This window comes from Amborella trichopoda, chromosome 4 (assembly GCF_054954075.1).
Source record: "Amborella trichopoda isolate Santa Cruz 75 chromosome 4, AtrichopodaSantaCruz75HAP2 v2.0, whole genome shotgun sequence".
Classification (NCBI taxonomy): Eukaryota; Viridiplantae; Streptophyta; class Magnoliopsida; order Amborellales; family Amborellaceae; genus Amborella; species Amborella trichopoda.
The window spans coordinates 1,597,838-1,658,785 of NC_142339.1; the positions used below are offsets into that span (position 1 = coordinate 1,597,838).

A 60,948-nucleotide genomic window follows, 5' to 3' on the forward strand; every position below is an offset into this window, starting at 1 on the left:
TTAGGAAGAGAACAAGGCATAGTGAGACAAATACACACTATAAAGTAGGGAAAAATATCAATTACACATGAACAAAGAAAAAGTATTGAAAATCAAATAAATATATATATATATATATATATGAAAATCTTGAAAATGGACGGTGTAGATAATTTGTTATAAGATGCACTATTTTAGGACTAAAATTTTTTTTTTTTTTTCATATTCATGTATCTCGATGTCGAGATGATCGATTAAAGAGCTTTTTCAATATTAAAACAATATTTTCGATAGATGTTTGGGACACACATATGATTCTACATTTTAAAATTGCAACTTTATATAAACTTTTCCCAATAAGTAATAAATTTCATAAAAGGAAAAAAAAGCACATGGTAAAATAAAAAAATAATGAGGTGTGTAGAGAGAGAAATGAGGGAAAAAATGGGAAGGGGTCTATAGAGCGAAAGACAACGGGGTGACTTTGGGGCCCACTACGGCATTTCCCTCTTGGCCCACGGGTTTTTTTTCTTCTTTACTGGGTGTACTTTTATTCTATTGGCTCATTAAGAATATCTAATAAATATAGAAAATAAGATAAATGTCATATTAACTTATTTTGCCTTATCTTGTTAATAACTAGTTTTTACAAATATAGAAAATGAGCCGACATATTCTCTGTACTCAATTAACTTATCTTTTTTGTCTAATTTTAGTTCCTCTATAATATTTTTCTCCATAAAAATGAAAAAAATATATACTTGGAACTTATTAATTCTATCTTCTTTATGTCTAATTTTAGTTTTTGTCTACTATTGTCTCCACCATATGTGATTTATCCATGAGGAATTGGCAGTAATAAATTGAAAAAGACTAATTTAGGAAGTTAGCTTGTAATTTTGTTAAGCATATCCGCCTTTAAAGTCCAATAAAATCCTGCGAAATTACTTAAACCCTGTGTATCAAACTCTATATACTAAGGGATTGTCTACAAAGACACCATTTATCTTTGGGAAAAGTTTATATAGAGCCTAGGCTCTAAACAATCAAATTATAGCCTACCTCAAAAATTTCACTAGAAGAGGTCGTTTTGATGCCTAGATATCATCAAATTGATCATTTTAACATCAAGTTGTTTAGACTTGACAAAAAAATCGATTTCAATTTTAAAATTAAAGATGAAAATATATTTTAAGGCTAGTCAAATATTTCTAATATTAAAACTACATTTCTCAACATTATTTGAAGGTGGCTTCTAATTTGATTGTTTAGGTCATCGGTTCTATACAAACGATATCTTTAATCTTTTATACATGGAGGTCACAATCATTCCCTAAGTTAAATGTCATGTTGGATGGCTAGGGGTGAGTGACTAAATCTAAAAATTTATATTTTAGAACTCTGTGCCTATTCAATAATACTATTACAACTGCCCATTTTTAAATTTAAAAAGCAAGAACAATTATGACCTCCGTGTATAAAAGATAAATGATATTTTTAAAGACAATCCTATATACATAAACCCCCTCGATATGTTTTACTTCACCCTCAAAAGTAAAAACTGGTGATTTAAAAAATGCATCGGTGATCCGGATCGAACATCGCAAAAATCGGTTTGGATCGATGAATCAGCAGTTCGGATCACTATTTTATTGGGCAGAAAAAACAACGAACCGCAAAAAAACACGTAAAAAAATCAATCCGAATTGGTGAATCGGTGTTTTTAATGCAGCAAAACATTGTTTTACTGTAGTAAATTACCGATTCTCTTCTAAACTGAGCGATTTCCTATATATATTGACACAATCGGGCAGCCAATTCTGGGCCGTCCCGGTGTATTTTAAATCACTTGCATAAACCTTGGTTTCCTTTTTCTTTGTATTTACCGTGAAGCAAATTTTTTTAATCGTTTTAGATAAAAATGCCCCTCAGTCAAACGCAAAAAGAAAAATAAAAAAATGCCTTGAACTAAGAAGGGCAATTTTGTACAAAATGGCGAAAAATACTAACGTGCGAATAAAACCATCCGTCATCACACGAACGCACGCTGACGTGTATACGACGAGGAGAAGTGGGGCCCACGTTCAACGTGGGACCCACATGTCTGCATTGGCCGATGATATATGCCCAGATGGACGACCACGATGACGCTTACCCTATCCCTTACTGTGATGGATAGGATTTGGTGGGGCGTCACGTGGTGCTGAGTCACATCAAACCCTCACCCATATCCAAAACCTTTTATTTATGGAAAGAGACTTGGAGGGCCGCAGCAGGTACAAACTGTCTCTTTGTACCTGCAGCTGAAACTCTTGGTTTAGAAGTGGTTTTGGAGCCGGTGATCTCATATATAGTCATTAGCCAATAAATGAGAAATTTATCAAAATGCACGTCTGCTAACTTAAAATTTGGAGCCGGTGATCTCATGGTCATTAAGCCAATAAATGAGAAATTTATCAAAATGCACGTCTGCTGACTTAAAATTTGTTGGCCTAGATTTGGAACTGTTGTTTTGGACGAGGCCTACTGCCCCGATTCCTTGCCAGAATTGGGACTCATTTAGACCCACATGAATTCACTGGATTCTGTAAGGGAACTGGGTGCGTCTATCGGGAGCCAAGTGATCTGTTTTGGATAAATATCAGGAACTAGACGATCTGATCCGGAAGGCTAGTTCACTACTTTTTTTGAAACACTCATATACTAATTAACAATTTGGCTATTTTCAATGATTCCAACTCATAATCAATATTTATTTGGATAACCTTTCCGAAATCTAATTACAAGAGGTAAAAAGTTCAATATTTCCATGTCTTAGTTATATTTTGATAGGCTTCCCTTAAAAATATTTCACATCGAGAAAGCAGTCCACAAATTGAATCCCTCTAAAAGATTGTACAAGTCTTCCACCAAATAATAATTTTGAGCTTAGAAAGTCAATTTTTATGTTCCAAATGGATATTGGAGTAGATCAAACTTGTTTGGATTTTGGATGAGATTTTGTGTCTAGAATATACTCCTTGAGTAGGAGACTTGCTGGCGGATCTGATATACAATTTGGATACGCAGGTCCACCATATACATGTCCCAACCTAATTTCCCCCTCTTTACACTTTAGTTTTTAAGTTTTCCCTCTCGTTTCCTAGTCTTTTGGAGCTCTAATTTCCTGCTTGGTCTTTTCAGGGTATTAATAATTTGATTATGGAGAGCTTTCAATTAACATCCTTTTTTATGCAAGCTTTTCTATTTCTTTCATAACTTTGAGTTGCAACTACGTGTATTTATGAAAGAGTTGTCTGGTTGTATGGAAGTTTTAAAAGAAAAATTTCCCTCAATTGCATGTTTATATCAAAGTTATTATGACGGTTTGGCAGGTTTGATAGCTGAATTATTAGTCGATGCCTTAGTCGATCTGGTTCAAATAATTGAATTAGATTGAAAATCACTCAAAACCAATTATTGAAAAGCTTTGCCAGTTTGACTGGCCATTTACTATTTAAAATAGCTAAACAAAAAGTGGACATGGTTTTTGTGTCAACTTTTATATTTGTTATTTTCATTCTTACTGTTTAGAATTTTGTCTAGTATGTTAAGTTAGAGGTCCAAAGATATTTTGACCGGACCAAATCTCTTCAATAGCTTGACTATTTCCATTTTCTTTTTTATAAAATTGGTATCATTTTTAAATTTATAATTCTAATTGAACCCAAGTGAATTGAGTAAAGTTTTCACGTTTGAGGAATAGTCATGAAGCATTCAAATCAAGTTCAAAATGTAGGTTTAAAATTCTCAGATTAGGTTAGGGAGGGGATACATATTTAGCGATGTTCCATATGATCCCAATTTAAGAACATGAGCCAAATGCTGGTAGAGTAAAACCAATTATTCTAACATAGCATTAATTTCTCTTGCATTCGTTCTACTCTTTCATGGTTGAACCTAAAACGTAATAACCTAGTTGCTATGAAATTATAGAAACTTGTTCTGTACAGTATTTCCTTTTGTACTTTCCTTCTTACTCTGTATACTCATATTAGGAAGGTTACTGATTCTATGCTGCTTTGTAACCCTATAAATTACGGGTCTTGTATACAATACAGATATATTGAAATATAGAGATATATATTTCTTACATGGTATCAGAGAAAGAATTAGAGATCCTGCAATACCACTTTGAGGTCCTACAATACCATTCTTCTGAAATCTACTCTTCTGAAAGCCGGTATTGGAATACCATTTGTAATACCCTCCCCAAATTCGAATATGAATACCGGCATCTATATATCGCCATCCAGATCTGAATACAATCGTTCAGATCTAAGTCCCTCAGACCAGACTGATTTAAGTTTCTTCGACCAGATTTGAGTTTCTTTGAATCACCAGTATTTGAATGCCGTCGCCATCCATATTTGAATACCGCTGCCGTCCAAATCTGAATACTACCGTCCAGATCTTCTATCGTCTGATTCTGAGTATTTTTTTCCTCTTCTTCCCTATGCCTTCTCTCACCCTCTCTTAAACCTGTCTCTTTCTCACATTCTCTCTCACTACAATACCACCATTCTTCTTCTGGGAAACCATTGAGATCCCATAAACAAGAACCCGCCTTCAGTTTTCTCTCTTTATAGTTAGCTCATCTCTCCTATCAACCAAGCTATAATTCTAGCATTATTGACTCTCCATTCAGCTGGCTTATTGGGATCACGTGGTTTACATCCAATTTCATCCATATATCCTAATAGTCTTTTTCTATGAATCACATTTTTCATAAAAAAAGCTAAAAAAGTATAGTTATTTCCATTGATAGGAATCTGACTTTTCTATTATAGATATACTTGTATAAACATGACTGATATAAACAGCAAGAGAGATGCAAAATTATCTAAAAAAAAAGGTGGTAAGATGAAAATAATATGTTCTCACGGTGGTCCCTCTCACTCTTGTTCACTTTTGCATATAAAAACAAAAGGACTTGTCGTTGGACGAGAGGGTTTTGAGAAGAAAAGTTATTGGGACGACAATTAAACTAGTGATTTGTACTTGGACTCCCTTCATTTGGAAACACCAATATCTGTCGGTGTCATATTTGCCTTTGGTAGTAGTATTTTATGGCATCAACGTCTTGGTCATGTTTCTGTTTCTGTTGTAGATAGAGTAATATGTTTTTGTTTTTTAATTTTCCAATATAAAAGAGAGGCATCGTGAAAAACTCAGAATCCTAGAGTTGATTTGTGGTCACTTGGGTTTCCTGCAAAATTTGAATATGTATATGCTCGAAGTTCAAGAGAAGAAGAAGAAGAGAAACAAATCTTGGTGTTGAGTATCCTTGATATAAAGTATGATTCGTAAGACTGCGGCTAAGTGAACAGACTGAGGAGCATTCAAGAATTGACTGACCAGATGCACAACATAAGTAATATCTGGGCGAGAGATAGTAAGATATATCAATTTACCAACCACTTGTTGATAAAATGTTAGATCAAGCAATAGTTCATCATATGTTACACGAAATTTAATATTCAAGTCAGTGGGAGTATCAACTCTCTTAGTATCATCCATGAGGTGAGCTTGGGAAACAATTTTTGAGATGTACTTGTGTTGAGATAACAAATAGCCACGAAGAGAATAAGTAACCTCTGGGCCAATGGCACAAACTACAAATAAAATCATTTGGCTTTGATGGTTGTTTGTTGATATGGGTTATTGTTTCCACTGCCACATCACTTTACTGTGATGATAAGAGTGCCATCTACATTTCTAAAAATCAGTTTTATGAATGCACCAAGCATATTAAAGTTGATTATCACATTGTCCGGCAAGAATTTTTGGCATACACCATTTTTCTTCCATATATTGCCTCTTCCGAGCAAGTTGTTGATTTTTTCACAAGAACACATACTGCACTTCAATTCTCTCAGTTTCTCTCCAAACTCTCCATGGTTACTATCAAACCATCTTGAGTTTGAGGGGAAATGTGAAATTATAGTAACTTGTTCTGTACAATATTTCCTTCTGTATTTTTTTTGCTACTCTTTATACATATAATAGGAAGGTTACTGATTATACATTGCTTTGTAACCCTATAAATTAATAGTCTTGTACACAATACAGATATACTAAAATACAAAGATACATATTTATCAGTGTCTCAAGAACCTAAATGAGAGAGAGAGAGCATGTATCAAAGATAGAGCAAGAAAGAAAAAGTTTACTGAAGAAGACATCATGCAGAGAGAGAGAGAACATGTATGAAAGAAGACATCATGGAGAGAGAGAGACAGTGTGTATCAAAGATAGATCAAGAAAGAACATGTTTAATCAAGAAGATAGCATGTTTATAGAGACAGTGAGAGAGTGAGAATGAGAGAGGGAGTGAGAGAGCATGTCTCGTCAGAGAGAAAGAACAGGGGTTTGGTCGAAAAGATAGCATGTGCAGAGAGAGAAAGAGTCTATATAGTCAAAGACAGAAAGAAAGAACATGCTCAGACAAGAAGACCGCATGCTGAGAGAGAGAGAACATGCCAGAGAGATAGAGAACATGTATCAAAGATTGAGAAAGAAACAACATGCGTTATCAAGAAGATGGCATTTTAAGAGAGAGAGAGAAAGGAACAAGGATGAGTGAGAGAGAGCACCCACATGCTTGATTAATAAAAAACACCAAAAAAAAAAAAAAAAAGTCAATCCTCAATGTCACTCGTTAGAGAGAGAAAGAGTGTGATATACACATATTCTACACACATTTAAAACTTAAAAATCATGTACGTATGTGGTATAGAGAGAGAATCAAGAATCACATCACATGTTACCACGTGAGGGAGGGGGCGACCACAACTCTCTTTCTCTCTCTAAAAATATATGAGATTACACTAAGCATTGTGATTATTAGCAAGCTTAGCAAGCACACCAACGGCTAATGAGTTGATGTAGGTGGTGGGCTCCAGCTTCGACGAATCCCATCGCTTGTCGTCGAAATTGTCGTAGCGGTCGGGCCCACCGACGATCGCCCCGGTCAGCACATTAGCGTTTGGGGTGTCTTTGTTGAACCACTGCATGAAGGATATTGGGCAGCTGATCACACTGAGTGGGGACATCGGTGGGACCGACGAACCGCGGTGGTGGGCCTGCCTTGGGGATTTCGGGCCGAACCCTACCATGTAGGAGATGCCCACAGGGTTCTCGCCCAACAAGTAGTCCATCTGCATTTTGCAGGCGTAGATGGTTATAGAGAGAGAGAGAGAGAATCTTTTGAGTCTTCATGTTTATGCGTATGAGATAGAGAGAGAATCTTTTGAGACAAAGTCTTATCTTTATGTGTATGAGTTTGCATGAGAGGGAGATTCATAAAATCCTATTATTTCTCCAAAAAGTTCTCTCTTGTGAGGACTAGTCATTTCTGCAGTAGCATATTATACATCTACTCCCTTGGCCAGATGACCTCTTTGGGAATTTTATTTTTTCAATCTGGAAATTTGAGATCCACCTAAAATTCACTAGATGATTCCTTTTGAAAGAGAAATTTTGAATTTTAAGTTCTCTCTTACTGTCAAAAAATTGAACGCGCTCTATTCAATCTCAAGACATTATTTTTTCCGAACACTTATAATTTTTTACATGGAATTTTATTTCAGTCTATTCAGGTTAGTCTATCAGTCGAAAAATGTTATATTTCCAAAATATGGGGTCCTATAATTATTCATGGAATGGGTCTTATCCGAGGGATGCTCTTGTGAGAGTATGAAATATTTTGGCTGCTGCTAATCTATTAAGGAAAATTATCGAAATTGAAGAACTATATGTTACTCTCACTAACCATTGCTAGATGGAATTTGTAGAATTATTAATTATTTTTAAAAAATACCTGTCTCTTTGCAAAAGCCATGAGATGGTCCGGCTGGAACACTTTGTCCCCACAAGTCACACTTTGCTTATATCTTGTAAGAAGGTCACTGTATACACTCAACAAATACGCTGTGCTCGTCACATATTGAGTATTTGCCCCATCTCTAATATGAATTAAACCCCCTGTAAAATCACAAAAAATAAAAGAAAATATTAAATGAATAAGTGAAAATTTCCAAATAAACGAAGCGAAAATCTTACAAGGCTACAACCTTATTTGTAGAAATAAAACTGTACCATCCGTTCTAGATTGATAGTATGGACTGGTAATGCTTTCAAAGATGTACTACGTTTTAGTATTATCTTAAAAGACATGACAAATTTGCATAGTCCAACTAAAATTGACTGTGTAGAACATTACAAGTCTACTTCTACAAGTGAGGTTGTTACATTATAAAAGCCAAGTCTACTTCTACAAGTGAGGTTGTTACATTATAAAAGCCGATGCAAAGAAAAACTTATATATAAGGGCAAACTTACCAGTAAAAATAAGGTTGCAGTAATCTAAATCATGTATTTTAGTAGGAACATATATGTTAAAAAAAAAAAAACAAATGATTAAAAAAAAGAAAAAAAAAAAGAAGAAGAAGAGAGAAAATGAACCTGGGGAGATATAAATTTGGCTGTAAGGACTGTCGGGTAGCACTGAGCACACAAAGTTATCAGCCTGTTTCTTGTAGCCTTGAAATGGTTCCTCTCCGGAGAAATATAACTGCAAAAAATAAATGGTATGATATAAATTTTTATTCGCCTCAATAGTTAGAAAATGCAGAATGTCTTCTTCTTTTTTTAATATGATCGATTTTATAGTATAAAAATAGCATCCTACTTGTAGAAAATGCAAAACGTAAAATTGTAATTCTTTAGTGCAGTTTCTCTCTCTCTCTCTCTGTAATTCGTTAGTGCAGTCTCTGTCTCATTGTAATTCTTTTCTTTAGTTCGCCTTCCTCTCTCATTGTAATTCTTTGAGCGTTATATGTATGGATCATAAATTTTCTTTTTAAATACGAAATGTTTCAGGTGGAAATTACAAAGAAGGTTAGTCTAACCACTTTATTTTTTTTTTTTTAAATTGCCTCTCACTCCAAAGACATCCTCGGACTGATTTTTTTTTTTTTTAGTTTTTTTTATTAGTAGGGCTCTACCAAGTTTGAGGCACAGTGCTACTAACGAAAAAACTTTAGAAAATAAAAATAACATTTAAACCGTGGATTCCATGCTTAAACCGAAAGACAATTTTGGATAAAATAAAAATAACAGGTTGACTGACCTTTGTAATTTTTGCTTATAAACATAGGAGTTCGTATTTTAGAAAATTTTTTAAGGTCTGAACGTAAATTACTCTAATTCTTTGGTGTGGTTTCTCTCTCCCCTTAAAACTTAAATGTGCTGTCTTAACATAAATGTCCCCTCTCTCTCTCTCTCTCTCGATCTCGAACATAAGTGTCCTGTCTCTCTATCCGTCTTCCTCTCACTCTCTTGGTCTTCCTCTCTCTCTCTCTAACATAAATGTCCCCTCACTATGTCTTCGTTAGATCGGTCCAAGTGGTATTATTAATTGAGTCTCTAACTAATGCTTTAATTTGTCTGGTTCAGAGTAAAAATCGGATTTGGTAAAAATCAATGTTTAAAAATCGGATTTGGTTAAAATCAATGTTTAATCAGTTTTAGCCAATCTGATCTGCCAATTTCAATCGGTTTGACTGTCCGAACAAAGTTAGCAACTCTTTTTTCTTATATATTTGATACAATTGTTTGTATTTATTTTAATCTTTCTAAGATTTGGCCAAACCATTTTGACTCGCGGTCAAACCAGTTTTAACTGGACTAGAGTGGCGTCATCCTGGTAACATCAATTCTACCTATTGTTGCTATAGTTTTCTCTTGCAACCTGTACACACTTTGGCTAAAAAAAATGGAAAAGAAGAAGAAAAAGCTCATTTTCAAAAAATAAAAAGGAAATAAAAATTCTAAAATATTTATTTTAGAAATGTTAAAAAAAAAGACATTAAATACTAGTAAATTAAGAAGAGAACGTACACCAGATAAAAGGACTTGAACTCCTGCATATTTGAGATCCCAGCTGAACTCATCTACGCTTGCACTAATTGCTTGCTCGTGGATATAATGGAAATATTTTTCCTTTTTGGTGGCAATGTAAAGCCATGAAGCTGCCCAAAGAAGCTCATCCTGCAAGTCTCTCAAAATTTGATTGTGTGTAGCCAAATAGAAGCGATGTAATAGATAGGTAAAATAAGAAAAAATGAATGAATAAAATAAAGAGGTGCTTAACATCCTAAAAAACATGGTTTTTTTTTATTTTTTTTTTAATTTTCTTATTATTATTATTATTATTATTATTATTATTATTATTATTATTATTATTATTATTATTATTATTATTATTATTATTATTATTATTGTTATTATTATTATTACTATTATTATTGTTATTATTGTTATTACTGTTATTATTGTCATTATTGTCATTATTATTATTGTTATTATTATTGTTATTATTATTATTATTATTATTATTATTATTATTACTACTATTATTACTATTATTATTACTATTATTATTATTATATTGTTGTTGTTTTGTTATTGATAATAAAATTTACATTGATATTTCTTTTACTTTGACGTAATAAAAGAATATTTTCTATTTTATATATTTTAAGCTCATCCTTTTTTTTCACCTTGTTTATTCTTCCTAAAATGCAACCAGTTCCAAACTGGGATGTTTAAGAAAAAAATACAAGTCATTAGTTCAAAACTTGAAGTTCCGAATGATGTTCAAGTTTTGAATGGCGAGGCTTAATTTTTAATTCTAGATAACTAGTTTGGAACTTTAATTTTTGAACCAATTAGTTTCTTGGGTTCGGATATTGGAGTAATTAACAACACATTAAATAAAAAAGAAACACTCTAGTTCGGAATAAGGAGTTACGAACTAGGGGTACTTGGGGAAAAAAATAAGAAAATGTGAAAAAAGAGACATAAGCGTAAACTATATAAAATGAGAGGCATCTTTTTAATAATGTAAAATAAAAAAATATTAGCATAAATCTCCCTTGTTAATGTTGTTTAATAACCCAAAATAAAAAGGATACTAGCATACATCTCCCTTGTAGTTGTCGTCGTCATTGTTTATTATTATTATTATTATTATTATTATTATTATTATTATTATTATATTTTTTGGCCTTGTTATTAATTATTGTTATTGATTTAAGATCGCAATATACATTCAAAATTGTTATCAGACGAAAAAAGTTATAACTTCTTTATCATCTTAGCAAACATGAAGCACTGTTGACATCCCAAGTCCAACCAAATGTGATAGGGTTACACCTTTGGATAAAATAACTACAAAAACAAATAACCAGAGAAGTAGAGCACTTAATACTAACATTATAACCTGAGAAAGAGCAGTAAAATGGGCATTCTCCATCATATGTCCCTTTGTGGTTCACAGCAAATTCAAAGAGCTGCAACAAAACCCATACAAAATCAGGAAGACATGAAATTCTTGCAATTTTTTCAAGTGCTATGGTTTGGTATTCGTTTGAAATTATTTAGAAAACTCAAAAGTTGCCTTTTCCTTTTGTTTCTAATTTTATGAACAAGTAGTCATACCAATTTGGCCTTGTTTAGGAGGCGGCGGGCGTAAGCATGATCGGTATTTCGGAAGACCAACGAAGATGCAGCCATGGCTGCTGCTGTCTCTGCTGCAATCTCAGTGCCTGGGGTGCTCTCATCAATCTTATATAGTGTTCTTGGTGTTTCCATGTTTTCAGGCCGCATCCAACACTGATGATCAGCCACTGGATCACCAACCTGAACAAAGAAATGTGCACAAATTGTTAATTAAGTAATTACTACGTCCTCAAACATATACAATTATATGCATCATCTGATCGACAACCATATGATCTTGATCAGATGGTTGTTACCATCTGCTCAAGACCATGTAGTTGTTAGCAAGTTTACAACAATATCATGCACTAACTGCAGTCTGAAAATAATTATCGATACATTGTTGTCGTTTCACGACAAAAACTGAAAATGTATCATTTGGTGCAAGAATGAAGAAATTATGCTTAAGATGGTGAGAATTATGTTGGGTTTATGTGGCCTGTGTATTAAAATACTTTTATAGTGAAACATAAACTCAATAGAAGTGTGGTCCCTCGAGGACCATACTAAGCAAATGATATTTATTTATACAGGATTGTATTTATCGATCTAGGCCAGTCGGTTGGAAAACCCAAGGTACCTGAGCATAAAGAATTAACCGAGAAGGGTTTTGGGTTAACCGTTGATGAGGTCGGAGCTTATGCCTAGATGAAAGAGCCGAAGGATTGTGTGACCCTTGTGTGTGATGGTTGGCCTACTGAGACGGGGGCCAAAACCTCATCTATGTTCCATCACATGGTATGCATATCGATAGATCGTTCGGAAAAGCCATATATCCACCTTTGGGTGAAGCGTATGCATGTGCGAGAGATACCTCTATGCGCCATAGAGCTGTGGTCGCATCAGGTCGTGGTGACCTTAACTCGTCTCTAGGGGAAGACCTGTAATCCACAAACTGAGATTGCGACCCCTTGATTCAGGAACCTAACTTTGGTGACCTGCTAATGAGCCCCTGCTTGGACTGTGGGTCATAGGAAACACTGGGTCAGTTCGATAAAGCTAGTGTGGTCTGTAGTCCACCCCATATTTACAGATTGAATTCCTAAAACCATAAGGATCCTTTTCACATCATATTACTTTAATTATGTTCATTTTATTATTGAAATGATTTTAGTTTTATTATTTGAATTTTTATATATCTCTCAATATTTTATTTATGTTTTTGTGGACTTATAAAAATACAATTATAGATTTTACAAAATTGTAAAAATTGGAATATATATATATATATATATATATATATATATATATATATATATATATATATAATTCGTTTTATTTTAAAATTTTTTATAATATTCTTTGGTAGCCCAAAGTGTATATAGGCTCACCATGTGGCATGTGAGTGGGGGCCCACATGTGCCACAAAAGGGTGGCACGCCCTACGCTTTGGAATCTTTGTTTGCTTTATGTTCAAGTCTTTAAGTTAAGGTAAGTTTAATTTGTGGCATGTGGTCAAATCTTGGAACGGAAATATTAACCATGGCTTTATTTATTTTATAGCAAGTTTGTTTTAAAGGGATATGGTCAATTTGAATAGATAGTAAATATTGACCTTATCTTATTTGTATTTGGTAGTATTTATTTACGTGATAATATTTAACATATCCTTATGGAATATGTGACATGGATCATGTAATTTTATGGAATGCATGATATTTACTTTATTTAAATATATTGATGGGAAATGGTTTAAAGAAATGGGGATAATGGTTCAAGTACCTTCCATAATGTTCATGACCCATCTATGGAATTGATGATTCAGATCTCTGACCTCACAAGTCACATTGATCAATGGTCTAGATTCAATCTCATGAAAGAGGTAAACTATGGGAAAGCCTTAAGAAACCTTAAACCTAAATATTCACTATACATAGGGGTGCTTCCCTCCAATCTCTATACAATCTCTCTCTCCCATAACCTCTCTCTCACCTCTATCTCTCCTAAAAGGGCACGCCCCACTCTCTCTCCTCCATATTTATCTTTCTAATTTTCTCTCTCCATAACCTTAGGTAATACTCTCTCTCCTCTCTTGGTTGGAAAAATTAGAGGGGGCCTAAGTTAATTTTGGAGGTTAAGGTTTAGTAGAGATTTTAAGGGGTAGTAACCTAGTTTGGCCGAAGTCAGCTATCTCGGTTCGAGATTGAAGCTAGACCACAGATCCCGTGCCATTGGATGCGGTGACTCGGTGTGGGGTGTAAAAAGTTCGGTTGGGGTAATCTTCGGCATCTTTTCTTTTATTTGTTTTGTTCTTTTATTTTATATTCTCAAGCAAAGTATTAGGTTGTATGAATGACATCAAGTAGTTGAGATTTATTTTATTGATGTGTTATTTATTTTGGAATTTTTATTGTTTGTAATAAAACCATCTGTGAATGATCTTGTTGCCAAAAAAAATATAGGGGGTTATTATTATTAATAAAAAAAAATTATGTTTCTTCAAAAAAAGATCACATAGATCTTTCTTTCAAATTCTTCATGCATGTTTCAGATGGCAATCCTTCACCTGCAAAGCTTCATGGAATGTGATTTGCATGTGTCATGCAAGTAAAAACTGTGCATATGTCTCAATGTCTAGAAAAATATAATTTGGTGCGGACCAGCCATAATCATGAGCCCGAGTCATCTGGTTTGACTCAAGCCAATTCCTAGTTGAGTTAGTGATTTTCTAACACAAAATAGGTTTAGGGGCCGACTAAGGGCGAGTCCCAAGCTTTTGCCTTAGCACTTTCTAGGGCACTGACACAACCCGACTCGAATGATTTCCGAGCCTAACTCGCGGCTGATTTTTAAGACAATGAGATATCAAAACACCAAATCAATGTTATTGGATTCTTTTCGACAAAGTTGAAGATGCCAAATTTCGGCTTAGGTCCCCAAAACAAAGTTAAGTGGATCGCACTTGAAATTTCATAGTATCAATTATAGTTATCACGACCTAACCCGACCACTTGGTTTCATCGATCCAACCAAAATTTGGTTTGGTTGAAAACCACTCAAAACTTGACTAGTTTTGACCAGTGGGATCCTCTTATTTTAACTGGTTTAACTAGTTGAACAAAGTTGGATAATTTTTTTAATATATTTCATATTATTAAGATATAGGAAAGCTTTTTATATTCCCCCTACACCATAGAAGTTCTATGTTCCCTCTTATCCAACCTTCCATTTTTGAATGGAGGGTTAAGATTGCCCCAATCACAATGTCATGTCTCTACACTATTTTATTTTTAATTTTTTTTCTATAAACTTTTTTGACACTAGAATTTGGACATTCATTCCTCCATTAAACTCGCACTAGCTAAAAATATAAAAAAATATTTTTTATAAAATAAAATGATCAAAATACCCCTGAAAGTTTCAAGGGGTATTTTTTATTTTTTTCAAAAAATTATTGTTAATATTTTTTTATAGGTGCACTTCAATGAGAAGATGGCACGTATCAAATTTCATATTAAAAAAAATTGTATTAAAAAACTAAAAATAAAATACTTTGAGACGTTAGATCTAAGATCAAACGATGAGTGGCTCTCTTGATAAAAAATGGACGGTTGAATGGTAGGGGGAACATAGGACTTCTATGGTGTAGGGAAACATAGAAAGCTTTCCCTTAAGATATTATTCTTATTTTCCTTATATTTTCTTAAAATTAGGTCCGATCAAACTAATCTTGATTGGACCAGACCCCTCTCCAATTGGGTAGCCAGTTCGATCTTAATAACTATGATATCAATACAAACATCAAAAATGAAAAATACCACCAACATATTGACGATATTTTGAATATACCACCGATATTTTAGAAAAATAAAAATAGCTTAATGAAACAACTTCCCAATACCTTTTAACATAAATGAAATAAAAAGAAAATTATATCAAGAAAATATACCTGAACCCACAAACGGTTTTTTTTGGAACTGGCCTTGAGGAAATAATCTGTCCCCCAACGAATCGCTGACCTTACATTTCCAAGCTCTCCAGCCTTTTCCAACTCTGCCCTATAAAAGAAGGCACCCCATGAAAGGGTAGTTATGGTAAAAGCCATGGGCAATCCGTACTTTACATTGTCTCCAGCGTCGTAATATCCTCCTACTAGGTTCACCTGGCAAACATATGATCTTCCACGTCAGCAAATTAGGGTATACGAATATTTAGTTTCCAAAAGTACCCATTCCGTCGTCTTTGGAAAACATGATTTCATGCAAAGTATCTACATTATCGAATAAATTATGTTATTATTTAGGGTGCGGTCTGTATGGAGCCTAGGCTCTGAACAATCAAATTAGATCCTACTTTCAAATAGCATCATGTGGTTTTATTAATATTAGAAATCTTTGTGATAACTTTAAAATATATTTTTATATTTATTTATAAAGTTTAAAGCTTCAAAAATATGTGTAAATCGACATATCTATGTAAACTTGAAAATTAACGGTCCAAAAATACATTACAAAATGCATTATTTTCAACTTGCAATCCATTTTTTTCTCATGTCCATGCATCTTGATGTCGAGATATTTGGACATCAAAACAACCTCTTCTAGTGAAACTTTTGATGTAGGCTCAAATTTTATGGTTTAGAAACTTGGCTCATATAAACTTTACCCTATTATTTAAGGGTCCCGGTTTCTATACCTCCAAGCATGCATATGTAGAAATGCGGTCCTCTTAATAAATCTATTTTTTAAATAGATTTTAAGACTTTATTTTTAAAGACATGTAATCTCTAACATGGAGATCATGAATATAAATTTTTTTAAAAAAACAAGTAGAAATAATATTTCTAGTAAGAAAAAATTTGGACCTTTAGTTTTCATTATTTTTAGATGGAACACCTACTTGCATCCATCTTTAAGATCCGATGGATGCTTAAAGATGCATGCTTTATACTTTTTTGACCGCATATATAAAAATGCGGTCCAACCCACATGAAACTATTTTTCTTATTTAAGGGATTGTTTAAAAATATACCATTTACCTCTTGTAAAAGGAAGTCAACTATTTCCACTCATTAAATGTCAAATTGTAGATATTGGGGTGAGTCATTTTTTTTAGAACTTTGTGTCGAATCAATAACACTCTTATAATTATTCATTTTGAAATCTAAGAGATAAGAGCTAGTGTAACCACCTTATACAAAAGATAAACGGTCTCTTTCTAGACAATCCCATTATTTAATAGGTGGGGTTTGTATAAGGTGCCCACCTTATACTATGTAATAAGTTATGTCTTTAAATTTTGCTAGAAGATATACTTGTGAAACTTCACGATGGCTTAGAAATCTATATTCAATTCTATTTATGAAATTTAAATTAAAAAAAAAAGACGCAAATCGAGTAGATCTATAAACACTTGAAGTTCCGAATGATTATGCAGTCCAAAAAAAGTTTCAACCTTCATAAGTTCAAGTTTTGAACGACGAGGCTTAACTTTTAATTCTAAATAGCTAGTTTGGAACGTTAATTTTTGAACCAATTAGTTTTCTTGGGTTCGGATCTTGAAAAAATTAACAACGCATTAAATAAAAAAGAAACACTCTAGTTCGAAACAAAGGGTACTTGGGGAAAAATAAGAAAAAGTAAAAAAAGAGACATAAGCGTAAAATATATAAAAGACAAGCTTTATATGCTTCCTCTACTTTATAGAAGTTCTATCATCTCCCTTATCCAATCGTCCATTCTGAATGGCGGGTTAAGATTGTCCTAATCACAATGTCGCGTCTCTAAACTATTTTTTTTTAAATTTTTGTTTTTATAATTATTTTGACACTAAAATTTGGACATCCATTCCTATATTAAACTCTCACTAGCGAAAAATATAAAAAAAATATTTTCAATAAAATAAAATGATTAAAATACCCCTGAAAACTTCAAGGGGTATTTTGGTTATTATATTTTATCAAAATTTATTTTTAATATTTTTTATAGGTGCGCCCTAATGAGAAGATGGCACGTACCAAATTTCATATTCATACAATTCATATAAAAAAAAAACTGAAAATAAAATATTTCGAAACATCGAATTTAAGATCAAACGGTAAATGACTGTCTTGATCAAAATTGAACGGCTGGATGGTAGGAAGACGATAGGTCTACGTTCTAAGAGAAGCATAGAAACTTTTCCATTATAAAATGAGAGGCCTCTTTTTAATAATCAATTCGCTAACTGAGTGAAACAATTGTTACAATATATATGATGGATTGGAAGATGCACCATAAATACTCAAGAAAAGATATTTGCATGTTAAATTTCTCAAAAACCAATGAGTGCTACAAAAAAAAAAAAAAAACCTCAAAAACTAAAAAGTTTCTCTAAATTTAAACTTATTATTATGAGAGAGAGATTACATTTCAAGCTAAGCCATAAACCAGAAAACCCAAAAAACCCCATTTCTTCTTCTCAAACCATTTTTAACTCAAGAAACAAAATTTTCAAACACACCTATTATATTTACATATATATATATATAGAGAGAGAGAGAGATTACATTAGCTAAGGCACCATCTTGCAAGCCAGAGTGGCCCCTCCAAGGGACCCTGTTATTTGGTGGCAATCTCCCTGATCTTTGAGCCTCCAAGAACACTATGGATTTGGACAAAGCATCCTTGTAATCTATTAACCCCTCACTAATCTTAACATTAACAACAATAATTAAGCAGACGGCAAAGATAGCGGCCGTCACAGACAACCCCATGGCCGCCTCTCTCTCCCCCTCTCTCTCTCTCCTCTCTCTCTCTAAATTTTTGTGATTTGTGATCAATTTTTCTTAATCACCCTCCTTGCCTTGTATTAACTAGGCTTTCAATCTCTTAGTCCGTTACGCTTTCCGTTGGGCGGAAGTAGAGGTGGTGGGCCCACTTTTGGAGGGAGGCATGGGGCCCAAGTCGCCGTGTTAGCCTACGACGTGTGGCAGCTCTCCATTGGTTGACGCGTATTTGGTGGGTCCGAAAGAGTGGAGGAGAGGCAAGGAGGGGCACGTACGCGTTTCTAGAGCTTATTTGGGAAAGCCTGCCATACACCACTTGTTGGTACATCTTAGTGCATATTAGGTATGGCAACGAGGAAAGGGTGGCAACGGGTCCAGTCCGGTTGGACCCGGACCCGATCGCACCCAAATTCGCCTGACCGAGACCAAAAAATATAGTGTGAGACTTGGTGCCTACCTAAAAATTAAAATATTTATGTATTTAAATATATTCCATACATATGAGACCTGAAAAATATTACCAGACCTAAACTTTTTTCTTAGGTCCAACTTTTGGATGGACCTAGATCGGGTCTACCCCTCGGGTCCCGGGTCAGTCTGGGTCTATTGCGACGAGGCTATTGATCTAAGGGGTCCACCTACAAGGGGTCTAGGTTTGGACCCCATATATTGGAGCTAGTGGGTTGGGTTTAGGTCTGAATCCATTCTAGACTTTATTGGTAGATCAACCTGATGTGATACTTATACGGTATTATATACGATGAGACCATTTATTTATTTTTTTACAAAAAAGTCATAATTATACCTAGCTTTTAATATCAAATTGGGTATTTTGCAGTATATCGCGATATTCAAGAAAAAAAATTTGAACTTTACGTCTAATCAACAATAAAATCACAACTACCAAATTTGAAATTTAAAAGACGAAAATAATTATAACCTATTTGTATTAAAAGTAGATGATATCCGCATACTGATATGGGTCTAAGATCCTTGGTTTTGCCTCGGTACCGGATACTCCTATCAATTTTTTCATTTTAAGTTCTTCTTGCTATTAACCCTGGGAAATTGACAACCTTGCTCGATCCAGCTTGGAATAGGCTTAGAGCACCTATATGGTTGTCCAAATAACTGCTTTTAGCATTAATGCTCAATAAATAAAGAAGGGTAAACCTTTCATGGGTCGCCACGTTCATATAAGCACAATTTACAACTACAGTTGTAATCTACATGTTAGGCAACTATAGTGGTTTGGTTCAGTTAGTGGATTGCAATATTGCATGCCATCAACCAGTACTTTCGTTAGGCAGTAATCAATTAATGCCTGGTTGGGCAACAATCAATTAATATTTGATAATATTGTTAGTTTACTGTTAGCTGTGCGAACAAAATCAAATGAAATTATATATAAATGATTAAAAGTTATATAAATTATAATATATATGTGCTATATATAAAGTTCGGTCAATAAGGAGTCGGATTTTTAAAAGACATCAACTTTAAACAATCAAATTAAGACGCACCTCTAAATTATGTCGAAAGATACAATTTAAATACTAAAAATCTTTGTGATAACATAAAAACCTATTGCCACCCCTAATCATAAAGAATCAAAATGACTTCGCAACTGATTATTGGCCGACTACACTGCAGGAGCCAACAATAGCTCATCCGATACGGTGAGGAGCCAACTATTGGATTTTATGCATGTTCCAATAGTGAGTAGGGTAGACCCAACAAATCCCTTGTTATCGCTGAGCCTAGAAACACCCAACCCGAGCTGTGAAGGTGGACAATTGATCTCAAATTATTGCCTTGAACCGTAGTGTCTGGCATCATAAATTAGGATTGTTATATTTGTGTTCCAATACAGGCCTCCCTCGAGAATGCGGTTGGATTCGTAGTGGTAACACCACCTGTACCTAGTTAAAGTCTAGGCTTTCATTCTCACTTAACGCATTCAAAACCCATTAACAATTTAAAAAATGGACAACAGCTCGTCGTCCCCACTTAATTACCAAAAAAAAAAAAAAAAAAACCTCACTCTTTGCTAGCACCTCCTACTATTCTCAACATTATCTTTTTACTTTTCTTCCATAGAAGAAAATTTGGCGGTCTTGCCGGACCAATTTGTTGATCTTATACGGAAGACCACGTTAAAGGATTTGTTACGCCCAAAACCTTCAAATTACCTAATTTTGGAGTTGAAAAAGAAAAGCTCCAAATAATCCCCACCTAAAGATAGAACCGTCTATTTGATGGACAATCATGCTTCAAAACTCGATAACTCAAGCTCAAGACTCACACGAATCAAAAAACGACTCGCTCGAGTCACTCGGATCCATAAGGTTCTAAGGAATAGGGTTGAGGTCAACGTGGTAACATCACTTTTGACTTAGCTACCAACTTGGTTTCCATTCCCGCCAATGCTAACTTTTTTCCAAAAACTACTAACGCTTTCAAAAAAAATTCTAACACACTATTAACACTTACCATTAAAAAACAAATAAAAATAAAAATCAATAACTTTCTAAGTCTCGTGAAAAAATATCAAAAACCAGCCAAGTATGACCAATTCTCGATATCGGTGTAGTTCATAAGAGATCTAGCCGAGTCTCATGTGACATGGATCAATCGGATTGAGTGACTCGTGCTTGGACCCTGCACAATTTCGGGGCTGAATCCATGTTTTAAATCTAAGTTTTAATGACTCAGATTTCGATAAAATTGATCACAAGGTAAATAAGATGTTTTGATAATTCATGTCCCAATTACCCTTAACTATCAGATGTGAAATCTCACAGCATAAGATGCTACACAGTTCAAGAAATTTTGTTTTTAAGATCGCACACTTCTAGTCATCCGATTTCACATCTAATAGCCAACCATGATTGTGAAGGCTGTATACCAAAAATAAAGGGTCATATTCCATGTTTTTTGGAATTTTAGACCCCCGTTCTAACGAGTTTCAAAAACAGATGCATGCATTCACAAGACTAATAAACAAAGGCACCGATCAGCCCTCACAACCTCTCATTTCACCAATTCCCATGCTAACAATGTATCAAATATTCAAACACATAAACAGATATACATATAAAAGAAGACCAGACAAATATAGACATAGAAGACCAGCTTCTTCCTTCAAAAAATGGGACTCTGGTTATACAGATACCCTAAGATGACCATTCCAATATGGTTTGGACAGCGTCAAAATGGGAAATTTCCCCATCTTATCCTTTTTCCTTGTCTCAAAATTTTCTCTGATCGATTAATACCAGAACTCTCGAGTGTGCGTCCTTTTCTTTCATCTTAGAATCGCTTGATCATGTCGGCAATGTTATTACTGATTTCCTGCTTTGCCTGCACAGATACTGGTAATTCCCCAATGTACATGGAGAAGAATGCCTCTGCATATCACCACAAAAGAAGCATGATCAAGGAAAATGCATCCAAGCACTTGACTTTGAAAATTGAACCTAAGATCTCTCTCTCTCTCTCTCTCTCTCTCTCTCTCTCTCTCATTTTGACACAATGGAAACATAAAAAGGTCCTTAATTATGCATGTAACACATGCTTTTGTGTTTACGTGTACGTATGTTTTAGACCCATGTAGAGAGAGCCGGTGGGGGGGAGAGACTCACTGCAGAGATCCTTGCTCTGGACTGCCCCAAGTTGCTTACCACCAACTGCAAATCAACATTTTTGTCAAGTAAATAGCTACATACAAAAGAAAGAGCAAGAGCAGACATCAAAATTAGTCCATTCCCTTAACAACTCACTCTCTGTAATCAGCTGACCCTGAGGTGTTTGTTGAAAATCAATCGTCGTACCCTGTAAAATAACATGTACCGAGATTCCTTAGTCTCTCTCTCTGTCTCTACCTGTGTGTGTGTGTGTCGTGTCACACACACACACACAGATCCAAGGTGCCTCAACAATGGCGGCAATCTCTCTCTCTCTCACACACACACACACCCCCAAGATGTCTCAACAATTGTGATAAACGAAGCCAAGAGGGGATAGGCAGTTAGCAACTTACCACAGATAATGGAATATCAGGCGCGAAACAAGATCCAAATGCAGCCAAACATCCATTGTCAGCTTCTGGGTTCATCTAACAAAAAAGCAAAAAGGTTGGAAAGGTCAGTCACATGTTCAAGTATGTAAACGCAAGACTACAAAAATGGTACCACTTTAGAAAGATATCCATGTTTATAGAAGCATCAGTGAAAAATCAAAGGTTCGTATTATATCACCCCATATAACCCGAAAGGTCTATATTCTATACTGTGGAGGGAGGGAGGGAGGGAGAGAAAGGGAGATGGAAAAGGGTAGCTAGGTTAAAAAGGGTAGCTAGGTTAAAAAAATTAAGGCATGGTACTTCAAAGAATGGAAAATGGGGGTGATGCAGTCGTTATTTCCATGAAAAGTGGCATTCTTTAATCTAGTGGCATTCTGGTATTGTTATGGAAAAATATACAATGAGACCATTTATCTTTGGTACAAGGTAGTTACAATTAATCTTGACCATTGGATGTGAAATTGGATGGCTGCAATTATTCTTCTGACCAAGCTCAAACTTCAAAAACAAATTTCTCGAACTATGTGACATACTCAAGCTATTAGATTTCACATTGGATGGTTGTAACTAATTGTGACCTTGTATCAAAAGGTAAATGGTCTCATTGTATATAATCCCTATACAAAATGAACAGGCAATATAACTCTATGAAAAGCTATTCAGAGGAGAGTCCTCAAAAGATGCTCAACTACCGAGTTGAAGATTTTATATCACCTTTAGCAAGCGATTTCGAAGAGATTGCTCAAAAGCACTGCAACCAAGAGAGAGAATGTACTTGTGAGACTACCCAAAATGAAAGGGAAATAGAAATAAGAATTAAAGAGAAGGAAATGCCACTTACTCCCTCACAGTATTTATCTTGAGTCCTCTGCAATTTACCACAAGTCTGATGGTCATGTGTATATCCTCCCTGCATAAGCCTCTTAATATGTTAGAAAATGGAGAAAATAGAATACATATTAACAGGATTCATTCTCTGATACCCAAGAGAGGTAAATATACATACCATGCAGATGTGGACAATCAGGTCAATGATTAAGATTCATTTTGGGGTGGAAGTTTTTTAACACATGGTAATTTATAAGATGTTAATCCTATTAAATCATACTAGCCATCCATAATCAGTCATGCTCACCTCAAAAGATCATCAAGAAAGTCCTCCCGATTCTTCAGTTCATCAATTGGCACAGAAGCATACTTTGGAGCCAATTTCTTACACACACAATCAGGGTGAACATCTAATAGAAAATAAGAAACCCATCGCAAGAGTTAAAAACCCACGGAACGACATCATAATATACATAGCAAATGTAACACAAAGATTGGTATGTCATAACTTTGAAGGGCAATACTCACATAAGCCGAATGCATACACCTTCAAAGATTTAAATTTGATAATCTTCATACTCCTAGAGCCAATGCCAACCAGCACCTAAAGAAACAACAAACCGTAAAGGTGAGATGCGCATTCATAGATACGTACATATATTCATAAATACATGCATATATACTTGTTTAAGAGAGAGAGAAAGAGAGAGAGAAACTATAGAATAGCTTTGACACCATTCTCAGGAACATAAATGTATAGCAAATGCCAGCCTATACTGTAGCATACAATGACCGGTCAATAAAATGGTTATCTATCTATCATCTATATATACTTATATATATGTATATCTGTGTGTGTGTGTGCATGTTTGTGTATGGAATTAATAGTATACTATGAGACCATTTACCATAATTACAAGGAGATCACAATCACTCCTAGCCCTTAGATTTCAAATTGGATGGAGTGTGTCACAAAGTTCGAGAATTTCTTTTGAACTTTGAGTCTAGTCAATGACACACTTACAACTACTCGATTTAAAATTTGACAGACAGGAGTAATTGTGATCTCCTTGTACTTAAAGTAAATGATCTTTTTGTATATTTTTCCTATATATATATATATATATATACACACGTGATGTATGTATGTATGTATGCATGTATATATGTATGTCTGTATCCTAGGTCAGATCAACCCAGCAACCCCTAGGCAGAGCCACACTTTAACTCACAAAATACAATTTATAACAATTAACTAAACAATATATGCACAAACATTGCCAAATGAATACCTAAGGCAATACCATCTACTGATGAATAATATCCAGACCATTCTCAAGAATAGGAACTTTTTTAGCAGCCTCTAATAAAACCACAAATGAAAATTGTTATCCTTAATCAGTACTTCTAAATACCATTCATATAGCTAAACAGAGGACATTGTTTGGTCGCACATATGGATCTTGAATGTTCTCTCTAATAGGCCATGTGCCAGACACGAACTCCTTTCTCATTTTTGTAACCAACCAACGAACATTCTAAGCTAGAGAAAGGAACATAATATTAAGTTGACAATGCTTGGATAATTCATACAACTTGATTCAGATTCAAAATGGTGCAGCCATGGAATTTTTCTTTGTAACTTAGGTATCTAGACTCTAGAGAATGCAAGACAGATCTTGAAAACAAATTTGAGTTCATCAATACCAAGGAAATTAAACTCAACTACTGATATGGAACATTTTCTGGAAGTTTTTATGAAAATGAGTCTCTATTTAATATTTTCTCAGAACTACCATAAGTTTTAGAAGGAAATAGAACTCTAGGCCTTCATGCAACTGACATAACATCATCCCTAAGTCCACACTCAGTAATGTAGCAGCACAAATTATTTATTAGCATTGAAAAGTTGACAGAGAGCTTCCTGAGGGACATCAAAAAGACATGGAAGTCACTTTTCACAAAATAATAATTCATTTGTCAGAAAGCAGTATTCCTCACCAATGGACTCCAGCTGGAGTTATTGTTCACAGATAAAATGTTCTCCAGAAACAAAGGAAACTTTATCCCAGTTCTTGGTTCAACTGCATTGTTTACACATGTCCAATTTCTCTTCGGGATGGAGAAAACACTGCTTCCCAAATGCTGACCAACTTCACATTGCAATTGATCAGTTGCATAGTCCTCTCCGTGGGTGCTATCCAATGGGATGGGTAGGACCTTGTTCACAGACCTTGAGAACATCAAGGGGCAAAAAGTAAGATTGAACATGCAAAGATGAATTGAAATAGAAAAAGAAAGCATCATGTAAAATGAAGAAAACAGAAACTTAAAATGTTTGAATTGTAACGAATCAGAGAAAAACATAAGTGCCCTTCGGAATGACATATCACACAATTTCATGGAGCCCCATGTTTAAGTGCGCTTTGGAATGACATATCACACAATTTCATGCAGTCCCAGGTCGGGGTGCTAAAACTCCTCCTTAGGAGTGTTTGTGGGACCACCAAACTTTCAAATCGTGTTTATTACAAACTAATATCAGTTTCAAAAATCAAATATGACTTGGAGCTCAAAATTTTGTCCACATCAAATGCTATAAAAGATTGAATCTGGGTCGTTCATTTAATGGATATCCGATTTAGGACTTTTTGAGCTCAAAACTTTCTTTTTTGGAAATTGGATCGAGTGTATCACACTTGTTCTAAGCTGGGTTGGGCTCCCACAATACACCTAAATGGGAGTTTTGGCCACAGGTCCACGCATCAACCATATGCACACATCCAAAACAAAAACACAGATGACAATATTTAACTAGGGAAAGTAAAACATAATCCAATCAAAGAAAAAAGAATAAAATTCAAAATTCTATGGACTATTGAAAATCATGAACCAATAGTAGCCCTCACCACCACAAGCAACAATGAATAGTGACAAAGCAGTATTGGAGCACAAAATTGTGATTATATTATGTTCTGGCAGATCCCCCTCTCTCTACATCACCAACTATTGCATTATTAAATGGTGATAACCCCAATGGCCTATGGCACTTTTGTGACCCACTGCATTATAGTATACTTTTTGCATTTACCTATGCACATAAACATGACAAATATTTTGATGTGAAACAATTGAGGCAACGAACAATGTTAAAGAATCCAAGAATGACAAGACTTACAGATAATCAACAGGTGGCACAATAGCAGCAGCTATTGACATTATAGGAAAAGCTCGAAGCTGCTCCATATCATTCCACAGATGCTTTAAGGAACAGCTGGCGATTTTGCCAAAAAATCGATGGCCAGACTCTACTAGTCTAGAACGAGATTGAAAGCGAGCAAGCTTCCCTCCAAAAGATGTAGTATGCTCAAGTTTTGTATTAGATCGCAAATTTATATGCTTAGAACCATGTGAAGGGCCTGACAGTTTGCGGTTTGAACTGGAATTTGAGCCTCTTGACAATGAGAGAAGTAAAGCCCCAGCAAACTTAGAAATACGAGTTAATGCTTCTTGTATGGCTAGACTTCCAGGAACTTTAAAATGACAGGAATTATGAGAAATGTCGACGAATGAACTAATCTCTGACCAGAACTGATCTCCAAGCCCTTGCGACAATAGTATATCCATAGGAAATAAATATGAATTATTACCATCGAAATCCCCAATCGATGGAAATAAGCCGCCATTCCCCATGTTATTTTAAGTACAGAACTTCAGATCGGCCACAGATGCTTAGACCTGCACCACTCTCAGAATAAAAGAGTCTAATTCTTTGGAGAAAACGAGAACAGAGTTTGTGCCTATCTGTCAAAATCACAAGGTATTAGTTTCAGCAATGAAACACACTCTACTTCTGATGAAAGCATGTAAACACTTATTATGGATGTAAGCCCCATGAAATATTGGAGAAATAAGCAAACGAGCCATACATAACACCCAATGGTAAATACTTCAAAATATTCCCATGCTATTTATTTATTTTCACTCATAGATGCTTTCAACCATAAGCAAATGAGTGCAAACCCTTACTTTTATGAATCGCAGCCATGAGTTACTCCATTCACAGTCCACATTTCACTCAAGACAAAATATTTTACACACACTATCATGATCCACTACAAACTTACAAGAAAGGAGAAAACACATGCGCATGCGCACACACACATGCACATGCACACGTATTCACAGTCCACATTTCACTCAAGACAATATTTTACACACACTATCATGATCCACTACAAACTTACAAGAAAGGAGAAAACACATGCACATGCGCACACATACGCACACATAATCCTACAAGACATCAATATTACGCGCAATAAAGATCCTATTTCCTTGCATGGGCTCCTAGATTGAACAATAACTGAGACTTTGTTGAAGCAGAGCAATATATAGAAGAATGATTGGGTCGTCAGTAACTTGGCTTGCCTCATTGTCAACGTCTCCTTCTCATATAAAGGTCTCTGCTTAAGATTTTTACATCCAAAAATGTACCAGCCAAAATTTCAATTACTGATTTGATCAAATTAGGCATTTTCCTGGAGGCCTAATCCTTAAATATCAGCCCAAATGATCTTCTTTGTTTTGTGTGTATAGGGAAGTGATTTCATGCAACTGTCTTATAGTAATATAAAGAAACATACATTCAAAAACCATGTTAGAAGCACTTGTGTAAGCTTAAGTTTTGAACATAGACTCAGTTCACTATGAAGAAGAATCTCAAAAAAAAAAAAAAAAAAAAAAAAAAAATGCATAATAAAAATTGCTTTGTTTAGCCCAATAAACATATGGCATCCATTTGATGGGTTGATTAAATTTAGTCATTAGATGGATTCTTTCTTTATCCCAATTTTTGAAGATGATCTTATGGACATTGGATGAACAATTCTAAGAAATAAAAAAATGATTTTCAGTTCAGCAGTAAGATTCTATGAATTCTAGGTCTCTCTTCCGTTGTGCAAACCAGAGAAGGCTATAATAGTGCATCACTTGACTGGATATATCATGGGGTATCATATCCAAAGCCTGATTTCATTGTGGAAGACCAAGTAAGGGGGTGTTAAATACCTCAAAGACAGTGATACCACTGAGTGCCTCTAGGCCTAGAAGAAGCATCTACATGATATTAAGCTTAAAGATTTACGTTCCCCAATTGCTACTTTGAGCTTAAAACATGATTTTCATCATCTGCTACCTCGAGCTTAAAACAAGTTTTTCCAGTTTCTAATTTGAGCTTCAAGCTCAATTTTCCTACTCTGTGCTTAATGCAGGTTTTTCCCGAATTGGTAGCTTGAACTCAGTGTTTCAAAAAGCGCTAGGTAGGTCCTGGGTGGCCTGGACCCCCCAAGCCGCCTAGCGCCTAGGCAGGCGCCCAGAACCTGGGCGGCCCAGTTGAATCCAAATAAAGATTCTGGCATTCTGCAGTTCTGCAGTTATGGCATTCTGACATAATTCAAATTATACTACATATTATTTAGTATTTAGCACACACTCCACAAGCATAACCATAATCCATAAGTCGGTTCATACTCCATATCCAATTAAAACTTAAAATTTTCCAACCAACCAAATTATCAAAGCAAGTTATCAAATAGTATCACACCAGTACTGCAGTACACCACTTGACCACCATGAGGAAGAAAACAAAATTGAATTATGAAAATGAAACTATCAAACTATGAAAGTAATACTTGAAGACTCAAAAGAATCTTCAATAGTGCAATAATCAATACGCAATAATACTTCAATCAAAGTTCAAACTTCAAAGTTTAATAATTAGTCAACAATCAACATTCATCAATCATCATTCATTTATCATCAGAAAATCTTGGGTCAACTGCATTGGTATCATATTCATCGTAATAGACAAAGTCGTCACCCTCCTCGACATATTGGTCGTCCTTATTTTCCTCCGTCTCTTCTGAATCAGCCTCTTATTCCTCCTCTTCCTCCATCCTTGTTCTCTATACAGAAGATCTAGTGGCCCTAAGAGGGCCAACTGTTGTCCTTGAAGCATCCATGACCATGTCCCATGTCAATCCTTCATGCCCCTCGACCTCATCATCATCATCAACAACTAACCACTCCATAGCATGGTCCATATTTTTTGATCTGATGGGGTCTCTCTTATCTCTCTCAGCAAACATGTCCTTCAAGAACCGATTGTACTTGACATAGATTAAGTCATTGAGTGTCTTTGATTCAAGCATGTTTCTTTTCTTTGTATGAATCTAACAAAATCAAATGAAACTAATTAAAACCTAATATCTATGGTTAAAGTATTATTTATAAAATTATACAAATTACCCTTAGTTACGGTCTTACCCCTTCAAAAGTACTCCAATTGTACTCACAACCGGATGAAGAAGTGGTTAGGTTTAAGATCCGGATGGCCAACTTTTGTAAATTTGGAGAACTACACCCATGTTGGCTCCACCAATGGGCTGCAAAGATACATAAAAAAATCATAAATAAATAATACAATTAATTGATTACTTGAACTTGATGAACTTAAGAATATTATTAATACCTGAATTAATTTTGGTCATTGGCCTCATCGTCATTGGACTCCCAAAAAACTTTAATGAGCACTTGTAATTTATTAGCTCATCAGCGCATATAATATCCTGCATATCAGGATCCAAGACTAGCACATCTACACGCTCATTAAATCCATTAGTAATTGTGTCATTTGTTTGTATATCCTTGTCAATATAAAAAAAAGCTAAGTTCAAATAATAACCAGCTGCATGCAATGGCCGATGTAGCTGCCTATCCTACTTCTCATCAATAATCTCCCAAATAGGCTTGTAGCGGGTTTCGTCATCATTTAAATTTTGGGCTATCTCTCTTTTGCATTTCTCCATAGCATCATATATGTGGCCCATAGAAGGCTTGTCACTATCAACCATACGAAGGACTTTGATAAGAAGAAAAAATATCTTAAGGGCGCCCTTCACCCCTCGCCAAAAAGTCTTAGAAAGGATAATATCTCTCACCTTCTTCCCAACCTGATCCTTAGACCATTTGCATGCTGTCCAGTCATCCGAGGTAAACATTTGTCTCAACTACACTCTTCTCAAATGTATGTTATCTAGGCATCAGTACCAGGTCGCAAATCTCATGACCTCAGGCCTCACAATCTCTTTCTTCTTTGTAAAGGTACGCATCATGCTGAGGGTGAGATGGTCGCTATAAATGAAATTTGTAACTAACTTGGCCTTCTTCACTGCACCTGATATCTCAGTTAAACCGCCAAGAGCCTCAAGCATGAGGTCTATACAATGTGCTGCACATAGTGTCCAAAAGATTCTAGGATAAGTTATGCGCAACAAATTAGATGCAGCAACATTAGGAGCAGCATTGTCTGTAACAACCTGTACAACAAGATGCTCCCCAACCTCCTTGATTGCCTTCTCTATCACTTGAAATATGTAATGGGCATCATGGATATGATCAGATGCATCAATAAACCTCAAAAAATGTCCCTGCAGGACAATTCACAAGCAAATTCATCTGACTTCTTCTCTTCCTATCACTCCAAGCATCAGTCATAATAGAAATCCCATACTGAGCCCATGCATCCTTCTTAAGATCCACAGCTTCCTTCGTGGCACTCACTGCCTTTTTTAAAAAAGGCTTTAAAAGCTCATATGGGATTGGAGGTTTCATCCCAGGGCCAAATTGGCCAACTGCCTCTATCGCAGCATAGAAGCTGCTCAAGCGAGCGATATTGAAAGGAATGCCCGCCTCATAAAACCATGCGGCCAAATAATACGCAGCTCTATTTCTCTCATCCTTCTTGATTCTATTTTCAATGGTGGTTTGCTTTTTTGTTTTCTCTCCTGCAACCTCAGGGTCGGGCTGAGGTAAAAACTATCCATATGACCTCTAACTCAAGGCTTCTCCTAATAATGGATTGCTCAACCTCGACATCCCTCCCCAATCCTTTCCTCATCACTATCATCATCATCATAAATGACCTAACCTCAAACATAATATCTGATATAGCGGCAACTATCTCATCTTTTTTCATTTTCACCATGTCCAAAAAAATTTTATTTCCTCTTTAACGACATCAAGAGTCTTTTTACATGGGGCAACATTTCCCCTGATACCGCAAGATGTTTCTTGAACCGGTTTACCCTTTTGTATCTTTTCACAAAATTTGCATCTTATGCAATTTTTATCATTAGGATATAGGTTATAGTCGTATTTCCAACAGGAATCACCACTCTTATTAGTTCCCGAAAAAGTCATCTCAAAAATCATGCAAATTACTAAAGCAATAAAAAAAATCACTTACTTTGAGTTTGATTGCTCAATCTTCAAACTTCCACTTCAAAGATACTTCTAAATACTCAAAATCTTCTGAAACACCTACTAATAACTTTGCAAAACATCAAAAAGTAAATATAATACCAATGGGTGATGTTTTGATCAATTTTGGTTAACTTTGAGTAACCCTTCGATCTTAAAAATTTTACCACAATCTAGTTTTTTTTGTGGTTTTCTCTAAGGTTTAGGTTTCAAATGAACCTAAAATCCTAATTTTTGGGGCTTAAAAACAAAAAAAAAAGACTCAAAATACCCTCACGGTTTTTTTTTTCCGCCCCTAAGCGAGGCGGAGGCCCTGAGCAGCCGCCTAGGGACAGTCCGCCCAGTTTGGCCACCTAGGCCTGGGCGATGCGCCCAGGCTTTCTGGACCGCCTAAGCGCTAGGCGGTCTGCTTTTTGAATCAATGCTTGAACTAAAATCTTGTTATCACAAATTACACATTGAGCTCAATGCTCTTACTTTGAGCTTAAACCTTGATTATCTCAATTTTTCAAAGGACACAAAACCAACAGATTCAACCGATATGTTGTCAAAAATTCTCAAGTACAAGAAAAAGGAGCCACTTATTATTCATAGCATTGAGAGGATTGGAAAAGTCTCAAGTACAAGAAAAAGGAGCCACTTATTATTCATAGCATTGAGAGGATTGGTCGTTAGGCCCACAATTACCAAAAACATGAACAAGAAACTCCAAAAATTTCAAAAGACATTCAGAGAATTGTGCATGAAACCCCAAAATTAAGCAGAAATCAGACATTCGATTTATCTATACAGAATCAAAATAAATAAAAGGGATCATCAAGAAAAGATAGAACAAATTTCTCTAGCAAGAAACAATCAGATTACGATAAAGAAGCATGAGAAAATCCTAATTACCAACACATCCACAAATCAGCTTTTCTTCTACGTGATATGATATATTACTAAATAAAACCCCAACAACGATCCAAAAAGTAACAGAAACAAAGAGATCTTTAAAGAAACCCTAGCGCATGAACTTTTTACTGATATTCAAGCAGAAGAAACAAAACTTACCAAAAAGAGAAAAAGAAGAGCTAAATTCCATCAAGATCAGACCATACCAGTAACCACATTGAGTCCTCTCCTTCTGCTACCGAAAATCAGAATACTAGGGCCAAAAAGAAAAATACCAGAGATCAGCCGCACAAAAATGCAGCAAAATCCACCATTGCCATGAAAAACCAGAGCTGCTTTTACAGTTGCAAATAAGAACAGAAAACACCCTCGAGTCCCTCTCTCTCTATCTAAAGCTCTTCCGTACCTTCCTCTCTTTCTTTCTCTCTCTCTCGGGATCAATGCTGAGAGCTTTTTCCGCGGTTTCTCTCTCTAAAACGTGGTTTTTTTTTCTTTTTCCTCGTTGTTTGGCGGGAGCCCGTGGGAGGCCTTAATATATATTGTTTTGGGTTGTCGGTTTCAGCGAGACGCGTAACAAATTAGGACACGACATATGTGAAGTTCTCCCTACGAGTGGGAAGGGAATTTGTCATGGGTCAAATGCCTTGAGAAAAGTCCAATTCTTTTTTCCCAACGTGTCGGTAAATAAATTTTTTTTTTTTTTTGGGGGAGAATTTACCTGAAACCCCTTCATCTGCCTTTTACACACGGCGCCAATAATTTTTCCGATTAATCAAGTGTTTGATACGCAGACCTCCAACTAGGGCTGCCAATGGTCCGGGCCAGGACGCCGGCTCTTGGGCTGTTATTAAGCCTGGCTGTTATTAAGCCTATCCCGGGCTTGTTGCAAACTTCAGTCCGGGCCACATGACTGTCATTGATTGTCGAGCAGGGCTGGGCACTTAACAGACCAGCCTGAAATGGCATGGGGAAGCCTAACACTTGCCAACGTGTCGGAAAGCCCAAAAATATTTTGGCTCGGCCTGATAAGGCCCTACCTAAATAAAAGCCCAGCCCAACCCATTTGGAAGCCATTTTTTTCTATCTCTAAATGACCTGGGGCACACCAAAACATTTTTCGATCTACAATAAACATAATTTTAATATGTTTTTCGACCTGGGGCACACCAAAACGAATCATCGATATTAGCAGGCGTCTGACTATTCCCAAAAAAATATTAAAATTCATTATAACTACTCCTTCAAATAGTGTTAAACCTGTCACTAATTTTATGCTTTATTGTAGTCCATGTATGTTGATATACTTATTCCATGATAATTCTATGTTTATCCTTTTGTGTGATGTAAATTAAATGCTGAATGGCGGTTCATACAGGGAAAGAACTAATCAATATTCGCATATTCATTCAAAAACATGAAAATTCTTAATAGAGTACCCTCATTTCTTATTGAATTCCTAAAAAACAATATTTATAATGAATTTTAATATTTTTTTCGGATTTTTTTTAAACTTTATTATGACGGATTCACCTGATTCCCGATCCGGATCGTCGATTCGCAGATCCGGATCGATTTTTTAAGAACCCGATCCGAGTCACCGATCCGTTTTTTAAACCATTGGGAGGAACTATAAATGAAGACGTATTCAAATTTAACCCCCCTCCAAAATTTTGTCTATGAGACATGGGATGTGACACATTTTTTAATTACCAGATGCATTTTTGCTTTAAATTGCAAAAAGTTTATATAAGGCTAAAGCCCTAATCAATCAGAATAACCTACTCCTTCAAATAGTGTTAAAACATATTATTTAATTGTTAAAAATCTTTGTGATGATTTTGAAAATTTATTTTCATCTCTAATTATAAAACTTAAAGATTACAAAGTATTACAAATAGAACAAATCTATAAACACTTGAAAATATTGAAAATTAACCGTCTAGATAATATATTGTAAGATGCACTATTTTCAAGACTTTAAATCTTTTTCTTTCTCTTTTTTTCATATATTCAACTTGAGGTCTAGATGGTCAAATTGAGGGTTTTTTAACATGTAAACGACCTCTTTCAGTGAATTTTGAGGTGCGCCTTAATTTCATTGTTCAAGACCTCACCCTTAACATGAACTTTTTCCAATTTAAGATGGGTGTTCATGACAAGGTGAAAACAATGAAATTTAAGGTAGCCTAGTTTTAAGGTTCAAAATTCATTTTAATTTTCTTAGATTCATGATCGTGGTAATGAAGATTATTGACTAGTGAAATTTTCAATCCAAAATCCATTTGTAATATGGATTTTCCTAAAAGAACGCATATGAATGAGTGAGTCGGCTGCTACACCAAAACATCACCTTCATGAATAGCAGTTGAACAAGTTCTTGTTTTCTCTCCTTTTCTCTTTTAAACTTCTTAAATTGAGAGTTTGTAAGAATTAACATGTAGGTAAAGCTTTGCTAAAGTATACTGCCCTAGCATTTTAGTTTCCAACAAGTTTCCAACAATTTTATCATAGCTTCTCAACAATGTGATGGATGATCAGTAACTAGCATACTGATTGAAACTCAAATGCTACCATATGAGATAATCCCGAAAACCTCTTAAGAAGTAGCTTAAAAGCCAGCATATCAGCTCGAAACCGCCAGAGCCAGCTCAGAACCGGCAAGGTTCTGGCCTTTGGACTGGTCCAGTCTAAAGACTCCACCCCATGTTTCCTACCTGTCCCCATGGTTTTAAGTAGTATTCTGAAACCTGCACCAGCATACCAAACAGGTACCTCACCAAATCAAGTGGCCTCAGGCTGTTTCGAGTATGTGGAGGCAGTTCCCCGACAATTTATATAGAAACAAAAAATAATAATAATCAAATACAACTGTGGGAACTAGTTATATTAAACCACCAGGCAAAAAAACCATTGGGAAGTGACAAGAGAGAGCGAGGTCACCTTGTTTCTCAATCCCAACCACCAAGACAACTACACCCATCCAATGGCTCTCCAATTTCCTTACGAAAACATATTCACTCAACATAACGACTAAAGCCTGGTCATGCACCCAAACATACCATGGATGCAATCACCAGGCACCATCAAAAAAAAGGAGATAAAACATTACAAACACCTCAGAGAAGATTATAAGAAAAAAAGGTAGCAATCTACAGTTTGTTCAGTATCAGATAAGGTGAGAGAAAAGATCAAATGAGACAGAATACATGCTTTTACTGCAAAATTGGAGGAGAGAGAGAGGGAGAGAGAGAGGAACCAGATGAGAGACAGTACATATGGATCGACATGTATGCTGGTCCATAGTGCCTCCTCTTTGGCCATGCTTTCAAAGCAAGCCTGCCTCGATAAGGTTCCTCCTCCTCAAGGTCTCATCCACCAGTTTGAAAGTCTTCTTTACAAGTTTCTGATCCAAAGCAGTAGTCCTATAAATCTTAAAGACCCGATCCACACGATCTGGGGTTGTACTCTGAAAGTATAGTTCTTCAAATTTCTTCTTCACAAACCTGAAAATATGAAATAGTAACATGAAGTCATGAACACCATTAGCATGTGTGTGCAACTGTGTGTGTGTGTGAGAGAGAGAGAGAGAGCGAGATAGAGATGGAAAAGGGGGTCAGCCTGGTTTAGTAGCATGTTGCAGAAAGTGGGTTGAAAAGAGATGGAAATAAAAGACGGCAACCTATGTGTATGCTTTTCCACTTACTATCAGCAAACATGTTCTCACATTCACATACTGAGCAAAGATCGAAAAACATCATAAATTCCCTAAGATGGGTTTGAGTCCTAAAACACATAATAGCATCCTTACTCGTATGCATGCTCGATCTCTTGTTTCCCAGTTGCAATAGGCTGATAATCTTTAAACCACTCGCAAACATTCAGTGGTACCTGTGTAAAACAATTGGCTTTACTACCCTAATGAAGTCATATATCAATGACCAAAATGCCCAGCCAAATTTGCAACAATGCCATCGTTACTACCCTAGTGAATTCATATATCAGTGACCAAAATGCCCAGCCAAATATGCTTTGCAACATTGCCAAAACAACTTAGTGGAGGTTAGCTTCCTTCACTCCAAGGGAAGCATGAAGTTTAACAATCAAATAAACAGTGACGATCCTCAAAGGAAGTGTACAGAGTGCGTTGGGAGCCCTCACCTTAGTAACCTTCTTCTCAAATATATCAAATTTGTTTAGGAACAATAGGAAAGACGTTTTCTGCAATCATTAGTGAAACACAACTCATTTAATTAGCAGCAAAAAAAAAGAATAATTTACCCGACAATTGCTTTACATTATCATATAGCCTTTAATCACTAAGTGAACCAACAAAATGAATAGAGAGAGAGGCGTGGGCTAATGGAGAATGGAGTGTCTGCAATGAGATCTGATGGAGGGGAGAGAGGGAACAAATGTTGTTCAAGAAAAAAAACAGCAATAAAAGGCAACCATGAATGAAAGGAGGACAGGACATTACCAAAAACAAAAACAAAAAAAAAAAAACAAACAAAGAAGTCAAATTGGAGAAAACCTCAAAGCATGGCTGCTTTAAAACCCAGTCAAATAGCTCCCTGGTTTCCATCATTCTGTTCTTGTTCTCATCTTCAAAGAGAGTCTGATCATACCTAGATCATGGCAGTGGCTATAAGCAATCTACCTCTCCTTTCATGTTTCCATTTCCTGTTTTTCATCTTCTTTATGGAATATCATACAGATATGGATTTCAAAAGAAATTTAGACAGAATAAGGAACCTATTATTAGTTAAAGGAAAAGTATACAAAAAGACTATTTACGTTTAGTACAAAGAGGTCATAATCATTCTTGTCTGTCAAATTTTAATCGGCGGTTGTAACTATGTCATTGACTAGATTCAAAAGTTCCAAAATAAATTTCTTGAACTTCATGATACAACCCAAGACATCCAATTTGACATCTAATGTCTAGGAGTAATTGTGACCTCCTTGTAATAATAGTAAATGGTTTCGTAGTGTACAATTCCTTAGATAAAAAGCAGATCATCCTGTTATCTCTTTTGAGATAGTAACAGCAATAGCGATTAAAAGAAAAGGAAAACAAAGTGACCTATAACTTAATCGGAAACATATTTTTTTCCTTTTTGGAAAGTTATATGGGCATAGGTTTCAAAATAAATTGAGGCAATTGATTGAACTAAGAACATTTTATCTTTGGGAAGAACTGATAATACAGAATTTGATCTGACATTTACAAGAAGAAAGGAAACCAGTAAACTTTGAGCCGTGGGCCATGCCAAAAAACATTTTATGTCTAGCCAAGTATGTTAAGCTTACTTGCTAATAGAAGCATAAAAGCTAGTAGATTTTTAGGGAACTTATATAAAAGGAAAAATGGTGAGAACTATTTGACTGATAATTAGATCCAAAAGCTATCAAGTATGGAGATCAGCACATTTTAAGTAGTGGGGCATGCGAAAAAACAGTGTTATTCTTACTCGCTAATGGCAGCACAAAAGATAACAGCTGTGACGCCTTCAAACAGATGAATCCATTTTCTTCTCTCATTTTTTTGGCCCCCCACATCAAAGAGCCTGTAAACTTCCCCACTTTTCCGGCTGTCTCCAACGGGACTGCAGAGATACCATCCTTGTAAACATATCATGCTAAATGCGGTGGAGATCCATAGCTATTTATGGTGATAGTTTTTATTGACAAATAACATTTCATTCCAAAGAGAGTGACATTATTCACCATAAAAAACTGAATAGAAGATTACAGGTGTTCAAAACAGATCCCAAGGCTCAAAGTATCCATTAACAAAATATAAGATATTGGTTAAGGTCTTTTTGTTATATATAATTAACATTTCATTGATCAAGGGGAATGACTAAAATAAAGTTGCAAGGGATTGCAACAAAAAAGAATCCATCCAAGAAAGTAGCAACAACAAAGACAGACAAAAAGGGATCGGAAAGGGGACAGTGGAATGAGAGAGGGTGTGTGAATTGCACACACTTTTGCTATCACGTCATCACTCCTCAAGGCGAACTACATGATTCCAATATGTATGCTGAATTAAACTATTAAAACCAAACCTACAATATATTTCTAAGAGAAAGGTTAGAATGGTAATGAAAGGTATAAACACGATTTGGGAATTACACAAAAAATAAGTAAATGAACCAAGCACTTCAATATTTTTCCTTTTGTTTCTATGAAGTTCTCATATATCAAATAGGAAGCAGACAGAACAGGACATTTGCATACGCAATGTTCAGAAAGAGGATTTGGAAAATGAAACAAAATAAGCAAATCAAATTAGCACTTGCATTTTTTTCTTTTTGTCATTAACTTCTTATACATTAAAGGAAAAAGAAGCAAATAAAACAGGATATTTGCATATGCCATGGTAAAAAAACAGGATAATTAGCTACCTGAACTGGATCTCTACAACTCCAGTTGTTCGCACTCTGGAGTAAAGAACATCCTCCTGCAACAACAAAATATGGTGATACACAATTAAGAGAAAAATAATAATATGGCAATAAGAAACTTGTTCAGGTAAACAGCTTTAAAATCCCTAGGATATATGGAAAAAATTAAAACTGCAACAAACAAGTGAAAGCAAAGTTCCATGTAGTCTCCACAGTGGCCCATCCAAAGTGGCCCATTACCAGAACATCAATATTGTGGACTTAAGTTTCCTTTTTTGTAAATATACTAGGTTCAAATCCTCAGTCTAACAATTGCAAAACATGTATAGAACATGTATTAGATGACTCTGCATGCATGTTCCACAAGCCCATATACGATGACACACAAGATACTTTCATGAAATGGTATAGTAAACGCATGTTTATGTTGGCTTGGGCCCAGATAATATTTATTGAATATCTGTTCTGTTTATTTTTAGTAAAATCTTTTCAATAAATGAGAAGCTAAGTAACCCAACAACTTCTAGTCATGTGGTATGATACCCACACCACCAGCGATTTAAAGCAGAATAAACTGAGCATTTCAATCATTCTTTTTTTGATTGGTAACTGAGTCAGAGCATTTCAGTCTTTTCCTTTCCACACTGGATACATTAGGCCTTGGCAATTGTGTAAAGAATCCAATTAATACTGGTATAGTCATTGTTCATTGGGGTCATTACCATCTAATGAAATGAAGGATGATGATGAAGGAACAACCCCCACCAGATCAGGATATGACCCCAATGGTTGGTCCCACCCCCTCTCCATCAATGTCCAAGTGCCCATCATTTCATCAAACATTGAGGACCCCAAAGTCCCATGGTTCTCCATTAGTCCATTGGATCATGTACTCTCCCTGCCAAAATGGCTAGGCTTTTGAAATTATGCGTGATCAGACACATCGATATTGCAGCCTTTTCTGCATTGCATATTACATTAGTTTTGTTTGGTGGACCTAGAAATATTAGTTCTGAAACCCTCACTCATTGAAGTGCAAACGGTACTACCGTCCCTGAACCGTACAAGTGCCTTGAATTTAGTTTCTTCTTTTTTGGACAATGTTACTGCCTTGAATTTAGTTTCTTCAACAAGCAAGAAATGAATAAAATCCATAATTCAACTAAATAAGGACGGGAATGCTCAAAGACCATCAATATAAAATCCATCAAGCTATGAGCATATCATGTATTTTCTCATCGAGTATCAAATTCAATAGTACTCAAAACCTTTGTGGGAATATAATTTGTATCAGACAAACGGTGCAAATTCTCCATGAAATAGTGAGTGCACTCTGGAACTTGGAGTTCATTTGCACGAGCATAAGTTTCCTGCACAAGACAGTTAATGTTAATCATAGATTACTATTGCATCAAGATCAGCAGAAAAAAGGAATAATATCCAGACAAATACGGGAAATGTTTATAGATAATGCATCTCATCCATAATTCCGAAATATCAGGAGAATGCATACAAAAAGTTGCATCCCGCCATGTGGAGAAGTAGAGAGGTAAATTAGGATAGTAATTGGCAAGGTTTCAAAGAACGCTAGGCGGCCGGCCTGGTGCCCAGTGCCCAGGGCCTAAGAAGGCACCCTAACCCCTGTAGTGAAAATTATGCAGATATATTCATATATGTGCTGTCCAAAGCAAATATATGCATATATCTAAGTTAACTTTACAATTTTTGCATTTTGTAAGAATAGACATTCCAAAAACTTCAAATCATAGAAATTTAGTGAAAAAACTTTAAAAAGTCCCTAGATTTGGGGCTTAGAAAAAACTTAAGATTTTTTTTCAATTTAGTGAAAAAACTTAAAAAAATCTCAGATATTTTTTTTTTTTTCCAATTCACGGAGATCTCAAAATCAATAGATTTGGGGATTAGATTCCAATGTTTTTTGACTCTGGGGGTTTAGAATATCCCCAAAGGCCTTTCATGAAAGAATCTTGGATCAAAAATGACCCAAGGGGCAATTTGTTCTAAAAAAATGGACGCAGCCCTAGGCGCCTAGGTGGGCTCCCAGGCCTGGGCATGCCCCCTGGGGTCCATCCAGCGCCTAGGCAAGCACCTAGGCGCCGGGCGGACAGTTTTTTGAAACACTGGTAATTGGACAAGTTATATTGGTTAACTGACTATTTCACCACTAGTTTGTGCATAAAATACCAGACAAGCACTCTTAAAGCAAAGTTATTAGTTAGGACCCGGTTTCTATGCGACCAAGCCCGCATATGTAGAAATGCGGGACTTTTAATAAATCCATTTTTGAGACGGATTTTAAGACTTAATTTTGAAGGACATGTAATCTCCAACATTGGAGATCATGAATATAAAAAATAAATAAATTTTAAAAACTAAAAATAATAATTCTAGTAAAAAAATATTTGAACAGTTAGTTTCGATTGTTTTTAGATGGAACACCTACTTGCAACGATCTTTAAAATGGATGCTTTACTCTTTCTGGACCGCATATGTAGAAATGCGGTCCAGCCGCATGAAACAATTTTCCTAATAGTTATCTTAAAAAAAACGTTCAAGAAGTCCAGCTATTGTCCTGATAATTTAATTTCTAGAGCACCTGCAGGATACATGAACGTGTTCAGGGTAATGTCATTTTGAACAAAAAAAAAAAAGGGAATTGTAACACTAAGAACCATAAGAGGCATATAAAAGTGAATCAAAACATATAAGACAACTACCTGTATCGCGTCATCCTTCCACAAAGTTTCTATCTCCTGGGCAAGCTCCTTACTCAGACGTGGATAATCAAACCTGTCTCCAATTTGAGAGAATTTTTCTCCAATATCCTAATCAGAAAGACAAGTCCTTAGTCAAATGCAGATAATTAAAACTGCCTCCAATCCTAACCCAGAAAGATATAAAACAATAGCACAAGCATGGTATCTCCAGTGCATTAATATCAGTTATATCCTCATTTCTCCTTCAAAAAGAATTCACATAATACAATTTCCAAATACCATTCACTTCAAGACAACACCAAAATAGGATAGAAAGGAAAGAGTATAAGGAAGATAGGTGATAATGGTCACAGTTCTTACTTGTATAGCTCAAGTAATGAATCAATATGGACATTCCAACAGCACAGATCTCAACCAGGCAAAGTAAACAGGGAAAACAAAATTTTCCTTACAACTTCTTGCCAAGCTTGACAGATAGATGAAATCAATTGTGCATGTCACAAAGAGGCAAATTAACAAGGTACTTAATCTTTCCTATTCATTTTCTTTTCAAACATGATTACCCCCCCACCCCAAAAAACCCAAAAAACAAAACCAGCACACACAGACTGAAACATTATTTACGTAGTGGCTTACATATATTGCATGTGAGAGGGGAAAAGTTACCAGAGACGTCTTCCATTTAGAGGAAATGAATAATTTACTCTCTAATGTGCTTCAAAATGTAATGTTTCTAACCAAGGAAAGCATTAGTCTACAGAACTTATCAAAACCCGTAGCCCAAGGAAACATCTATAGTCCATCCCCACTGATAAATAGTTGCGGATTCATTGTAAATGGGTGAATGCACTGTGGGCCCCACAAAAGTTAACCATCCAACCATTTGTCAGTGGAATGGATGGTGAATATAGCAGCAGATTATGGTTTCCCATAGTTCATTGACCATGGCAAACTACCATTTGTTGTTAATTTTGAAAGAGATATATGCAGGGCAATGAATGCATTTTCAATCTTCCTTTTTCAGGTATGTTCAAGCAAAGGAAGGCACTCTCAAACCTGATTATCAGGAGATATAACATACTTCGAGGAACCCTCTTCATTTTGAGCAAATTCTTTTGAACCATCGTACAAGAGCTGCCAAAAAACCCAATTCATCAAATTAAAAGAACAAATTATCATATACTAAAGGTAAAAGTCTAAAAGGTCAAGGGTCATTTGACTACTATCGATGCAATAATGCTTTTAAATAGTTGATACTAGATGCTCTATGCCTTGCAAAAAGGGAAACAACCAACACACCCTGTCCAATATTGCGTACTTTAATTGTCTGGTACACATTTGCATGAATAACTGATATATAGCTCATAAGTTCTGCCTCGTCAAAGCCAGTTTGAAATAAAAGTTTTATCTGCATATAATCCACGGAATTGGGAAATGTCAAGTTAAATCACCCCAAAAAAAAAAAGTCTGCAGTAATGACTCTGAATATAACATCAATAGAGCAAAACGATGCTTATTTTACCTGCTTAAATATTGTAGACTTCCCTGATTCTCCAGCCCCTGATACCAAAAACAAAGTTAGACTGATCTTCAGAATTATAGCTTCTTGTTTTTCTCAATCACTGGGAACAAATAGAGAAGCAACTGTAACCACACCAATATGTGCAAGAAACAAAATCCGAATGCAGGGATAGTATTCACAAACCAGATAGGCAGTCACAAAGAACAAGTTATGAGAATTCGAGGCTGTCAGGTTTTTATAACATTTTTGTATTCCAGAAACTATTTCTTAACAGAGCCAAAAAATTAAGGAACATTCATCAATGGATTGCTGCCGAACGCCTTGGATGTTGCAAAAGGCTTACTCAGTCACCGGTGGAATGTAGAAAGGTGGTGGAAACAGAAAGAAAGTTAATAAGTAACAATTACCAATTTATTAGAAATCTTGTTGCTCCAAGGGAAATAAATATCTCCTCACTTGTAACATATTACTCACCGAAATCTCAAAATAAGTGAATTGGCTACACAAATTTCAATTTCCTTTATATTGAGGCAAATGGGCCTTTGACTATACTCTAAACTAAGGATACAAGCATCAAGTCACATTATGCGTACCAAGCAGTAGTAGCTTATGAATATGTTTTTCAATCTTTGATTCCTGAGCAATCCTCCTCTCTATTTCTGCAGCCTGAAATGTACACAAAGCAAGCAAAGTCATGGAATAATGGATTAGAGATTATGAATTAAAAACATCAAGTTTGTGAAATGTTACAATGTACAAAGACCAGCAACACCTGCTCATACCTAGAATAAATAAATAAATAAATGCATGAGAAGCTTATATACATATACACCACCTGAGATTTTTCCTTGGCATCAGCTTCAGTGAGAGGTCTTTGTCTGCTGCAGAGTAGGCCCATATTTTCTATTAAAATGGACAGCATGGAACGATCACCAGCTTCGCCAAAAGTTCTTTCAAAAAATAACCCCAACAAATCTTCTACTTTTGAAGTTTTGTCAAGACAGCTTCTACTGCTACATATCTACCTCATACATATTTGGGTGCATCCTATGAGCTCAACGAAGACCTTAAAAATATATAAAAAAATAATAAATAAAATAGGAAAAAATGAAGCAAACAAAAAACATTTCTAAAATTGACAAATAAAAGAAACATGATGCAAAAACGAGAAGAACCAAATAAGCTAGGGGGAGTAACATGAGCATTTATATACATAACATGCATGTTACATTCATAATATTCATATAGCAGAGGAATCCACAAAGCCATGCAACTATATCTTATTTCAAGGTCCCAGTATAGGAATACCCTACTCAAAAGTCTAAGGAATTTAACTGATTGTTTTATGTGAAATTTTATTATGTACAGAACTCCATGGCACTAATCACCATTGGATTTTCTGGATGAACAGACAGCTGTGTAACTCGGACACATGTATACATGATTTTTGGTGCATGCACGCCATAGACACCACACACATGTTTGACATATGGGAAACACAGACACTTCTGCCACTTTTGTGAAAATGGTATGATAAAAATACTTAATTTCACGTAAAGCCCCGCTTCTCTATTCTGAAATGATACAAGAGTGCCATGTCTAAAAGGGCAATTTAGGGTTGGCATTTTGACTCTCATATCACGAATGGCAGGGACACACATATCCGTGTCTTTGTATCATGTCCAGTCCCCATGAGATATTCTTGCGTTCCCAAGCACAGGGAAGGCCAAGATATTTGCTTGGAAGAGAATAGACACCACATCACTCGCTTAGGAAATACCTCCAAAGGCTTGTCCTAATGCCGATACTACCACAAAGTTTTTCTTTTAAGCTAATTCTATGGACCAAAGAAACCTTGAGCCAACCATGAGCATTAGAATTTTAATCCAAGATTTTGCCTTGATAAGCCTAATGTTGTTACCAACCTAACAGAGATGAGTAATGATGACAAGAAATCACTGAATGGCTCTTCAACCCAAGTAAACAGGGTCTAAGCTCCCTAGAGTTTCTAAACGAATATTTTGGTTAATCCTACATAAGTATTTCCTAGAAATATGTAGGTTTCCAAGAGTACACATACACGGATATTTATGTGTAAGTGAATTCAAAAAATATGGACAGAGGAACAAAGATGCACCCATAAGCCGAGGTTCTCAATACAATGCGAGCCCTTCTCACATAGGATTGCAACACCTTCCACTAAATATATGAGCACCGAGATGACTGCTTTTTTTTAGTAATAAGTTACTAGTACCCAGCTAGAGCAACAGCCTGAGAATGTCAACTAGTAACTGAATTACGAACAGGCCAATGCATACCCAGAGTAAACAAAAGAAAATTTTAATAGGCAAGCTATTCAGCAACTTAAACTTCGGCGAATTTGCTTAGAGGCGCCACCTATTTTGGCCAATATTCAGTACCTTAAAAAAAAAAAAGAGAAATTTCTTTCAAATTGAATACAATGTTTGGCTTAAATTTTTGAAATTTCAGGTCCTTGAAGCGTTTTGTAGATAGACCCATTTGTCATTAACAAAATAGTACTCCACTTCTAATACAAATTCAGTAAAAATTTCCATCACCCACCCAGTTCTCTTACACGCTAGTTTAATTTTTTTAAAGCAAATATGAAACCAAATTTCCTCCAAAATTTTGAAATTATGATTTCATCCTCACAAATCATTCAGGAATTCTTGACCTTTGCATTGAGAGATTCAAATAATTGAGAAATGGTGTGTGCATAGTAGGACTTGGGATGAGCACTTACAGCACTTGGCACATGTATTGGAGGTCTTGCAACAAGAAAGTGTCTATGCTAAGAAATTGTTGTGTGAGTTTGGCATGAGCGAAATTTTTTATATTGGTTGAATAGTGTTTAATGGTTCAGTCTTTCTTATGATGATCAAGACACCAATTTACTGTTTCGAACTTTAACATAAATAACAAGCAGATAAAATAGAAATAAATACCATACAACATTATTGAACATCACAGATCCAAATACAGTTCAATACTTTGTTCATCACTTCTCTTTTCTCAAATGAGTAAAATTAAGAATACAGTGTCATAAACATACCTCTCTCTCTCTCTCTCTCTCTCTCTCTCTCTCTCTCTCTCTCTCTAAACTTTCACAGAACCAAAAGAGCATGAAATAAAGACCTTTAGGATCAAAAGTGAACTGTTCAGATATCGATCAAATATGATAAACAGTCACAAATTAACATTTTTTTCCTCTGAACATTCAATCTAAGTTAAACAAAAAATCCATTACAACGCTTAACCACTTAATTAAAAATCACGAAACTGATGCAATGCATGAGCTATAAACACACAACAACAACAAAATTAAACTTCAAAATACATTTAAAAAAAGAAAGAAAACACTGTTCACGATGTAGAAAAATCCAAACTACAATTCAGGAAAAAAAGAATTACAGTCTAGAGAGAGAGGGAGACAGAGAGAGTAAAAAACACTTAGTAAGTAATCACCCTAAGTGTTCCTTTGATCCATTCTCAGTAGAAAGACGAGATCTAGATCCAGTTCATTAACACAGAGCGAGAGAGAGAGAATATAAAAGGCAACACATGGAAAAGTAAAAGGAAATTAAAGAGAGAGTGCGTGTGGTGTAGAGTGAGAAAGAGCTTCTTCATACCTGGGGAGAGAGAGAGAGAGAGAGGGGGGAGAGGAGAGAGAAAGAGCAAGTTGAATGGGAGTCCCTGTGACAGAGACCCCCAAAACAGGCATTTCTTTAAATGGCAAAAAGAGGGAGGGGAGGGTTGAACCTTTGAACGTTGAAAAGATAAAGGGAGGAAAGAAACGTAGGAATAATGGTAATGGAAGGAATAAGAGGAGAGAGAAAGTGGTTCTAGAGAGAGAGAGAGTAGATGCTGGGAGGAGAGAGAAAGTGGCTCTAGAGAGAGAGAGAGGCGCCTTCGTAGGGCTGTATAGCATAGGGGAGTGAGTTAAATAGTAATCGGTGTCGCGGGTTTTGGGGAGGAAGAAGGCAAGAAACGAGTGGGTCAGAGAGAGAGAGAGGTGGGGTTAGAGAGAGAGAGAGAAGTGGGGTTAGAGAGAGAGAGAGAGAGAGAGGTTTGTTGATTTCATACTTCAATATTAGTAGGATGAGAGAGAGAGAGAGAAACATTTTACTTTAGTTTAATACTTCAAGTCTGGCCTAACTCAATACCAGTCGGATTAGAGAAAGAGAGGTAGTTTATTTAATACTCCAATAGTAGTGGGATGAGAGATATAGTTTAATACTTAAATTTTGCCATTATTTCAATACTAATAGGATTAGAAAGACAGAGAGGAAGGGAGAGAGAGAGAGACAGAGGTGCATTGGTTCAATACTCCAAAATAACAGTTGGATGAGAGAGAGAGTTTCCGGTGTTGGTTCTAAATTTTTAATGGGGAACTATTTGATCTAGATCAAATAGTTAATGGTTCACTCGTGACATTGTGGCCGATGTTATCTCAGCCATCTATTCAGATCGAATAGTCAGGAACTAAACAGCATAGGTAAAATATATATAGGCGGAGATATAGAGCAAGTTTTCTCTTAGATTACTGTTTATTAGTTCCCCATTAGAGGGATGTGAGAGAGGGAAATGTTGGTTTATAATACTTCTCTCTTAGATTAGTGCTTAATATTTTCCCATTAGTGGGATGAGACAGAGAGGGGGGGGGGGGGGAAATGTTTGTTTATAATACTTCAATAGTCAATATGAGTGGAAGCCGGTGGGAAAAGGTTAAGAGAGGTGTGATTGTTTAAAATTCAATATTAGGGGGTTAGAGAGAGAGAGAGTATTGAGGTTGGAGAAGTGAGGAGAGAGAAAGAATTTTGAGTGGGGTTGAAGATATGTGAGCGTGTGGTTTCATGAGAGAGAATGTTTTTGTGATGAAATGGTTATGATGGGTCAAAGGAGACCGAGCAACTACTTCCATCTTTCTTCATTAACATAACATTCATCAACATTTATCTCTCTCTCTCTCTCTCTCTCTAATTATTCTCCGAAGTTCCAAACTTTCACTCACCGAACATTGCCTCTCTCTTCTCAGCCACTTTCCATTCATCTTAGGTATCATGGCTAATTTTGACTAGGGTGGCAACGGGTTGGGTCGGGTTAGGCCCGGATGGATTCGGACCCAAGCCTGGACCTGAAAAACTATTATCGGACCTAGACCGATAAAAAATTTGTGAGTCGTTTGGTCTATGACGAAAACATGCGGTACCGAGTCAATTCAGATAAACAAAAAAAAATGGTGAGTCGTTTGGTCTACGACGATAACATGCGGTACCGAAGCTATTTAAAGTTGTTCAACAATCGAAAAAAGATCGTTGATTTTCGGTAGCGGAAAGTCACTGTCATGATGCACTCCCGGATCACAATGAACTAAACCAAGCACGCCATTATGGGAAAGAGACTTTCACCTTTTTAAAGAGAGCAAACTTTATTTGATCGAACACAACATAACTAAACTAAAACTTTATTTAGAGAAAATAACAACACATATGCCATCAGGTTTGTCACCACATGGTTTTCAAGAAATTGTTTTGAGGTTGGTTCGAAATTGCACGAATTCAAATTTTACAAAGACGGCAATAAAAAACTGATACGGCCGAGAATAGTAACCATAAAAAACTGATACGCCCACCCCAACAACCGCCTTTTGATGGTAACCATGCCTATCCAAGGGCTATTACCTGAAAAACTAGTTTTTACAAAAGGCAATATGTCATCAATCTTGTAAGAAATATAAAAGTCTAATAACTATTTACCTAATTTCTTTATTTTACCCTAAAAATCTCTCTTATCACAAATGATTAAATAACTCTAAGAAATAGAAGAAAGAAACCCTGATTCCCTCACTCTCCCTGCTAACATTTGGTTCTATGATGAGATAATAATTATACCTTGGAAATGACTCTTTAGAAGGAAGAGATTTTTTTTTTTTTTTTTTCTTCTGTAAACCCTCAAAAAATTGATTACATGAAGTTTTCATTCTGAATATAGGGTTTGGTCTAGTCAACATTGGTCGGAACAGTCAATGAATTGAGTGGGCCAAAATTTTAAAAAATAACAATAATAATTTAAAAATGCAGAATTTATTGCAAAAAATCGCCGAAATTTGTTTGAATTGGTCAAAATAGGCCGATCCGACTAGAAAAACATTGGTTTTGACCAATTTTCTAATAGACTCGTTTTTTGCTTTAGATCATACAAGCCAAAGCACCGATTCACCATCTGACCGTTCTAATTTGGAGGTTCAAGCCCCTATTGATCACAGTGATATGCCATCCTTATCCGATGTGTATGGTTTCCTCGACTTCAAAGGACATTTGCGTGATTTGATATATGGTGATTTGCATAATGTGATTTTAATCATGTATACCAAGAGGCAAATGTGATTGCGGATGGCTTAGCTAAATTTGGGGTGTTATTGGCTGAGAACTACTTCATGTTTAATATTCTTGTAATATCTTTTTTAGAAATAAAATATCGTAATGTTGTAAAAAAAAAAAAAAAAAACAAATTTAAGTAATAGAATAGAGAAAAAGCACTCCGACACAATTTATACTTTTTATGTTGCTTCACCATGAGGCTTTAAACTAGTCAAAACACAAAACTCCCTTAATTAACAAGAATTTATTTTTCATTAGACTAATTCTAAGAGGAATCTTTTGATAATGGAATTGAAGGTTCTTGGATCTTCAGCTTGAGGCGTATGAGCAGTGTTCTTTATTATTTCGAGTCGAGTCTTCTCACCAAAAAGCCTACAAAATAAATATGAATTTTGCAAACATTATAGTGTACTACCAAATTTTCTAATACATTATTGTTTACAAAAAGACTATTTATCTTTTGTACATGAAGGTCATAATCATTTTTTTCCATTGAATTTTAAAATGAGTGATTGCAAAAATATCATTGAATTGACACAAAGTTCTCAATAACATCTCGAACTTTGTGCTTGTCCCAAGCCATCCAATTTGACATTTAATGAGTGGAAATGATTGTGACCACCATATACAAAAAGTAAAAAGTCTCTTTATATGCAATCCCTTCTAATGCCAAACTTCCGTGAAATTCATATTAGTATTTGGCCAAAATCTGCATTTATAAAAAAAAAATTAAAAAAAATCAAAGACGCGGCTCAAGACTCTCCCAAGCAAAAACCTAATGACTCGCCCCGAGTCTTTTTCTTTTTTCTTCTTTGGTTTTAAAATCATTGGTTCAACTCAAACTTTCTAAATGAACATAGGAGTAAATCATTCTTGTAATTTAGTTTAGGGTGCGATTTGTATAAAGCCGAGGCTCAAATAGTGTCGAGAAATGTGGTTTTAATATGGAAATATTTGTGACAGCCTTAAATATATTTTCATCTCTAATTATAAAATTTCAAGCTTAAAAAATAGTGTAGATTGAGTAGATATATGACAACTTGAAAATCTTGAAAAATGACGGTCCAAAAAGGCATTACAAGATGCACTATTTACGATTTTTAAAATCCATTTTTTTCTCATGCCCATGTTATTTGGACATCAAAACAACCTTTTCTAGTTAAATTTTTAAGGCGCGCTCTAATTTGGTTGTTTAGAGCCTCAGCTCTATATAAAAGTTTTCCTTTAAGCATCCAACTTACTTCTTTAGCTCAAAGGCCATCTCCACTTCAAATATCTGGTCATGCTCACCCCACACGATCAAGACTTCCTGCATGTCAAAATAGAAGCCCATCAAGAATTGACAATTTATGTTTTTATTCGTATAATAAAATCATCCTCCAACAGAACATGAAATATATAAGAAAAATATTTATTATTAGTGAAAGGCAGATACAATCACTCATAGCCATCAGATGATAAATCGAGTGGCTGATGTGTGCCAACCATGCTCACATTTTGAAAAATATTTTGTTTTGAAAATGATACATTAGCCACCTGATTTCACATCTTTGTATTCTTATGCACCAAAGGTAAGTGGTCTTATACTTTCTTAGTATAAAGTAAATGGATTTCTTACATCAAAGGTAAATAGTCTTATACTGTATTATTATATTCAATCCCAAACTAAAATACATGAGAGACATAGTACCAAACATGTAAAAAGGCATGGGAATATCATTTTTGGAAAATGGTTTGAGAGGCTGCGGCCCTATCAAAATAAGTAAATCATCACCTCATAACTCATCGAAAATTGCAAGTTAAGCATTGAAAAACCTCTACATCAATCATCTTGACTTACAAATTATGGTTGTGAAAAAAAAACCAGGATTTCAAGACCTAAAAATATTGTACGTTGTAACAAATTATCTAAGACCGTTCATTTTACTTTAAAAATAAGTATTCACAGATCCGCAATATCTCTACCATTTTTTGAGTTTCAAAATTTATTGTTGATGTTGAAAATTGATTTTAGAGCCATCATAGAGATTTCTATCGCCGAAAGTACTTTCTGGATGAGGATTTGATGTGAGGCTTTATTTTATTTTCAAAAAGCTTAGGCCTTGTAGAATCCTCATCCCATCATTTTTATACCTAATATTTATCCCCTTTTCTGGAAATGAATAGAAAGCTAATGTTTGTTCTAAAAACATTTTTTGCTCACATTTCCTCAAGCTTTGGATGTCAACAATGAAGGATTGGTTTGTGTTGTTCCTCAGGTCAATGTGTTTCTAATGGATTCAAGCTGAGGAATAACAAACGTATATTGCTTTGTTGTTGACATCAGTTATACGACTGATGTCAATCGTCCATTGTCGATGATTGTAGAGGTGTTGGTAAATTGTTTAAAGGGCGAGGTTTGTATGAGTTGCCCACTTTATATTATATAAGTAAATTTTATCGGAAGATGTAGTTCTAATATAAAAAACCTTATTAAAAACCCTTATCTAATCCTAATTATACAATTTAAAATTTGGAGATTGTATACTTCTCCTTGTTGCACACTTGTAAAGAATATATTTCAAGAATCAAAATTCTAAAATACCCGTGAAAGGTTGTTTGGGTTATTTTTATTAATGAGTTAATTATTTTTTATATTTTATACTGGTGTGTGATGGTGAGAAGTATAAATGTCACAAATTTGAACTTAATCTGATGTACATAAAAACCAAATTAAAATACACTATATACTCTAAAAATAGTAAGACATGAGTATAAAATATTAAATATGATGTCGATTGTTAAATTTTTTTTTATGAATTTACCCAATATTTAATATATGATGATAAATTGTGTATTTACCTGGGGAAGAGGTTCTATGTCGCCAGTGTCCTCTTTTCCAATTGTGAGTCCGAGGAGCAGCTCCTTCTTCTCCTCTCTGTTTTCCTTATACAAGGTCTAGAAAATTCATAAATTGAAGCCAAATTAATAATGAAAAATGTGTTAAACAATTAAAACGAGGGAAAATATCTCCATACCCCCACTTTTTAAGTTTCATTTCATAATAGATCCAAGGTTTTACAAGATATCTTGGAGCATAAAAATTGCATATTTTATTTCTTCTAACCCCTTGAGCTAATTTAAACTTGTTTTTTTAGGCCAAACAAATTTAAAAAGACATACATTTTCTAATAACCATCCTCCCAAATTTCTAGAGAGAGAAAGAAGGGCTTCATAGAGGTGAAAGGTTACTGGAGAAACACAAGAAGAGAGAGCGCAGTGTTTGGAGAAACACACGAGGAGAGAGAGCGAGAGATGCAGGAAAAAAAAAAAGAGAGAAGTTTGGGGAATATAAGTGAAGAAGAAGAAATGATTGGGTTTAGAAAAATTAGTTTTTCTCACAGTTGTTTAGGTTAAAAAATAAGTTTAAAGTGGTCAGGGGGGTAGAAGATATTTTTTGAAACCTTGGGGTATGTAGGAATACATAATTAATTATTAATAATCTATTCCTATTTATAAAATATATTAATAATTTAATCTAATTTATTAATTATTAATAAATTGAACTTTAAATTCCAACAATAAAAAACATAACAAAAATCATTATATGGCCATGAGAGGGCGTATTGTCCATTTGCTTCTTCATGTAAAACCCTGTCTAGGCCTCCAAATTTGTGAGACTCAACGTCCTCAACCTATGAGACCAATTTGGAAAAAAAGAAAAAAAAAGAGAAAATACAAATCTGCACTGAGTAGTGGCGGTCAATTTAACCCAAATTATTATTATTATTATTTTTTAAAAGGATAAGCTTTCTATACCTCTTTTAATATATAAAACTTATATACTTCCTGCTATCCAATTATAATGTCATGCCTCTACACTATTTTATTTTTAATTTTATTTCTACAAAATATTTTGATAGCAAATTTTGGGCATCACTTGAAAAAAATATAAAATAAATAATTTTAATAAAATAAAATTACCAAAATGCCTTTAAAATTTTTATGGGTATTTTGATCATTTTATTTTATAAAAAACATTTAATATTTTTTTAGATGCATCCCATTGAGATGATGACACATACTAAATTTCATATTCCTATAATTTATAGAAACAAAATTAAAAATAAAATACAATGTCGAATCTAGATCAAACAATCAATGGCTCATCAAAATTGGACAGCTGGACGGGGACAGTAATATCTTCCATACAATAGAAAAGTATAAAAACCTTTCCATTTTGAAAATAGAATTACTAAGAATGCAAAATAAATTTGCTTCTTTTACTTTTTTTTTTTTTTGGTTGAAAATACTAGTCCAGTGGTTCTAAAGTAGATTCCTCTTAAATATCTCTTTAACCTTAAGCAATAAATTATACTATGAAGCAGCGTACATTATGCATCCAAAAATAATTATTCTTTTTCTGAAACTTTTTTTTAATTTAAAAGTCCAACTGCTAACGACTTAAGCCCAAGTCTAATTCTTAAGCCAAAAAATATATTATCGATATAAATAAACAAATAGCTTAAATTTAAGACAAGAGAGTGAAAGTTTTAGGTATAGATGGGTCGTCCTACAACAGGGCTTTTATGCATTGACTACCAGAGTGAGTGAGAGAGAGAGAGAGAGGTTCTCTTTGCAAGGACCCCATTGTTTATGAATGGAGGTGGGAGAGGATGGCAAACAGGTGGATCGACACATCAATCCGACAGGTGGACCTGATCAAGTCGACTTGACGAGGTCCAGCTCTAGACCCGAACAATGGATCCGACGGGATGGGTCTCCACCTGACCTAGGCCCGACTAAGGTCAGGTAAGGGAATGTAATAATGATATATAACAATCTTTCAATGATCTTTTTACTTGTCTAAAAAAAAAATTTCTTTAAATATCTTTCTTTTATTTTTAGACCTGGACCGAAGCGAACCTGTGGGTCTAACCTAAACCTAGTGCAGTCAGACCTAAACGCAGAAGGGTCAAACCAGACCCGACCCATATCGAGAGGGGGAAAGGGTGATTCTCTTTAGAGAGAGAGAAAGGAGGAAATTAGCAGGTACCCTGGGCCACTTTCATTACAAATCATCAAAGTAGGCCAACGATTTATTTTTGACTTGTCTACTTTCTTTGCCCATGCGATCCAGTGGTAGCTCTCCACGCTTAGAGAGAGAAAGTCACAGAGATGCACCTCTTTCTTAACAAATCTTTGGAGAGAGACTCCTCATGCTCCATGGTTTACAAATCTTTAGAGAGAGACTCTTCATGCTCTCTAAATCGTTGAAGAGAGAGAGAGGGCATTCTCCACAACTTGGACAGAGAGAGACCTCACCTTATGCTCCAATTGTCCATAAATCGTTGAAGAGAGAAGAACCCTCGTTTGTCCATAAATCGTTGAAGAGAGAAGAACCCTCGTTTGCCAACTCTTAGAGAGAGAAAGCACTCTTTCTACACCATTTGCAATAAAAAACAGGGGAAGGTTTCTACGTTTCTCTTACAGTATAATAGAAGTTCTATCATATCTCTACCGTCAAGCCATCCAATTTTGATCGGGAGAGCCACTCACCATTTGATCTTAGATTCGACATCTCAAAGTATTTTATTTTTAGTTTTTTTTATATAAATTGCATGAATATGAAATTTGGTAAATAACATCTTCTCATTGGGCATACCTACAAAAAATATTAAAAGTAATTTTTCGATAAAATATAATGATCAAAATACCTCTTGAAACCTTCATAAATATTTTGATCATTTTATTTTATTGAAAATATATATTTTTTATATTCTTCGTTAGTGTAAGTTTAATAGATGAATAGACGTCCAAAATTTGGTGTCAAAATAATTTATAGAAAAAAGTTAAAAATAAAATAGTGTAAAGACATGATATTGTGATTGGGACAATCTTAACTCTCAATTCGGAATGAAAGGTTGGATAAGGGAAAGATAGAACTTTTATATAATAGGGGAAGCATGGAAAGTTTGCCCATAAAAAAAGCCCTCATGAAAATGGGGTTGGGGTCGTATGCACCGGTTAATGTCTAAGCTTTCAATCTCACCTAATGCATTAAAAAACCACTAACAATTTTTAAAAAAAAACTAAGGGGGTTTTTCATAGCCACTTAAGTATTGAAGTACAATAAAATAAAATAAAAACCTTCATTCCCAAAAGGACACATTGAAGTACTAAAAAAAAAAAAAAAAATCCTCATTCTCAAAAGGACACAGTTCCTATGAATCCATGTAAAAATGAGCCACCTCTTAAAAATTTATTTTTGAGGTGGATTTTTTGACCTAATTTTAGTACACGTAATTTCTAACCTCTAATATGGAGCTTGAATATGAATAAATAAATAAAATTTTAAAAATTAAAAATAATAATTCTATTAAGAATACATGTAAACTATTAATTTCAATTGGTTGCATCCATCTTTAAGATAGATGGTTTATACCGCATGAAACGAATTTTTAAAAGTAAATGATCTCATTGTATATTTTTCCGAAAAATAATGAACAAGAAATTCACTAACAAAACACATACAATGCAAGTAAAAGCATAAGAAAACATAACCAATTTTTTTTAAAAAAATAACCTTTTAAATAAATAGAAAAATCCAAAACACCATGAACAAAAAATTGTAGAACAAAAATTTAACACAGAGAAGAAGCTAAAAATAATAAGCAGAAATCAAAGACATTAAAGCTAAAACTTACATTTTACATAATGGAAAATCTGAAAAAAAGCAGAAGCGAAAATTCAAAAAATTAATGCAAAAACTTACGTCGATTATATCTTGTAAAAAGAAATTAGGCACCATATGAACTCTCCTGTAAACTGCAAGCCTGACCAGAGTCCGGAGATTCGAAGGTTTTTCCGGCAACATGAGATCCCATATTCTTTCGACACCCGCTTTTTGAAGTAGTTTTCCGTTATCTTCCCGTTTCATATTGACGCCGGAGCTTGCGATCACGACCCGTAAAATCTTTTCGGGACACATTCTAGCCATCTGATATGCAACGAAACCCCCATAACTCGTCCCTGCAACGGAATAACGTTCGACTCCTAGTGTTTCCAGCAGCTTTATAACGGAAACGGCCTGGAAGACCTCTGATCTCTCTCGGGATATACTGGTCGATTCCCCGAAGAAGACAAGATCAGGGACGACGAGATCGAATTCTCGAGACAACGAAGGGACCTGACCGTTCCATTGCCACATGGAAGCCGGTCCGAAACCGTGGATTAGGACCAGAACCGGCCTCGTGAAGCCGGCCTTCGGGACCCAACAGTGGATGGTGGTTTCGCGGTCGATATCGACCGCCTTCGGCTCTAAGCCATGGGAGACGAATAAATTATGGAGGCGTCGGCCGAAGAAAGAGACAATGCTGAAGCATTGAGACATTGTTTGAAGAGAGAGAGGGGGAATTCACAGTAGAGAGAAAGTTGGAGAGAGAAAGTCCAATTGGAAGAGAAACGGCAGGAGAACGAGAGAAACGGAGTAGAGAGAGAAAGTGGGGTGGGGCACATTGAGAGAATCCTGAAAATAGTAAGACAGTGCAGATAGACAGGGAACTGAATAGAGAGAGAGAGAGGAGAGAGTAAAAAAGAGAGGAAAGAGAGTAGAGAGAGAAAGAAAGAGAGGAGAGAGAGAAAGTTGGGTAAATAGGAAGAAAATTTGAGAAGCCTTATCTAACCGCGCTGCATTTGTAGTTTTATTAAGAGAAGGATTTCTATGATGCCCTCTTAAATGTGTGGAAATATCAGTCATAGACGATCTATAATTACCTTTGAATAAAGTTCCAAAACAAAAACAATTGTTTTTCGGTTCGAGACTCATCCCAAGTCATCTAATTTGACATCATTTTGTGATCTCATTATATAAAATGTAAAATGATCACTTTGTAAACAATGTCGAAAACTATTTCATGTAGATGGAACAATATTTCAACATTTACGGTCCTCGAGGTATAAAGCATCCATCTTAAAGATAGATGTAAATAGGTTGTCCATTAAAAAAACAATTGAAACTAACAGTCCAAATGTTTTTCTTAATAGAATTATTGTTTTTAGTTTAAAAAATTTATTTATTTTTCCATTCATGATCGCTATATTAGAGATTAGATGTGCTTAAAAATTAGGTCAAAAAATCCATCTCAAAAATAGATTTTTAAGAGTTGACTCATTTGTGAATGAACCAATAAAAATTATATCCAATTAATAATAGTATGTATTTTACATTTTACACTCAAGTCCATATATAGTATATTTTTATTTATATTGGATTGGGTTCAAATTTTGAGTGTCCATACTTTTCACTATTATGTACCTATAAAAAATTAAAAAAATAATTCAATAACAAATAAATAAAATACCTCTAAAAGATTTAAGGATTATTTATTCAGATAAATTTTTTGTAACAGTATGCACGGTCCAAGTTTCAGCTTAATCTAATGTGTGCAACTACTAAAATTAAAATAAATACTCTCAAAAAGTGGGGCTCGAGTAAAATTTGAAATACAAGTGATTATTTTTAAGTTCTGAATATAAGATGGCATTTCCTATAAATTTCTTGAATAGATACCTAAGTTTGAGATGAAAAGGACTAAAAAACAAAGAAATCTAAAATTTTAAGAATTATTTTTTTACTTTTTTAAGTTAAAAGGGTTGTTATAATATATTATGATAGCACCTAGCAAGCAAACAGTAGCATTTTCTATAAATTTCCCTGAATAGATACATAAGTTTGAGATGAAAAGGACTAAAAACAAAGAAATCTAAAATTTTAATAATTATTTTGCTAGCTTTTTGTAGTTAAAAGGGTTGTTATAATATATTATGATAGCAGCTAGCAAGCAAACATTATAGTTAATGCTACATGAGTTATTGGTATAAAAAAGTAGGAGATTACGACATGTCAACGACTTCTATCGAGTTTCACAAAACTTTTTGATTTCCACAATTTAATTTTCTTTTTTCTATTTTATCTTTAAATTCTATTTTCTTATGAGATTTTATTCCCTTTTCATAGGTAAGTACCTATTTTAGTATTCATGAGATTTCCTATTAAAATTTATAAATCCTTTTTAATAATTTTTTCAAAGTTCTTAGTTTAAAAATCTTTTATAAGTTTTATAGTTTAATAAGACGTCACATTTAATATTTATCAAAAAAAAAAAGGGAAGAAAAAGAAGAAGGGAGCTATCATATTTAGAAGGCAAATTCATCAAAATACATCTTCTACTTTTTCAAGTCAAAATCATGTGTATCAAAGGACAAATTTCCTAATTTAGAATGAAGAAGTGCCCTATTTGTATCCTAATTTAATAGGAGTTCCAATTGAAGCCCAAAGTCATTCATTTTCATTTCTTTCCATATAAATATTCTTACTTGCTATTTATATATCCTATTTAAAAATATTCTTAATTGCTATTTATATATCCAATTTAATTGGAAAATGATATCTCAGCTTCCTTCACTAATTTTTTTCCTTAAAATTCCAATTTTACTAAAATAGTTGTGGCCTCACACGTTGTGCAATTTGGCAACTGGTACCTCCTTTTTCCTTTAGCATGTTTACAAAGAAAATTCTCCAATTAACAAAAACGATGCCCCTTTCTCCTGCAACAAATTTTTTATTAAAAAAAACCCAAATATTATATGTTCGGAGCATATCACCTATCAAGTTCAGCGATGAAATCATATTAAGTATAACCTCCTCAACTTAGAGATCAACTAGAAGAAGCACGAAACAGAAAAAAAGTCATAAGCATTGCATGAAGAAAAGTAACATCTTAAATTGAGGATTGTCACAATTATTTCCACTCATTAGATGTCAAATTAGATGGTTTGGAATGAGTGACGAAGTTTAATATTTCTTTTTTTGAACATTATGTCATTTTCAATGACGCTCTTATAACCACTTATTTTGAAATTTAAGAAATAATAATGATTATGAACATTATGTACAAAAGATAAACAGTATTTTTGTAGATAATTCCCTTAAATTGCAAAGAGACCGTTTAAATTTCTATCCGTCAATTTTAAGTGTGTCAAAAATTCAAGCTCTATTTTCTTTTAATACTCATCTGGTAATTTTAAAGTGGATCCCAAAGTTCAAGTCCAAAGAATATTTTAGGTAACTCCCTTTTACTTGAAGGAGTAAATGTATAATATGCTCCAGCAATGATACTATATAACCGGTGAAAATAAAGGATCTCACACTCTTGTACACACATTGTCTTTTGAGATATAAAATAACTCACACCTGTTTGTCTTTTGAGGGGGCAAGCTTACCAAGCTGGTGACTTTTGAGGAGGCAAACATACTATTGTGGCCTCCCCTTTCTCAAATTTTCATTTTAATAGAGGTCGAAGGGAGGCAGGCATCTCTTTCTAGAAGGGCACAGTTTATTCCCCCATCTTCCATTTTTTTTTATTTATTATAGAGAAAGGTAGAGAGGCTGCCTCATGCTTTGCAACAAGGAAGATTCTTCACCATTATAAAAAGGTTATTTTGATCTTGAAAAATCATGCTATTTTTATGTGATCATCTCATAAATATGAAAAAAAATAAAAAATATTTCGAGTCTTAAAAATAGTTTATCTCGCAATACACTATCCGGGCCATTATTTTCAAGTGTTTATCGATCTACTTGATTTGAACCATTTTTGGAATTTAAGATTTTATAACCAGAGATGAAAATAGATTCTCAATCCATCCTAATCATTTTTGGAACCAAAATTATATTTACGATAAGTTTTGGAGGTGCGCCTTAATTTAACTGTTTAAAGTTGCAACCTTATACAAACCACACCTTTTATAATTTATCTATTTTTTAATTTTCATAGAGAGAGAAGAGAAAGAGAGAAAGGGATCGGATAAAATATCATTACTAAATCTGGCTGGGGAGGAAAAAGTATAGAAAACAGTTTAAGAAATTTAGCATATGGTCAAAGCTTTATGAAAAAAAAAGTGTGTATATGAACTTTAATTGGAAATTGATAGTCTTGATGTATGAATTCTAATCGGAAATTGATAGTCTTGATCACAAAAATTATAGATTTAAAAAACAAAAAAATATTTTAATTCCCGAGGGCAATGTATATTATAACACATTATATATATTTGTATTTCAACTTTCAAGTACTAATCGATTTACACTATTTTTAAAGCTTCAAATACCCTAAATAATTAAAGGATAAAATAGATTTTCAGGCCATTACCTAAAATTATGTTTTTTTATGGAGTTTAGAGGTGCAAAATTACTCTCCCTGTCCCGAGGTCTCAGCAATTATGATTAAAACTCCCCTTTGAATCCCCCAACTCTATGTCAAAATAGCTAAAATACCTTTTACAATATCCAATATGGCTCTTTGAAGGTACCCAAACCCAAGGTACGGCTCCCTCCAAATTCATGGAAGACCTTTTCCTAGTTGAAATGGCACTATTGATATTTTCTTTAAGCACAGTGGGTTATTTGGCTTTAGTCTA

The 60,948-nt window shown here is 34.9% G+C and overlaps 5 protein-coding genes across 19 annotated transcripts; all 5 read right to left on the reverse strand.

Moving 5' to 3' along the window:
* Positions 1–6,601: 6,601 nt before the first annotated feature.
* GH9A4 (glycosyl hydrolase 9A4) lies at positions 6,602–18,341 on the reverse strand. The gene is made up of 8 exons (XM_011627006.3): positions 18,071–18,341; positions 15,473–15,685; positions 11,524–11,724; positions 11,298–11,375; positions 9,922–10,071; positions 8,485–8,593; positions 7,841–8,004; positions 6,602–7,178 (listed from the first exon to the last, which is right to left on the reverse strand). The coding sequence occupies exons 1-8, from the start codon at positions 18,275–18,277 to the stop codon at positions 6,849–6,851; spliced, it is 1,452 nt and encodes a 483-aa protein (XP_011625308.2). The 5' UTR covers positions 18,278–18,341; the 3' UTR covers positions 6,602–6,848.
* A 2,945-nt stretch (positions 18,342–21,286) lies between these two features.
* Positions 21,287–32,909, reverse strand: FAP2 (Chalcone-flavanone isomerase family protein). 11 transcript variants are annotated; one of them, XM_088864267.1, is made up of 11 exons: positions 32,624–32,909; positions 26,380–27,001; positions 25,203–25,434; positions 23,730–23,805; positions 23,509–23,611; positions 23,215–23,283; positions 23,088–23,124; positions 22,332–22,406; positions 22,072–22,123; positions 21,934–21,978; positions 21,287–21,699 (listed from the first exon to the last, which is right to left on the reverse strand). In XM_088864267.1, exons 2-11 carry the CDS (start codon positions 26,892–26,894, stop codon positions 21,602–21,604), a joined length of 1,302 nt encoding a protein of 433 aa, XP_088720393.1. In that variant the 5' UTR covers positions 26,895–27,001; positions 32,624–32,909; the 3' UTR covers positions 21,287–21,601. The 11 variants fall into 11 exon arrangements, with proteins under 11 accessions (XP_088720393.1, XP_088720391.1, XP_020526111.1 ...); XM_088864265.1 differs by having other exon boundaries at positions 21,879–21,978; XM_020670452.2 differs by having other exon boundaries at positions 26,380–27,005.
* On the reverse strand, positions 28,839–30,789 carry LOC148782181 (uncharacterized). Its single transcript, XM_088864272.1, has 3 exons — positions 29,734–30,789; positions 29,529–29,647; positions 28,839–29,434 (listed from the first exon to the last, which is right to left on the reverse strand). The coding sequence occupies exons 1-3, from the start codon at positions 29,834–29,836 to the stop codon at positions 29,168–29,170; spliced, it is 489 nt and encodes a 162-aa protein (XP_088720398.1). The 5' UTR covers positions 29,837–30,789; the 3' UTR covers positions 28,839–29,167.
* A 2,360-nt stretch (positions 32,910–35,269) lies between the features above and the next one.
* Positions 35,270–44,131, reverse strand: LOC18439449 (G protein alpha subunit 1). 3 transcript variants are annotated; one of them, XR_016053743.1, is made up of 13 exons: positions 43,923–44,131; positions 43,681–43,753; positions 43,088–43,125; positions 42,884–42,973; positions 42,622–42,699; positions 41,566–41,673; positions 40,096–40,197; positions 38,828–38,883; positions 37,889–38,023; positions 36,949–37,097; positions 36,576–36,635; positions 36,226–36,305; positions 35,270–35,920 (listed from the first exon to the last, which is right to left on the reverse strand). XR_016053743.1 is itself a non-coding variant. In XM_020670401.2 (13 exons), exons 1-13 carry the CDS (start codon positions 44,007–44,009, stop codon positions 35,743–35,745), a joined length of 1,179 nt encoding a protein of 392 aa, XP_020526060.1. In that variant the 5' UTR covers positions 44,010–44,131; the 3' UTR covers positions 35,270–35,742. The 3 variants fall into 3 exon arrangements, 2 of the variants coding, with proteins under 2 accessions (XP_020526060.1, XP_088720397.1); XM_020670401.2 differs by having other exon boundaries at positions 36,949–37,042; XM_088864271.1 differs by having other exon boundaries at positions 36,949–37,042; positions 42,865–42,973.
* Positions 44,052–57,165, reverse strand: LOC18439448 (alpha/beta-Hydrolases superfamily protein). Of its 3 annotated transcripts, none has more exons than XM_020670403.2 (4): positions 56,243–57,158; positions 52,330–52,425; positions 50,730–50,797; positions 44,052–44,153 (listed from the first exon to the last, which is right to left on the reverse strand). In XM_020670403.2, exons 1-4 carry the CDS (start codon positions 56,858–56,860, stop codon positions 44,135–44,137), a joined length of 801 nt encoding a protein of 266 aa, XP_020526062.1. In that variant the 5' UTR covers positions 56,861–57,158; the 3' UTR covers positions 44,052–44,134. The 3 variants fall into 3 exon arrangements, with proteins under 3 accessions (XP_020526062.1, XP_020526061.1, XP_011625371.1); XM_020670402.2 differs by lacking the exon at positions 44,052–44,153 and adding an exon at positions 48,557–48,797; XM_011627069.3 differs by lacking the exon at positions 44,052–44,153 and adding an exon at positions 49,634–49,860 and having other exon boundaries at positions 56,243–57,165.
* Positions 57,166–60,948: the final 3,783 nt, after the last annotated feature.

What these genes read in the sequence shown, in the direction of transcription:
- LOC18439448 (XM_020670402.2), bottom strand. Translation starts at nt 56,860, where the DNA reads ATGTCTCAATGCTTCAGCATTGTCTCTTTCTTCGGCCGACGCCTCCAT. An exon ending in ACATAGAACCTCTTCCCCAG is followed by an intron (nt 50,798 to 52,329) that starts GTAAATACACAA and finishes TTTGACATGCAG; the next exon opens with GAAGTCTTGATCGTGTGGGG. An exon ending in ATGGCCTTTGAGCTAAAGAA is followed by an intron (nt 48,798 to 50,729) that starts GTAAGTTGGATG and finishes TGTAAAAACTAG; the next exon opens with TTTTTCAGGTAATAGCCCTT.
- LOC148782181 (XM_088864272.1), bottom strand. Translation starts at nt 29,836, where the DNA reads ATGCAGGATATTATATGCGCTGATGAGCTAATAAATTACAAGTGCTCA. An exon ending in AATGACCAAAATTAATTCAG is followed by an intron (nt 29,648 to 29,733) that starts GTATTAATAATA and finishes GTATCTTTGCAG; the next exon opens with CCCATTGGTGGAGCCAACAT. An exon ending in ATTGGAGTACTTTTGAAGGG is followed by an intron (nt 29,435 to 29,528) that starts GTAAGACCGTAA and finishes TGATTTTGTTAG; the next exon opens with ATTCATACAAAGAAAAGAAA.
- GH9A4 (XM_011627006.3), bottom strand. Translation starts at nt 18,277, where the DNA reads ATGGGGTTGTCTGTGACGGCCGCTATCTTTGCCGTCTGCTTAATTATT. An exon ending in TCCTAAACAAGGCCAAATTG is followed by an intron (nt 11,376 to 11,523) that starts GTATGACTACTT and finishes GTTTTGTTGCAG; the next exon opens with CTCTTTGAATTTGCTGTGAA. An exon ending in TGGCTTTTGCAAAGAGACAG is followed by an intron (nt 7,179 to 7,840) that starts GTATTTTTTAAA and finishes TGCAAAATGCAG; the next exon opens with ATGGACTACTTGTTGGGCGA.
- LOC18439449 (XM_020670401.2), bottom strand. Translation starts at nt 44,009, where the DNA reads ATGCTGTCCATTTTAATAGAAAATATGGGCCTACTCTGCAGCAGACAA. An exon ending in AGTCTACAATATTTAAGCAG is followed by an intron (nt 42,974 to 43,087) that starts GTAAAATAAGCA and finishes GATTATATGCAG; the next exon opens with ATAAAACTTTTATTTCAAAC. An exon ending in TTTTGTGCTGCCATTAGCGA is followed by an intron (nt 37,043 to 37,888) that starts GTAAGAATAACA and finishes GCCATGATCTAG; the next exon opens with GTATGATCAGACTCTCTTTG.
- FAP2 (XM_088864265.1), bottom strand. Translation starts at nt 26,894, where the DNA reads ATGGGGAATGGCGGCTTATTTCCATCGATTGGGGATTTCGATGGTAAT. An exon ending in GTGCCACCTGTTGATTATCT is followed by an intron (nt 25,435 to 26,379) that starts GTAAGTCTTGTC and finishes GATGTTCTCAAG; the next exon opens with GTCTGTGAACAAGGTCCTAC. An exon ending in ACTCCAGCTGGAGTCCATTG is followed by an intron (nt 23,806 to 25,202) that starts GTGAGGAATACT and finishes TTGTTTCTTTAG; the next exon opens with GTGCTGGTTGGCATTGGCTC.